Genomic DNA, 72,089 nt, shown 5'->3' with positions numbered 1-72,089 from the left:
ACCAAACGCAGATTGGGTGACCACTTTGCGGAACACCTCCTCTCAGTCTGTAAGCATGACCCCGAGCTTCTGGTTGCTGGCCATTTCAACACTGCCCCCCTCCCCACCCCGCTCTGTCCTGCTGACATCTCTGTCCTGGAATTGTTGCAGTGTTTCAGCGAACATCAACGCAAGCTCGAGGAACAGCATCTCATCTACTGATTAGGCACTTACTTGCTTAAAACCTTTTATATTTCTAATATTTGTCAGTTCTGATGAAGGGTCACTGACCTGAAACATTAACTCTACTTCTCTCTCCACAGATGCTGCCAGACCTGCTGTGTGTTTCCAGCATTTCTTGTTTTTATTTCAGATTTCCAGCAGTATTTTGCTTTTATTATATAAATAAATCCATACCCAGCATTTGCCACAGTCTGGTTGGAAACTGTGTGACTAACGAGGGTTCACGTTTTTCTGGTCTCTGTACTGCACATGTCTGACAGTTTTGGATCACCTTCTCGATATCCTTAGATATTCCAGGCCACCATACCGAAGATTGTGCCCTCGCTCAGCACTTGGTTATACCCAAATGGCCTTGGTGTAAACGCTCTAAGATCTCTGATCGCCGTGGACTAGGGATGACTAGTCTGTTCTTGTATACTAACAAGTCATCTATAATGCTAAAGTATTTCTGACACTTAAAGCATTTGCATTGTTCTCCCACCTGGAAGTTCTTGTGGCCACCCTAGTATGCAATACAGCCTTAAGCCACTGCAGTCCTCATCATTCTTTTGGGCTTGGCATATTTCCTGCAACTTCTGTGTGCTCGTCGGCCTATTTTGTGCTGTTTTTGGCGAATATGTTTCTATCTCGCATGCAAAATTCACGTTCTGCTATGTTGGATGGTCTACCCTCGTCACTCTAGAAAGTGCAACGGCTGACGATTGCAAATTCCCTTGGACATACACTGTCTCAAATATACAGCACATCAACCTGAGACAGAATCTTTTTGGTGTTTTTGCAATCTCCTTCTCGTCTAACAAAGATATCAAAGATTTATGTCTGTCTTGATGATGACACTCAATCCAACGAAGTAGTTGGAAAATTTTTCATGTCCTCAAGTAACGACTAGCTCTTCTTTTTCTTTCACTGCATGCTGCATCTCTGTGTCTGACAAAGTTCTTGACGCATAGAATATTGGTCTACGCGAACTATCAAGTTGCTCCTGAAAAAGAACTGCCCCTAACCCAGTGAGGAGGCGTCAACACTATCAACTATCGTCGTAGGTAGTGTAGAGTTGTAGTGTGCCAAGATGTTCGGTGATATAAGCATCTCTTTTATTCTCCTGAATGCTTATTCCTGGTAGGAATTCTAGCACCATGCTTGCTGTTTTCTGAGGAGTTGTCTCAGTGGATCAGTTATCTGTGCTAAGTGAGGTAAAAACTTTGCTAGTTGCTTTACCGTTCCCAGAATCTCTGGAGCTGCTGAACGGTCACAGCAGTAGGAAATTCTGTAATGGTCCTTATCTTCTGTTGATCTGCCATTATGCCTTCTCTGCTCATTATGTGTCCCAAGAAACGAAATGAGGGCTTGGAAAATTTGCACTTCTCATTCAGAGTAAGTCCTGCGTCTTGATGTCTCTGTAGAACCGTTCAAACTCTTTCATGTTCCTCTACTCATGTATCAGGATGTCATCCATGTGAGAAATAATTCCTTTGAGCCCCTTTAAGATGTTAGTCATGGACCTGTTAGCGGGAATGAATCCAGAAGAATCACTCGACACTCAGGTCTGCTCCAATGTCAAACAGTTTATTGAGTTACGCCAGCGGGGAGCAGGTCACTGGGCTGTCCAGATGCCTCTCCACCGAACAAAGGAAAATCATCCATACTTATACATTTTTCAAACGGTTACTCAGCCCATCCTGGCTGGACATGATCCAATCATAACGGTTATTGATTACATACATTACACATATTACCAATTAGATTACTCATTAGGCATCATGTGGCTATGTGATCAGCTCATAGCAAGCCCCCTGATCATCTTGTGATGTTTCCCAGACCCCCTTATCAACTATCCTTGAGTCTTCACAATGAATCCTTCTACCTCTATCAAGCTTGCATTCCTGATTGCTTTGTGCAGTCTGCAGTTACACAAAGCAGCTGTCTTATACACTGATATGAGGGGCCATGCTTGGTCAGGCTAATTGCCCGTGCTAAGCAGTACCATGCTCAAGGCTGCAAGCCAACTAACTTGTCCCACAATGCCTTGGGTAAATACCCCATTTTGTAACAATATGTGGCTACACTTTCATCTTATATATATGTGTGTATTTATTTAGCTGCATTGGCCACAATTTTTTCCCTCTACAGACCTTTAAAAGATCTCTGGTGCGGACGTTATTCCAAATGAAAACCTATTAAAACAAAAGCTCCCAAAAGGCATTATAAATGTAGTCAGTAATCTTGAGATATCATCTAGGGGTACCTGCCAAAACTCACTATTGGCATCAGGTTTTGTAAATATGGTGCTCTGAGAGAGTTTCGCTAAGTTGTCATCAACTGTGGACATTGGGTGAATCTCATACGCTACTGCTTTATTGAGCTCTGTTAAATCCATGCAAATACATAGAGTTCCATTTTGTTTTGCGACAGGAAACATGGCCGAACACCACTCCGTTGGTTGTGTTACAGGAGAGATAACCCCCATTCTTGTCATCTCTTCCAATTGGTCTTGAACTTGGCTTAATAATTGATGAGGTTTCTTTCTGGGTGTAAAGATACACACTGGCCTGGCCCCTTCCTTGACTGTGATTCTGTACACCATCTTGAGTCTTTCAAGCCCTGTGAACAGCTTCGGGTATTCGGCTTGGAAGCGATTCTTTACCCCGTTTGTTTGATTTTGTCAATCTTCTTTGATCAAATGCAGGTCTAAGCATACTTTTCTACTCAGTAAGGAAAATTGTTGACTATGCAAGACATATAAAGTCTCCACGATTTGTCTCCCTCTGTGTTGGAGAGTTACTTGCAGTTTGCCTTTTACTGTCAGTTTTGTCCTGCTTTGGTAATGTAACAGTGTATCCGCTGGTTGTAGACCATGTCTCATTAACCATGGCTCTTAGTTGGACAGAACCGTGATACTAGCATCTGTATCCAGTTTAAAATTCTTGAGGTGTCCATTTATGTAGATGTCCGGTGTCCAGAATCCTTGATTTGGATCATTTATTTCTCCTAGGAAATCTCCTCATGTTTTATCTTCTGGATACTGATGCACTTGATTCATTGCTCTCTGTGTGAAAGTCTTCTGCTTTGCATTCTTGAGTGAAGGAGATTTGCTCTGGCACATTTTCCCATAATGTCCCGTCTTTTTACAATTGAATCACTCAGCTTTATTTGCTGGACACTGTTCCCTTCTGTGGGTCCTCCTGGCTGCACAGCGTTGGCACAGTTTCCCAGTGTCAGGCACCTTCTCACCTGTGTGTGTCTTCTTTTCCACAAAGTGTTTCTCAGACCTTGGCTTCACCAACTGTTCCGTCATTGGACGACTTCTCATTCACGGCTTGCCTTCAGTCTGCAGAATGGCCCTATTTTGTTTGCGAACTTCAGCCTGTCTTTCATTGCAGCAGCTTATTCGGGAGCAGAGAGTGCGAGCGAGTGATCAGCTGGGAAGGTCAGTTTCAAAGTAAACTTAATTTCCTTTTGTTTTCGGCGGAGACCGGGGGCTGCTGGGTAAGTAAAACCCTATATATTTGGGCCGTTTCTGAACCCGAGACACTACATGGGTAGTGTCTCCCACCCGCCCTCCTCTAACCAAAAAAAAAGGACTCGGTGGTGTGTTGATAAGGTAAGGCTTTTTCTATTTCTCTTTTTTTTTATCGTGTGATTGGTTAAAAACTTTTCATTCCTTTTTCATTTAACTAAGTTAAGCTTAAGATTAAAAATGGCAGGAGATCTCAGACCCGTGTCATGCTCCTCTTGCTCAATGTGGGAGCTCAAGGACACGGCTGATGTCCCTGACTCCTTCACGTGCAGGAAGTGTGTCCAGCTGCAGCTCTTGTTAGACCGCATGACGGCTCTGGAGCTGCGGATGGACTCACTTTGCAGCATCCGCGATGCTGAGGAGGTCGTGGATAGCACGTTTAGCGAATTGGTCACACCGCAGATTAGGATTGCTGAGGGAGAAAGGGAATGGGTGACCAAAAGGCAGAGAAAGAGCAGGAAGGCAGCGCAGGAGTCCCCTGCGGTCATCTCCCTCCACAACAGGTATACCGTTTTGGATACTGTTGAGGGAGATGGCTCACCAGGGGAAGGCAGCAGTAGCCAGGGTCATGGCACCGTGGCTGGCTCTGCTGTTCGGAAGTGCGGGAAAAAGAGTGGAAGGGCTATAGTCATCGGGGATTCGATTGTAAGGGGAGTAGATAGGCGGTTCTGTGGTCAAAAACGAGACTCCCGAATGGTATGTTGCCTCCCAGGTGCACGGGTCAGGGATGTCTCAGATCGGCTGCAGAACATTCTGAAAGGGGAGGGTGAACAGCCAGTTGTCATTGTGCACATAGGCACCAATGATATAGGTAAAAAATGGGATGAGGTCCTACAAGCAGAATTTAGGGATTTAAGAGCCAAGTTAAAAAGTAGGACCTCAGAGGTAGTAATCTCAGGATTGCTACCAGTGCCACGTGAAAGTCAGAGTAGAAATGAAAGAAAAGTCAGGATGAATGCGTGGCTTGAGAGATGGTGCAGGAAGGAGGGGTTCAGATTTTTGGGGCATTGGGACCGGTTCTGGGGGAGGTGGGACTATTACAAATTGGACGGTCTACACCTGGGCCAGACTGGAACCAATGTCCTTGGGAGTGCTTTTGCTAACGCTGTTGGGGAGGGTTTAAACTAATGTGGCAGGGGGATGGGAACCAAATGAGGAGGTCAGTGGACAGTAAGGAGGTAGTAACGAAAGCCTGTAAGGAACTAGATAATGAAGTCAGCATGACTAAGGGGAAGAGTAGACAGGGAGCAGATGATGAACGCAAAGGGACTGGTGGTCTGAGGTGCATTTGTTTTAATGCAAGAAGTGTAGTAGGTAAGGCAGATGAACTTAGGGCTTGGATTAGTACCTGGGAGTATGATGTTATTGCTATTACTGAGACTTGGTTGAGGGAAGGGCATGATTAGCAACTAAATATCCCAGGATATCGATGCTTCAGGCGAGATAGAGAGGGAGGTAAAAGGGGTGGAGGAGTTGCATTACTGGTCAAAGAGGATATCACAGCTGTGCTGAAGGAGGGCACTATGGAGGACTCGAGCAATGAGGCAATATGGGCAGAACTCAGAAATAGGAAGGGTGCGGTAACAATGTTGGGGCTGTACTACAGGCCTCCCAACAGCGAGCGTGAGATAGAGGTACAAATATGTAAACAGATTATGGAAAGATGTAGGAGCAACAGGGTGGTGGTGATAGGAGATTTTAATTTTCCCAACATTGACTGGGATTCACTTAGTGTTAGAGGTCTAGATGGAGCAGAATTTGTCAGGAGCATACAGGAGGGTTTTCGAGAGCAGTATGTAGATAGTCCAACTCGGGAAGGGGCCATACTGGACCTGGTGTTGGGGAATGAGCCCAGCCAGGTGGTTGAAGTTTCAGTAGGGGACTACTTTGGGAATAGTGATCACAATTCCGTAAGCTTTAAAATACTCATGGACAAAGACGAGAGTGGTCCTAAAGGAAGAGTGCTAAATTGGGGGAAGGCCAACTATACCAAAATTCGGCAGGATCTGGGGAATGTAGATTGGGAGCAGCTGTTTGAAGGTAAATCCACATTTGATATGTGGGAGGCTTTTAAAGAGAGGTTGATTAGCGTGCAGGAGAGACATGTTCCTGTGAAAATTAGGGATAGGAATGGCAAGATTAGGGAACCATGGATGACAGGTGAAATTGTGAGACTAGCTAAGAGGAAAAAGGAAACATACATAAGGTCTAGGAGGCTGAAGAAAGATGAAGCTTTGAAAGAATATCGGGAATGTAGGACCAATCTGAAACGAGGAATTAAGAGGGCTAAAAGGGGTCATGAAATATCTTTAGCAAACAGGGTTAAGGAAAATCCCAAAGCCTTTTATTCATATATAAGGAGCAAGAGGGTAACTAGAGAAAGGATTGGCCCACTCAAGGACAAAGGAGGAAAGTTATGCGTGGAGTCAGAGAAAATGGGTGAGATTCTAAACGAGTACTTTGCATCGGTATTCACCGAGGAGAGGGACATGAAAGATGTTGAAGTTAGGGACAGATGTTTGATTACTCTAGGTCAAGTCGGCATAAGGAGGGAGGAAGTGTTGGGTATTCTAAAAGGCATTAAGGTGGACAAGTCCCCAGGTCCGGATGGGATCTATCCCAGGTTACCGAGGGAAGCGAGAGAGGAAATAGTTGGGGCCTTAACAGATATCTTTGCAGCATCCTTAAACACGGGTGAGGTCCCGGAGGACTGGAGAATTGCTAATGTTGTCCCCTTGTTTAAGAAGGGTAGCAGGGATAACCCAGGTAATTATAGACCGGTGAGCCTGACGTCAGTGGTAGGGAAGCTGCTGGAGAAGTTACTGAGGGATAGGATATATTCCCATTTGGAAGAAAATGGGCTTATCAGTGATAGGCAACATGGTTTTGTGCAGGGAAGGTCATGTCTTACCAACTTAATAGAATTCTTTGAGGAAGTGACAAAGTTGATTGATGAGAGAAGGGCTGTAGATGTCATATACATGGACTTCAGTAAGGCGTTTGATAAAGTTCCCCATGGTAGACTGGTGGAGAAAGTGAAGGCGCATGGGGTCCAAGGTGTAATAGCTAGATGGATAAAGAACTGGCTGGGCAACAGGAGACAGAGAGTAGCAGTGGAAGGGAGTTTCTCAAAATGGAGATGTGTGATCAGTGGTGTTCCACAGGAATCCGTGCTGGGACCACTGTTGTTTGTGATATACATAAATGATTTGGAGGAAAGTATAGGTGGTCTGATTAGCAAGTTTGCAGACGACACTAAGATTGGTGGAGTAGCAGATAGTGAAGGGGACTGTCAGAGAATACAGCAGAATATAGATAGACTGGAGAGTTGGGCAGAGAAATGGCAGTTGGAGTTCAATTAGGGCAAATGCGAGGTGATGCATTTTGGAAGATCCAATTCAAGAGTGAACTATGCAGTAAATGGAAAATTCCTGGGGAAAATTGATGTACAGAGAGATTTGGGTGTTCAGGTCCATTGTTCCCTGAAGGTGGCAACGCAGGTCAATAGAGTGGTCAAGAAGGCAGACGGCATGCTTTCCTTCATCGGACGAGGTATTGAGTACAAGAGTTGGCAGGTCATGTTACAGTTGGATAGGACTTTGGTTCGGCCACATTTGGAATACAAAGTAATTCATGACAACGCTACTTCATTGGTCACGTCATCAGGATGCGCCGCGGTGCGCACATGCGCAGACGGTCTCATGCCCCCTGCGCATGCGCTGCGGTCCGGCTTACCAGGACCGCTTTGCGCATGCGCAGACGCGCGGTACGCGCATGCGCACACAGTCTCCTCAACTCTGCGCATGCGCTGCGGTCCGACCCGCCAGGACCGTTGTGCGCATGCGCAGATGACGTCATCGCGTTATTTCGTCTTCCTCGCCGACGCGCCAGTTTGGCCTCTGCGCATGCGTCAAAGCTTCGGCGCGACTTTTTGAAAGTGGAAGGAGGAGAGGTTTCGTCGGGCATTTTCTCGCATTTTATCTGAATTATTTATTCGTTTTGGAGACTTGCTTCATTTTTATTTGACACAGGAGATTGTTCCAAGGTAAGCTGCTCTGCCTTTGTAAGTTGCTCTGAAAACATTTCCATTGTCTGGGGCACTGCATGTTCTCCAGCCCCTGTTGTAAGTTGCTCTGAAAACATTTCCATTGTCTGGGCCACCGCATGTTCTCCAGTCCCTGTTGTGAGTTGCTCTGAAAACATTTCCATTGTCTGGGGCACTGCATGTTCTCCAGCCCCTGTTGTAAGTTGCTCTGAAAACATTTCCATTGTCTGGGCCACCGCATGTTCTCCAGTCCCTGTTGTGAGTTGCTCTGAAAACATTTCCATTGTCTGGGGCACTGCATGTTCTCCAGTCCCTGTTGTGAGTTGCTCTGAAAACATTTCCATTGTCTGGGCCACCGCATGTTCTCCAGTCCCTGTTGTGAGTTGCTCTGAAAACATTTCCATTGTCTGGGCCACCGCATGTTCTCCAGCCCCTGTTGTGAGTTGCTCTGAAAACATTTCCATTGTCTGGGCCACCGCATGTAGCAGGATGAAGGCACAGTGACTGTGATTTCTGGCGCCAAACAGTACACACTGCAGATACATGATGGCCAGGCTACCTGCAGCTGCATCTTCTCCATTCAGACTTTGTTGCCCTGTAAATATGCTGTTGTTGTGCAGAGGCATCTGGGTCTGCCTTTGGACAGGCTCGCCCCCAATTGTCGCTGGCGTGCATCTCAGACACCAACGACGACAGGCATGGCTGCTGCCATTGTGATTACAGAGGAACAGCCAAGGCCCCTCAGCCACAATGAAAAATACCGCTTGCTTTCAGATCAATTGTACCAGCTACAACAGGCCGTTCTGCAGAGTGGAACGGCAGCATTCATGAGGAGACTGGACTGGCTGCGGCAACAGACTCTCCGCTGGCAGCAAGGACTGGCTGATGAGATGGAGCCATTTACTATGCCCAACAATTGCCCGGAAGCACCTTCGGATGGAGGTGGCTGCGTGCTGGACATCAGTCACGTGTCACAAACCCTGGATCCTGAGGGTCTCACCCCCTGGCCTAATGATTCCTGCATCTGAGGTGGGTAATAAGTGCTTCATTGGCGACGTTATCAATTGGTGCCTTCACTGCAGAACTTAAAAAGGTGTGCGCAACAGTAATTTCAGTGGATGGAGGGAGGCAAGCTCTGACTCTGATTTGCTTTATTTCTTTTCATGTAAAACATGCCGTCGAGAAAACAATCCTTGAGACTTAAGGTCAGCATTCAAGCAACGAAGGCAACTAGATCATGCTGCGGAGCTCATCACGATGTGGAAAGGAACATTGCATTTATGGATGAATTGGGAATGCACATTGGGATGCGCTTGGAGAACATTCACCAAGAATAGACTGAGCTCAGACTCTTGTGACTTTGCCTTCTTCACATGGACAATACAGTAGTGGAATAGAGAGCCAAGCGTTTATTCACCACAAGGCTCTCCAGGAACAATCTCTTTAGCTGTGCATAGCAGAGACTTGGCCTGTCTGTCTAACGGGAATGCTGGACACAACACTCATGTATCCATGCACAGCAGTTCCTTGGATACTTAATGAACTTAATAAAACTTTTCAATAATTAAACCCAGAATTGTTGAGGTTTTGTTTTGCATGCTATTTCCCCGACTTTGCAACTGCACTTCAGATATTCAACTATGGTGGGGGGGGTAGAGGAAGGGGTGGGTGAAGAGGGGGAGGGGTGGGGCGTGTGGGGAGGGGTGGGGAGAGGGAGCATGCAAAATGCAGGGACCAAACAGTTGCAATGCCTGAAGTACTGAGGAGAAGTAGAGAAAGCAACTGGATTGGGCATCCGCAGCTGGGGGGAACGGCTGAATGGAGAGGGCCGGAAGCGAGAGGCCGTAGAGAGCCACGGGGAGCGAGCGTGCGAAGACCTTGGTGTCACCGGGTAAGTCTTTTGCTGTTGTGCTTATGGCGCATGCACAGAAAAAGGCACTCCCCTTCCGTTCCGCTGCTCCCCCCCCCACTCTCTCCCCTTCCTCCCTCTCCCCCCAGCTCTCCCCCTCCCCACTCTCTCCCCTTCCTCCCTCTCCCCCCAGCTCTCCCCCTCCCCCCTTCCTTACCCCTCCCTCTCCCTCCCCCTTCCTTACCTCTCCCTCTTTCTCCCCCCTCCCCTCCCTCTTTCTCTCCCCCCTTCCCCTCCCCTCCCTCTTTCTCTCCCCCCCTCCCCTCCCTCTTTCTCTCCCCCTCCCCTCCCTCTTTCTCTCCCCCCTCCCCTCCCCTCCCTCTTTCTCTCCCCCCTCCCCTCCCCTCCCCTCCCTCTTTCTCTCCCCCCCTCCCCTCCCTCTTTCTCCCCCCCTCCCTCTTTCTCCCCCCTCCCTCTTTCTCCCCCCCTCCCCTCCCCTCCCTCTTTCTCCCCCCCTCCCCTCCCTCTTTCTCCCCCCCTCCCCTCCCCTCCCTCTTTCTCCCCCCCTCCCCTCCCTCTTTCTCTCCCCCATCCCCTCCCTCTTTCTCTCCCCCCCTCCCCTCCCTCTTTCTCTCCCCCCCTCCCCTCCCTCTTTCTCTCCCCCTCCCCTCCCTCTTTCTCTCCCTCTCCCTCTTTCTCCCCCCCCTCCCCCTTCCTTACCTCTCCCTCTTTCTCCCCTCCCCGGCACCGTTACCGCTGCTCTCCCCGGCCCCCGCGCTGATCTCCCCGGCCCCCGCGCTGATCTCCCCGGCCCCCGCGCTGCTCTCCCCAGCCCCCGCGCTGATCTCCCCGGCCCCCGCGCTGATCTCCCCGGCCCGCTCCACTCTCTCACTCCGGCCGTTGTATTCTGCCACGTGTTTGTTAGGTTTCATCTCTGTGATTTTTTGAGCAGCGCCATCTTTAGTCCTGGCAGCTGCTGCAGTCGCAGGCTGTGACGTTTTCGTGGCACATGCTGTATCTGCGCATGTGCCAAAACAGCGCCACCTATCGATCGCGTTGTCAACAATTGCGGTCTTTGGAATACTGCGTGCAGTTCTGGTCGCCACATTACCAAAAGGATGTGGATGCTTTGTAGAGGGTGCAGAGGAGGTTCACCAGGATGTTGCCTGGTATGGAGGGCGCTAGCTATGAAGAGAGGTTGAGTAGATTAGGATTATTTTCATTAGAAAGACGGAGGTTGAGGGGGGACCTGATTGAGGTGTACAAAATCATGAGAGGTATAGACAGGTTGGATAGCAAGAAGCTTTTTCCCAGAGTGGGGATTCAATTACTAGGGGTCACGAGTACAAAGTGAAAGGGGAATAGTTTAGGGGGGATATGCGTGGAAAGTTCTTTACGCAGAGGGTGGTGGATGCCTGGAACGCGTTGCCAGCGGAGGTGGTAGACGCGGGCACGATAGCGTCTTTTAAGATGTATCTAGACAGATACATGAATGGGCAGGAAGTAAAGAGATACAGACCCTTAGAAAATAGGCGTCATGTTTAGATAGAGGATCTGGAACGGCGCAGGCTTGGAGGGCCGAAGGGCCTGTTCCTGTGCTGTAATTTTCTTTGTTCTTTGTTCTTTGTACAATCTGAATGGCCTTTTCAAGTGTAAGGTCCTTCTTCGACTGTGAAAAGGTCTAACAAAGGTTCATCAGCTATGCTGACAACTATTTGGTTTCTGATTGGTTCTACCTTTCACTGACTGTATTCGCATCCCTCTGCCAAACAGTATGGATCATTAATATAAAGAATCTATGGATTCACCCAACTTCTGTGCCCATTTATTACATTTGGCCTTTTCCAGGATTTTATTGCTGTGAAGATTAAAATATTTTTCAAAAGGACATCTTCACATTCATCAGAAGCCTCATTTATTCTTTGCCTCACATTTACATCATCCACAATAACACCTACTGAAAATAAAGGGTGTTGACCTGTTCAATTTCTGGCTTTGTATGGAATTGGGAAGAAATCCTAAATCTCTTCCTCCAAATAGACCAATTTTGAACATGATTGGGTCCCTCTAAATCTTGAAAATATTCTGGCATTCCAAATTTTGAATCCACATTACTTTCTTTGCTTTAGTAAGGCTTTCTAGGGTGTTCCCCTTTGTTTTAAAATCTTGCAGGCTTGAATGGAGGTATTCATGGTCTTTTGGGATTTCCCGCGCTTTCCAACAGTTCCGGCGCTTCACTCTGCAACCTGGCTGAGCAATGGCTGCCGACTCCATCCAACTCCCGAGTTGTCTCTTTGCCCGAGATCAACTTCTCTTATCCATGGTTTTGACCCAGTGCACCATGAACCATTACTGGCCCCATACAAAAGCTCTCACCCGATCCTGGACAGTTGCCCAGTGCTGAAACCTGGACCCGATCGCTGATGTACCAATGCAGACCCCCACGCTTCTGTGGTGCGGTCTGAGAGGCTGTAGAGCTTTCTCACCGACTGTCCACATCAACTGTGGCTACAAAGCAGTTCCTGAGTTTGTTATAGTACCCTGACTAGATCTGCTGTTTTCCTGGTGCTTCTCCATGAGGTAAGGAGATCTTTAAATTTTCTTGGTCATTTTTAACTGGTGTCACCATGTTGTGTGTTGTTGTTGTATTTAGTAGTGTAACAGGGACATTCTGGAGAAAGTTTCAGACTCAAGAAAAGGTCAACTAAGAACTGTTTATTATGTACATAATACTACATACACTCTCATCAAGCCTCCTAAGCTAGCATCCTCCATGCTGTTCTCTCTTCTCTCGAGCCTAACCGCATGTGACAATGGCATCATTACACTTACAGTGGGAGGGGTTGCTCTCCCTGTCTTCAGCATTAACCCTTTACATACTTAAACTGCAGATTGTTATCAGGCCCAAAATTCCACAGTTGGCTGATTTTTGAAGTATTGAGGTCATGCCCTGTGATGCAGAAAGAATTCATTACTGACACTAATATTGCAGGAACAATACTTGTCAAATGCCAGGCAAAGCCTTTATACTTCCATATTAACTCCATACAACTAAAATAAATAAGCATATTGCAATTCTAATTTTAAACATTTTAAATGTAAGCATTTTATGGCTGGTTAGCTTGTTATATCTTTGCTTCATTTTTTCCCCCTATTCAATTATCTAGTTGTCATTCTTTAATTTTAATGGTACTTGCTTCCGCCTAACCTGCTTAATTTTTCTACATAGTTTAATACTCTCCACTTACCTCTTTTTTTGTTTGCTTTTGGCTTCAACCATTCATTTTGAAGGTGGAACAATTTAAAATGGAATTGCGATTTGGTAAAAATTGATTCCGAAGCATGCTTCTTTAGTTAGTTCAAAAGCCGGTCAAGTAATGATTAACACAGCAAGCTTGCTAGAACTACAGGACAGACAATCTCTGATACGTATTTGTGTATGAAAACAGTAAAGGCTGCCAACAAACAAGGAACCTTGGTAGTGGCCTGCAGAAGAAGACTTTGTCCAGAAATTAACTCATGAGTTGTGCATCAAGGGCTAAATTGACTTTCCCTGGTAAACTTAAATAGCAGTAACAGATGGCTCTATTAAAAAGTTATTTAACAGGTTTAACCTGTTAAACCTGTTGACCTCTTTAACTCTTATTAATTGGACCTAATTTATTTTATATTTTAATTTTCTCCTCAAAATGCCTGACTTTTGCTCGGGTTTCATTACCTCAGTCATTTTGCCTGTGTGAATTTTGCCAGCAAATGTTGACAATGTGTTTGACCATTGCAGGTGGGAAGGTTGGGGAAATAATTTGCACACACACTTGAATATAAGCCACTGTGAGCCATAATGGGTGAGAATTTTAGCTGAGTCTTGTTCTCCTACCACTGCTCTAGCTGAGCTCTGCTAAATCAGCAGAATCCAAGGGTTGAAACTAGAACTTTCTTAACCTGTAAAGCTAAATACCTCACTGAATGTTGTACTTACCCATTAAGCCACTGTCTATTCCCTCAGGATACATATGAAAGATGCTAGTTTGAAAATCCACTGTTACTTCCCTTATTGCCTGCTACTTTGGGAATGTCTGGGTTGCAGTCTTTGCTGAGAGTGGATTGGACAATGGAAAATCTCTTGTAACTTAATATATATGTAACTTAATACCATTTATTCAGGTCTTTATGAGCCTCTAGCACCCAACAAGGTCAAACCTATCTGTCCATTTTACAGTTGCCTCTGGTGTAATCAAAGAACAAAGAACAGTACAGCACAGGAACAGGCCATTCAGCCCTCCAAGCCTGCGCCGATCATGATGCCTGCCTAAACTAAAACCTTCTGCACTTCCGGGGTCCGTATCCCTCTATTCCCATCCTATTCATGTATTTGTCAAGATGCCTCTTAAACGTCGCTATCGTACCTGCTTCCACCACCTTGCCCGACAGCAAGTTCCAGGCACTCACCACCCTCTGTGTAAAGAACTTGCCTCACACATCCCCTCTAAACTTTGCCCCTCTCATCTTAAACCTATGTCCCCTAGTAACTGATTCTTCCACCCTGGGAAAAAGCTTCTGACTATCCACTCTGTCCATGTCACTCATAACTTTGTAAACCTCTATCATGTCGCCCCTCCACCTCTGTCGTTCCAGTGAAAACAATCCGAGTTTTTCCAACCTCTCCTCATAGCTAATACCCTCCAGACCAGGCAACATCCTGGTAAACCTCTTCTGTACCCTCTCCAAAGCCTCCATGTCCTTCTGGTAGTGTGGCGACCAGAATTGCACGCAATATTCTAAGTGTGGCCTAACTAAAGTTCTGTACAGCTGCAGCATGACTTGCCAATTCTTATACTCTGTGCCCCGACCGATGAAGGCAAGCATGCCGTATGCCTTCTTGACTACCTTATCCACCTGCGTTGCCACTTTCAGTGACCTGTGGACCTGTACGCCCAGATCTCTCTGGCTGTCAATACTCCTAAGGGTTCTGCCATTTACTGTATACTTCCCATTAGACCTTCCAAAATGCATTACCTCACATTTGTCCGAATTAAACTCCATCTGCCATTTCTCCGCCCAAGTCTCCAACTGATCTATATCCTGCTGTATCCTCTGACAATCCTCAACACTATCCGCAACCTTTGTGTCATTCGCAAACTTACTAATCAGACAAGCTACATTTTCCTCCAAATCATTTATATATACTACAAACAGCAAAGGTCCCAGCACTGATCCCTGCGGAACACCACTAGTTACATCCCTCCATTCAGAAAAGCACCCTTCCACTGCTACCCTCTGTCTTCTATGACTGAGCCAGTTCTGTATCCATCTTGCCAGCTCACCTCTGATCCCATGTGACTTCACCTTTTGTACCAGTCTGCCATGAGGGACCTTGTCAAAGGCTTGACTGAAGTCCATATAGATAACATCCACTGCCCTTCCTTCATCAATCATCTTTGTCACTTCTTCAAAATCCTCAAAATGTCAATCCTCCTATTATTCCACCTAATAGCAATGATATATATATATGTTAAAGTTACAGGATACAAGTTTATTGCACCAGCTTAGGCCAGTTTTGGTTGAAGCAAATCTTGGCATAAAACATGAGGGCAGAATAAAGATACCTTGGCACAAGTTTAATTAATCTAAGAGACACTGAAATTCCATGGGAGTTCCACTGGCCTCTCGATGTAGGACACTATCAGGAAACTGGTTGAAGGCTCAGGGAAACTACATTGACAGCTGTTGCTAGCCATTTACATCATTTTCTTGAGCATTCTGCTGGTCTACTCCTGGAGTTATATTGAGGCTCAGTAAAACTGCTTTGTAATTTGAAAGGCAAGGCATAAAGTGCTGGAAGAAAGAACAAAACTGCAAATGTTAGAAATCTGGACTCAAAACAGAAAATGTTGGAAACACACAGTAGAAAATTTGCTTGAGATTTCCTCTATGCAAATATCCCTTTTCCTTCCATGATAAAATGCTGGCTTATTTTTCAATTTTGAAGAAAAGGCTTGCCTGAGATTTGAACCTGTCTTTTCTCTTTGCAGATGCTGCATATGTCCAACATGTTCTGTTTCTAAGATTGCACAGTAATCTGTTCTGTAGATGTACTGTCTCTTTAAATCACTATTTAGGAAAGGAAATGTAATTAGTCTAGCTGTACTTAAAAAATCAATATAATACTGTGTAATTAGATGATACTGGAAATAAGATTTAATGCGTCATTGATAATTTGTTTATATTGCAATTCTGTCACTGATGGTGCTATTAAACTCAATGATGCACTTTCCTCTGTTCTCTTTTATTTCTGTTGTCTTATCCTTGTCTTCCTACTTTAATTTCTTCCTGCTTTGTCATTCTCAGTCTTTTGCTGTACTTTCTGCCCTTGTTCACTTTATCGTCCCGTCACTCGCTCTCTCTCCTGTCACAATTACGTATTTCATAGCCCTGCCTCTAGTTGTCACATTTACTTTCAATTCTTTTACAACCTTTATAATCTAGGGGCTGAATTTTACCAGCCGCTTGGCATCATGGATCATGACAGGGAGGCCGTAAAATGCTTGTGCCACGACCCACGACGCTGGGAAGGCCCCGCTGCATATTAGCAGCGGAGGCGAGGCCTCAGTGCGTCCCCCCTGTCGCCAAGCAGTGGGGCCTTCATTTCAATATTGAAGTTATGCAAAATAAATGCCAATCTCTTTACCAGCTCCCGGTGGCCGTCCCACGCCGGTTTTACAGCCACCGGTCGCAACTTGCACGCCTTCGGAACTCCATACAGAGTGGTGGGGAGGGGGGAGATGTTTAATTTCCAGGTCAGTGGGGGGGGGGGGGGGGGGGGAGCAACTAAAACACTTTTTATTGGTTGTGGGGATGCTGGGAAGGGGTTGAAGGGCAAATATGTTGAGGTTGGGTGGGGGGGAAGTTCATGCTGGAAGCAAAGTACATTTCCATCAGATTGGATAATTAAAACACCATTGTGGGGGTTGGGAAAGGGCCCACATCTTTTATTGTTTTATTTCAATGACATGTTGTTGCAACGCTTAAAAAATTTATATTAACCTGAAGGGCTTGAAGCCCTTTAAAAATGGCGCTGGCGCCTGTGCGGTGGCACAGGACGCCGTTGCTGGGGATGTGGCAGCCACTCCCTCTACGTCATCGGGGGCAGCCGCTCCGCCCTTGCCATTTAAATGAGCCCCTGGGCGTAATATCGTGGGGGTTGTGCGGCGGCAGCACCGTGTCAAGAGGCCACTGTCTTCACAGCAGCCGCCGCAGACACTGATAAAATTCAGCCCGAGGAATTCTCCTCACCAACCTTGATCTCTGTATCCAACATCTTGTAGATATGTAGTGCTGATTGCATCAATTTTGTGCTTAACAGAGCATAATCAATCTACTTCTGCAGAAGAAAATGTCCACCTTATCAAGATCAAAAGACAGGATTTGCTGTAAACTTTTAGAATAAAATCCACTTCCCCCAACACTGCACCCCACCCCCCCTCCCACCGATCCCCACCAATGCCATGCAGCATGTAGTTTAAACAAGATGCTTGACTGGGCTCATTCACACATAGAGATAACCAATCAGTTACACACCCAGTGACTTGGTATGGCTTATTGATCATTTATCATATGTAATGATTTACGCTGGCAATATCCTAAACAGCTTTAATAGCCTTCTGTAAAAATTATACTTCACTATCTGTCCATTTAAAAAAAGAAAACCAATCACTCAAACATTTGGTACAAATTAAAGTGTAGGTGCTCCTCCCAACTCCATGTTCAGGTAAATATATTTTACAAACCTTAGTTTTCTAATGGTGGTTCCCATCTTCTAGATGAAAATCAGTGCTGCATTGCTGGAGGTGCCATCTTCTTGGATGAAAATTTAAACCGAGCCCCTTCTGCCCTCTCAGGTGGACCTAAAAGATTCCATGGCACTGTTTCAAAGAAGAGCAGGGGTGTTCTTCCTCAGTGTTCTGGCCAATATTTATCCCTCAATCAACATCACAAAAACAGGTCATTATCACATTACAGTTTGTGGGACCTTGCTGTGCACAAATTGGCTTTCACGTTTCCTACATTACAACACTTCAAAAAGTACTTCATTGGCTCGAAAGCGATTTGGGGCATCTGGTGTTCATGAAAGGCACTATATAAATACAAGTCTTTCTTTTTTCTCTTTAAGGAACTACCCCCTCATAGCAAAAAAAACAGTGGACCATGGAAGGCAAAACCAGGCTGCCCAAGAGCAAGATCCAGAGTTGTAGCCAGCGGTGTTTCCCTGCTAGGAGTCAGCTGCCATGAGGCAAGGCCTCCTCAATCCCTTAATCTTTTTGTAGAGCATGAGCAGCCAACCACCTCCTGCATCCAGGCCCTCAGATCTCACCTAGAAGAAGCAGGGGAATGTGTAGGAACAGGGATGGTGTGGGCACCTAACAGCACGGTGTTAAGTAAGAGTAAGTTGATTGTGTGCATTTTAGAATTTACTGTAATAAAATGGAATGTGCTCTAACCTGGTACTTTCTTATTAATGGATAGAGTCATAAAGGAAATGGTGAACTTACCTGGTGCTGAAGTCTTCAATCAAGTGGTAGTGATTGGCATGTTCATGTAAGGACAAAGAGAGCTGATGTGTTGCCATTTGGTAGGACAAGTCATGGTTTGAGGAAATGCCCTTGATTTGAAAGTGGGGGAGAAGGAGGTAAGGTTGTGCTGTCAAAGGTAGACTTTGTTCCACAGGAGAGAGAAGGCTTTCAATGTTGACATGCCTTGATGCCTCTTTCAGTAAATGCTGCCTGAGTTTCCTTTGTTTCATCCTATGGTTCTTCTCCTCCTCCACTATAATGGCACATTCCCACAGGGCGTGTGATTATCAACTCCTTAGAACCCAGACTGTAGGTAGAGGGTGAGGGGTTCAAAAATATGTTTGTGGTCTGACCCTATGAGAAGAAAATGTAGGTGTTTGTAGACAGAATAGGAAAAATAAAATGCTTTGGAAAGCATTTCCCAATTGTATTCAAAAACTCAAGACACTTCTGTGTTAGGAACTATTCATTTCCACTGTACCAGCCATTACGCCACATAACTCTCAATCAAAGTTACTCAGGGTGCATTAGCAGTGTAAATCTAGGAAACTCATAACAGCTACATCGCTGACACTCATTCTGGTATATGCAACAGCAGGCAGTGGGTACTCAGCAAGAAGGCTTAAAAACATGAGGAAACTCAGGGGAAGTGCTTTAAAGATGCACAAGTGGCAGTGCTAATTTACACCCAAATTTCCTAGTTAAAAATAAAATCAAACCTTTGTAGCCTTGTTTTCCATTCATGGCCTATGTCTCTGAGAGAAACCTAAACCTTCAGTTTATGAAGGTTTCCAGATCTATCAGTTTCATGAGGAGACACAAGGTAGCAGGCTACAAATTAGAGCATCCACTTTTGCAAGTAATTTCTAAACCTTTCAAAAAGTACCAGGTCTTGCTGTTTGTAATGGAAAATTATTATGAAGAAAACACTTAGGGAAACATGTTTTAGGATAGTGAAAGTAACCAGAATTTGGTCGTTTTTGTATAACATATCAAACACAAGGTAGAAAATTAACTCATCAACCTTTTCTGAAGTAATTTTCCTTAACAAAATTAGATTACTGTATTCAAGTGGTTGTTTACAGTATGTTACATGTGTGACAAATTTAACATCAAACAGTGGCAAATTTCCCAGTGCAATCTTTAGGGGCAGCCTTCCAACTTTGTCCTTCCTGTCGTGCCCATTTGATATTTGGAGGCACGCTGCATGCAGTTTTCCAATCATTAATTTAAACGGTTGTAAATTCAAATGTCAGCGCCAAATGTCTAATAAGCATTGCTGCCAGGCATGAATCCCCAGCGAAAGTGCAATGTTTAAAAATAGTGCCTTCCCTTTTTTAATGTGCTCTGAAAGGTTACATCAGCTGTCTTTCTTTCAGTTGTTTTTGCTGAGAACTCAGAAATAATCATGGTTGATATGAGCAAGCCAGAAACATGAGGAAGGACACTACCATTATTCAAATTTGGAGTAAGTTTTGAATAAACTCCTATAATTAATATAATTTTTCACTTGTACATTTTGCCATCCTGTCTTGTAACTTGCTGGCAGATGTCTGTTGTCTTATATGCTTTGGATCATGTGATAAAGAGAAAGCACATCTGACTTGTTCATACTACACAAGTAAATTATTTAAGTATTGCTGAAAAAAGAGACATGTTGTTGAAGCTTTTCGGCTTACACTCATCAGGACAATCCACAAGAATACCAACGTAAGGGGAAACAACAACTTTATATTGTATGAGAAGAGAGTACATTGGTATTCTTGCGGATTGTCCCGATGAGTGCAAGACGAAAAGCTTTGACAACATATCTCTATTTTCAGCAATACTCAAGTTCTGTACTACCAAATGACTAAACGACTTAAACTTGAAGAGTAGAGAATAATTCTTCACTTGGTAGTCAATGATAGCAGTAAATATTGCTAAGCCAGGTGTTTCAGCTGGATTGTTGAGCATCCTTTTATTTCCCTGATGATGTACTTCTCTAGGGCAATTAGGGATGGGCAATAAATGCTGGCCTGGCCAGCGACGCCCACATCCCGTGAATGAATAAAGAAAAAAAAATTAGGCTCAGAGCATTCTTTATAGCAAAACCGTGACTATTCCATTGTCGGAACAGTTTCTTTCTTTCTTTAAGCTTCTAAGTGAGATCGACAAACCTGTGGCAGTTCTACTATCTGCACTAGCCAGCGAATAGAAGGGTATTTTGTTCCTACTTTTTCAGATTGAACTTGCTCCCGAGGTGAAATGACAATACGAGTGAAGTGGTCAAAAGTAACAGAGGTTGGAATTGCCATCTAACCATCCATTCGCCTGGATTTTGCGGTCAGCAGCAAAGGGACAGCATCTTGAAAAAAGCTGTCCACAAAGATTTAGTCAGCTCCAGAGCATAGATTTCCTCCATTCTGATGTCACTTTGAACTTGGCACAATTTATGGGAGGATCTGTATTGTCTAACAACAGGGCAGGCAGCAGGCAGGCTGATCAGCCAATTAGATTGAAGAATTTTCACAGACAGCAAAGCAGAAAGTAAAAAAAGCATGGAAAATAATTAACATTTTAATCATTATACAGAAAGCAAAATATAGATTGTGACATACTCATGGATTAAGGGAGAAGCTGGAATATCATAAACTAACTTTAAAAAAATATATTTAAAGATGAATGACATTCCACATTTGTAAAAATAGTTTTTCAGGGTCAGAGAAGTTGTTCAGCAGTCATTATGACTTAATACACCTTTAAAAATTCAGTTGCTTATAATTGAACAAGGTTCAACAGTTTTCTGGATTTTACAGTAAGAATAGTGCATAAAAAATTGAAGTTTGTGTTGAATCAGTGATTCTCTGTTGATTGCATCTGTGAAGATTGCAATAGTGTACCCTATGGAGCAGCAGGGTATCATTGACAGCAACTTCTAGATTTCCGTGTTTAACTGCACGTATGCAGATACCAGAAGTTGCTGCCAGTTTTACACAGTTATGACAGTGGGTGCTAACAGTTTCATTGTCATTACAATCACAAAATCCTGGCCAATGTTATGTAGTGTAACCCAACATAATAAGGACTATTAGAGTTTAGAGTAAGCGGAAGTGAGTAAGCAATGATGGATTTATGGTGCCTGATTATGGAAGCAGAAATACCACATATAACATACAGTGCTGAATTCAACATTTATTATATACTGAAGAAAAACAAATATAATTCTTCCCATTTGAGCAACATTCCCACTAAAATGTTAATGTATCGCTTCAATAGCTATAGCTTTCAGAACATTCTGGGGGAATGCAAGGATATGTTATGAAATAGTGACAGAATGTTCATGAAGCATGCCAACATAAGTCTTCGAGTGCTGAGTCATAATTTTCTCTCGGAGAAACAAGTGGTGGCACATCCCTCATGCATGAAATTTTCATCTGCCGTTGTCTTTTATGTAATCATTTCACAGTGAGTATAATTTTAACACTTATTAATCTTTCACAGCAAGTGAAACTTTTAAATTAGTCTTGAAGCATGAATAAAAGTGGAAATTGGGAGATGAATGAAGATTGGGAGCGCACGCAATGGAATCCCATTCATAATACATTCAACTCCAAACTGGTGTCATATTTATTGAGTTTGTAGACATTGGAAAAATTACTTCTAACTCAAGAGGGATGGGTTTGCTGAGACCAGTATTCTTTATATGAGTGAGAAGGAGACAAGAGCTGCATGTACCATATGTGTGTGTGCATATATGTGAGGAGGGAAAGAACAAGCGGTTTTAAGGAGGCTGGATTTAGTGTGAGTTATTGAACTTAGGGTAGCATTTAGCACCACTAATTTGATTAGAAATGGCAGCTTTTTAACAATTTCAATTTTTAACAGAATCATTCATGTGTAGTCTAGTCACATATGTACATAATAATGGAAAGCATGAATTGATTACACTATCTGATCTAAACAGAAGGCTTAGGTGACATCAACCATGAGTGAAGCCCGATTGGCTTAAAGTTCATGCTCTGACTCGAGCTTAAACCGCCTTCTTCCATCTGCTGTTATATGTTGAGCACATTTTGCAAGTCACTAAGTTAGGTTTGCAATTTTCAGCCACATTTTGAAAGTTTTCTGAGTTAACATGGCATGCTACCTGTCACCTGTCCTAGTGCTTCCCTCCTTGGTTTGGTGTCAATTTTTGTCTGAATATACTCTGGTGAAATCTCTTGGGACATTTTACTACACTAAAGATGCTATTATAAATGCAAGCTGTCATAGGTGTACAATGTTCATTTGGAATACTAGGCGATCTCCCAAAGCATTCGCGTAACTAGTCAGTGTTGCAAAGAAGATATGGATGTGCATGTCCAATGAAAAAGGTTAAGAAGGTTGTAAAATATTTCCACAGTGAAGTAATTGTTTTTCGATCATTTCCCGAAAATAAATACATTTTCTTATCTAATGCTGTTAATTAAATATCATAATTACCAAAAAAAATCTGCATTCACCTGTTTATGGTGTGGTCTTGCAAAGATTTAGAAATATATTACAGTTCAATCTGTTCTTATTTTCACTTGTCTCCACTTGTGAATTCACTATGTGCTACAAGACCTTAATCCTTACGTGAGCCAATAATGAATAGGGAACACACTTCCACACCTACACTGTGAACTTTACAAAAATGCATTGAGGATGTCTGCTGGGAACATTTCTTAAAGAGGAACAGCAGTGCTTTATTATTACAAAAATTTTAGAATCAAAAGAAGGAAGAATCGACAGCAGATAGAGAAGATAATGAGGGAAGTCAAGAATGAATGAATGATAATAATTGCAAGATCACTGCAGACATTAAGACCAGGCAATACTAAAATCTGTTCAATCCTATTCTTTAGTTATACTTTAAACTTTAAGATGCTTCAAAAGCCACAGGAATCATTTTTTTTTTGCTAGTGTTCAGTAGAAAAAAAAACTAGCATATAGGGCTGGAGCTCATAGAATTTTGGTTGAAAAATAAAGAATTTTGTGTATAACAGAACCCTTCAAACGAAGTGACTTCTATGTAAAAATAAAAAGTAAAATCCAGCAGGGTGTAAAACTGCTGGGTGATCTGATCCTATCAGATTCCCATTGAGTGGGCTAACTTAAAATTATACACTCAATTGGAATTCAGCCCTGAACCCTGTAATAGAAGTTGCTTTTTTTTTTCAGCTGTAAAATTACTAAATAAAATGAATTCAGGCAGTTTCAAACCAGTTCCCAGTTGTCATGGGTCCATGAGCACAAAACTGGCAATTACTTGGCATTAGTTGATAGTAAGTTTACAAAGACTACAAAGGCAGCTGGTATGGAACATGAAAATGTCCCCGTGGCACAGAGGCAACATTCTAAGGCTGTTATGAAGACACATTGTTGAGGTATGAGAGGGTTGGTTTTATCCTCTGTCAGGGCCTGTTTCAGTCCTGTTTCAGGGCCTGGGAATGCCTGATGTATTCAGACACAAAATTGACATTTTTTCTTGCAGTGTGCGGGGAACTGGTGTGAAAATGTAATTTCTGCCTCGACAGTTTCTGATGATGCACTTCTCTCTGGATCCAATGTGACATCAAAATTCCTTGCAACAGCTTTTAATGTTAGTTCCCATCGCTGTAATGAGTACATTTTATGTATCTGACGCATGGCTACAGTGCAGACATTATTGTGAGTCCTACCTAAGCTGATGCTGAATTATATCATTTATTCATATGTAACTTGCTCAAATCCTTCCTGTGTTATACATTTTAACAGCTCCCTCTGTGAATAACCTGAAAGCTAGTAGTTTGTAAGCATTTTACAAAACTTGGAAGAAGGTGAGAAATTTTGCATGATACATAAAAGTAAACTGTGTCAGGTTGTAAAAAGACATCCAGTGTTTTTCCCATGTTTCAAGCTTTTAATAGTTGGGCCCATTTGTGTGCCCTGTATTCTATGTAATTCTATGCAATTTTTTTTTACAGGGGCTATTAAATTCATTTGCTGCCTTGTTGTAGTCATTAATATATTTGTATTCGCCAGCCTTTACTCTCTAGAGTTTAGAAGAATGAGAGGAGATCTAATTGAGGTATATAAGATGATTAAGGGGATTGACAAAGTAGACGTAGAGAGGATGTTTCCTCTTGTGGGGCAACCCTCGAACAAGAGGTCATAGTTTTAAGATAAGGGGTAGCAGATTTAAAACAGAGATGAGGAGAAATTACTTCTCTCAAAGGGTCGTGAGTCTGTGGAATTCACTACCCCACAGTGCTGTGGATGCTGGGACATTGAGTAAATTTAAGGAGGAGATAGACAGATTTTTAATTAGTAAAGGGTTGAACGGTTATGGAGAATGGGCAGGAAAGTGGAGTTGAGACCAAGATGAGATCAGCCATGATGGTATTGAATGGCGGAGCAGGCTCGAGGGGCTGAATTGCCTACTCCTGCTCTTAGTTCGTATGTTCGTATTCTTTTCTTCTATTGGTTTTCTTTGTTTTGGGCATGACTATAAAGAGTCATATAGGGCCTCACCCAAAATATTATTCTGTCTTTTCCTTTTTCACACGCTGATTTCCCTTGTGCATTTCCAACAGTTTCTGTTCTTATTTTTGAATTGCAGCATAGAATTCCATAGAAATTGCAGCAACAAAAAAACAGTCCTTATGGCCCAACAATTCTGTGTCAGTGTTTTGCTCCATAGAAGTCTCCTCTCACCCCATTTCATCTATCTGCAAAATCCTTCTATTTCTTTCTCCCTCATGCTTTTAGCTAGCTTCCCCTTAAAGGCATTTATTGCATACACCTCAACTACTCCTTGTGATAGAGAGTTCCGCATTATAACTATTCTCTGGGAAAAGAAAGTTTTCTTGAACTCTTTATTGGATTTTCTGATCCTTTTATCTGGGGTGGACTGGGGAGTTGGCATCAGGTACGATCTGGTCTCATGTCATGAAATCAGATATGGCAAGGCAACCAAAAGATGTGATGGCATCGCCATTCCAGCGAAGACCAATATGGAAAGGCAGCCAACAAAAGCCAGAAGCTGAGTGAATGACCAGATGAAGCCAGTGGTGGAACTGTTAGTAAGGCTAACTGAGAACTGCAGTAAACAGAAGATTGCCTTAAAGTAATGGTTTAGCCTTAGGTTAACTGGGGAGTCTGTGATCAATGGATGCCTTTACAAAGCATAATAACAGCTGAGACTGTTGAAACATTAATAAATAATTGTGTAGTGCATAATAATTTATTCCGCGTGTTACGTCGTGTTTATGACATAATCTGAACCAAAGTCCATGTCAGCAATAAAGTGTGTACAGTTATATGCATATTTGTGTGTATTTTATATCAGGGATTATATTTCCCAGTTGAACTCCCAGGCAGTGAGAGAGTGGTTAATAAAACATACAGTATCCTGGTCTATATTAATAGGGCTGTAGAGTACAAGAGCAAGGAGGTTATGTTGAACTTGTATAAGACACCAGTTCAGCCTTATCTGGAGTATTGTGTCCAGTTCTGGGCACCGCACGTTAGGAAGGATGTGAAGGCATTCGAGAGGGTGCAGAAAATATTCATGAGAATGGTTCCAGGGATAAGGAACTTCAGTTTTGAAGATAGATTGGAGAATAGAAGGCTGAGAGGTGATTTGATAGAGGTATTCAAAATCAGGAGGGGTAAGTAGAGAGAACCTGTTCCCACTCGTGAAAGGATCAAGAACAAGAGGGCACAGAATTAAAGTAATGGATAAAAGAAGCAAAAGCAACACGAGGAAAAACTTTTTAATGCAGCGAGTGTTTAAGGTCTGGAATGCACTGCCCGGATGTGGTGAAGGCAGGTTCAATTGAAGCATTCAAAAGGGAATTAGACTGTTATATGAAAAGGAAGAATGTGCAGGGCTACGGGGAGAAGGAGGAGCAATGGCACCAGGTGAAATGCTCATTGGGAGAGCTGGTGCAGACACAATGGGCTGAATGGCCTCCTTCTGTGCTGTAACAATTCCATGATTCTGTTATTCTGTGATTACAAGGTACCCATTCTTTCTTGTAAAATTGTTCTCTTTCATTGAACCATATTTAACTTAACTGGATCTACAGTGCTGTTTTGCAGCCTAAATATAATATGCTAATAATGGTAATCCTGTGCTTTTGACATATCTAATGCCAATAAGTCAGAAACATTTGGTATTTCTCCAGTTGAAATTTGCATGCTGTTTTACTCGACAATAGAGAAAGATTTCCTTTGGCTAAGTAAAGAAGTTAAGGATAACACAAAGACAAAAACTAAGGCATACCATATTGCAAAGGCCAGTGGCAGGCTGGAAGACTGAGAAACTTTTGAAGATCAACAAAGGGTTACTAAAAAAGTAATAAAAAGAGCAAAGGTAAATTATGAAAGAAAACAAGCGCAAAATATAAAAACAAATAGCAAAAGCTTCTATAAGTATATAAAAGGGAAGAAAATAGCTAAAGTGAATGTTGGTCCCTTGGAGGATGAGACTGGGGAGTTAATAGTGGGGAACAAAGAAATGGCGGAGACACTAAATCAGTATTTTGCCTGCGTTTTCACGGTGGAGGACACTAGTACCATCCCAATAGTAACAGGTAATGCAGAGGTCATAGAAAGGGATGAACTCAGAACAATCATCATCACTAGGGAAAAAGTACTGAGATCAAACTATTGGAATTGAAGGCAGACAAGTCCCCAGGGCCTGATGGCCTACATCCTAGGGTCTTAAAGGAAGTGGCAGCGGAGACAGTGGATCCATTGGTAATAATATTCCAAAATTCCCTGGATGCAGGAAAGGTTCCAGTGGATTGGAAAAATGCTAATATAACGCCCTTATTCAAAAAGGGAGGGAGGCAGAAAGTAGGAAACTATAGACCAATTAGTTTAACATCTGTCATTGGGAAATTGTTAGAATCCATTATTAAGGAAGTAATAACAGGACATTTAGAAAGTCAAAATGCAATCCATCAGAGTCAGCATGGTTTTATGAAGGGTAAATCATGTTTGACTAATTTGCTAGAGCTCTTTGAAGATGTAACAAGATAAGTGGATAATGGGGATCCTGTAGATGTAGTATATCTGGACTTCTAGAAGGCATTTGATAAGGTGCCGCACAAAAGGTTAATACACAAGGTAAGATCACATGGGGTTAGGGGCAATTTATTAGCTTGGATAGAGGATTAGCTAATGAACAGAAAACAGAAAGTCGGGATAAATGGGTCTTTTTCTGGTTGGCAAGATGTAACTAGTGGGGTGCCACAGGGTACAGTCCTCGGGCCCCAACTATTTACAATTTATATTAATGACTTGGATTCAGGGATAGAAGGTACTATAGCCAAATTTGCAGATGACACTAAAATAGGTGAGATAGTAAGGTGCAATAAAGAATTAAGAAATTTACAAATGGATGTGGATAGGTTAGTTGAATGGACCAAAATTTGGCAGATGGAGTTTAACGTGGATAAGTGTGAGGTTACCCATTCTGGTTGGAAGAATTGAAAGGCAAATTATTATCTAAATGGAGAGAAACTTCAGAGTGCTTCGGTGCAGAGGGATCTGGGTGTCCTCGTGCATAAATCGCAGAAAACTAGTATGCAGGTGCAGCAGGTAATAAGGAAGGCAAATGGAATTTTGGCATTTATTGCTAAAGGAATAGAATATAAAAGTAGTGAAGTGTTGCTGCAACTGTACAAGACATTAGTGAGACTGCACCTGGAGTATTGCGTACAGTTTTGGTCCCCTTACTTGAAAAGGGATGTAATCGCATTGGAGGCAGTTCAGGGGAGGTTCACTAGATTGATTCCAGAGATGAGGGGTTTGTCTTATGAAGAGAGATTCAGCAGTTGAGGCCTTTACTCTCTAGAGTTTAGAAGAATGAGAGGAGATCTAATTGAGGTGTATAAGATGATTAAGGGGATTGACAAAGTAGACGTAGAGAGGATGTTTCCTTTTGTGGGGCAATCCAGAATGAGAGGTGATAGTTTTAGGATAAGGGGTAGCAGATTTAAAACAGAGATGAGGAGAAATTACTTCTCTCAAAGGGTCATGAGTCTGTGGAATTCACTACCGCAGAGTGTGGTGGATGCCGTGACATAGAGCAAGTTTAAGGAGGCGATAGACAGATTTTTAATTAATAATGGGTTGAAGGGTTATGGAGAATGGGCAGGAAAGTGGAGTTGAGACCAAGATGAGATCAGCCTTGATCGTATTGAATGGCAGAGCAGACTCAAGGGGCTGAATTGCCTACTCCTGCTCCTAGTTCTTATGTTCTTATGTTGTGCACTTATGACAGGAACATCATAAATTTATCTACAAAGAACAGGTCTATCACTTTGCTACACTGAAATCATCAGCTTAATCTTCACCCATTAAAGCCACCAAACAAAAGCAACAAAAATAGAAAACAAATACCATACTGAATTTTGGTCTTTACAGCAAGTCACGTGCAAATAAAACAGTCAGCTGCAAGAAAAAGCACATAAAAATGCAAAAAAAAAGAGGTTGGAAGCCTGTTGCAGACAGAGAATATGTCAGCAGGGATATATTCCAAAGCAATCCCCTCAAAATTTCTCAGTTTCAAAAATTAGAAACAGACAGCTATTTAGAGCAGATTAACAGCTTCCACTGAATTGTTATGTTTCATCACTAATTAAGATGGATCTGTACCAACTAGTGAAATGAAGCCCTAGCTAGACTGCAGCATCCGAATATAAAAACCAGCAATGAACATCTCATTGTTCACACAAGATACTGAACCTAAATAAGATCAACATTGGATGGGTCAGTATTTTAGTACAAAATCTTTGCCTACTTTCTTCTGAACTCTGCTCTTAATTGCAGTTGAGAAACAAACACGCAAATGTATCAGAAAATAAATCAAAATCAACTGTATATTTTATTACCCTCCCAAAAAAATGATGCAATTTGTAAAGGAAAACAAAATACTTACTTTAACAAGGTCAACAAACTTGCCTCATTCAGGGGTCTTGATGGGTAAATGCATATTGTAGGCTGACACTGACCCACATGTGCCAGAAAGGCTATAGATTCAATAGGGGCGTAAAGCAAATGCTCATCGTGAAAGGTTCTAGGAAACATGCATGCCAATGCATCACGCATGTAATTATGCTGCACTTGAATTTCCTTTATCTTTCATACCCATATGTCAAACTTTGCACCCAAATACACCTCGACTCACTATAATGACCCCAACCGAGGCTCAAGTGCCATACGTGCAAATTTCCTGCAATTACAAGATCATAGAATTATACAGTACGGGAGGCCATTAGTACCATCGGGCCTGTGCCAGCTCTTTGGTAGAGGTTATCTAATGTATCCCACTCCCCTGCTCTCTCCCCATAACCTTGTATTTTTTTCCCTTCAAGTATTTATCCAATTCTCTTTTGAAAGTTAGTATTAAATCTGCTTCCTTTCGGGTAATGCATTCCAGATCACAACTCATTGTGTAGAAAAATGTTTCTGCACGTCGCTTCTGGTTCTTTCGCCAATGACATTAAATCTGTGTCCTCTGGTTACTGTCCTTTCTGCAACTGAAAACAATTACTCACTCGATCAAAACTATTTATCATTTTGAACAGCTCTATAAAATCTTTTGTTAATCTTCTGTGCTCGAAGGAGAATATCACCAGATTCTCCATTCTCTCCAAATAACGGAAGTTCCTCATTATTAGTAAATCTCTTCTGCACCCTTTGAAAAGCCTTGACATCCTTTCTAAAGTGTGTTTCCCAGAATTGAACACAATGGGGGGAATTTTATGCTCTGCAGCAGGTTTGGAGGCAGGGAGAGCACGTAATCGGGTGGGATGGTGGCAGGGGGAAGGGGATTAAGTCTGGAATGGGAAGGCCTGTGAACGGCCTTCCTGCCCTGCCGCCAATTGAGGCACTAAAGTGGGCAATTAATGCCCAATTAAGGGTCTCAGCGCACTGTCGCCTCAATTAGCCCAGCGGCAGGCAGGCCTGTCGCCGCACAGGGAGCGTGGCAAGGAAAACCATGTGGGCTGCTTGCTGGTGGTGGTGGGGAGAGGCTCCCTTGCTAAAAGGCAATTAGTGCCTGAATGAGGAACCAGGCATCGGGAAAGGGTGGTGGGGCGGCTGAGATCCGTCCCCCTTCCCTTGCTGCTGATCCCCCTACACCTCTCTCTCCTGCACCCCCGCCCCGCGAGACCCCTCCGTCCTGACTTACCTGGGGCCTGGGTCCAGTGCCACTCCTAGGCCTCGGGTGGGTGCTCCACCGTCAGAAGCCTCCACCTCCTCAGTGCCGCTGCTTAGTTAAAAAGCTGATGGCCTCTGATAGGTCAGCAATTCTCAGAGGGCAGGATTTTCATCACCGGGGTCCTTGATCCCGTGGAAGGCCTGCCACTGCCCAGTTAGGTGCCTAATTGGCACTTGATTCAGCAGTCCTCCCACAGGAGGAGCGATGCAGGGTTCTTGCCAGCCCTTTTGCCAGAGATCAAGACCCCCATCGCCCGGATAAAATACTGGCTGCAATATTAACTGTGGCCTAACCAGTGGTTTATAAAGGTTTAGCATAATTTCTATGCTTTTGTATTCTATTAATAAAGCCAAGGATCCCATAAGCTTTTCTGACAGTTTTCTCAACTTACACTGCCACCTTCAAATATTTGTGCACATTTACCCCCATTGTTGTGTGTTGTTGTTGTAGTTATAGCATAGTTAGGGCGTTGTTGATAAAGTCTCTGAGTCTGGATAAGGTCAACTAATTATTAATTACACATCTCTATTTACACTCTCCACAAGCCTCCATCATGCTGCTACTCTCTTCTTCAAAAACCCATTACCATGTGACTTTTACATCATCATCACTACAGTGGGAAGGGTTGCTCTCACTGTCTTCAACATTAACCCTTTCAGGTCCTTATACTAAACCCATGACCCTCTGTTCCACCACCCTCTTCAAAATTGTACAATTTTGTTCATATTTCCTGTCCTCATTCTTCCGATCAAAACGTATCATTCACAGTTCTCTGCGGTAAATTTTATCTGCCATGTGCCTGCCCATTTTGCCCGTCTATGTTCTGCTGAAGTCTGTTACTATTCTCCTCGTTTCCAATAATCTGCAAGCTTTGAAATTATGCCCTGTATACCCAAGTCCAGATCATTAATATATATCAAAAAGAGCCGTGATCCTATTTCCAACCCTTCAGAAACACCACCGTATCCTTCCCTCCAGTCTGAGAAACTACAGTTCACCACTATTTTCTGGTTTGTGTCCCTTAGCCAATTTGTATCCATGTTGCCACTGTCCCTTAAATCCCATGGACGTCAGTTTTACTAACAAGTCTACGATGTTGCAATATGGTAAACGTCTTTGAAAGTCCATAAACACTTCAACCACACAACCCTCATCAACTCTCCCCATTACTTCATTAAAGTACTCAATCAGTTAGACAATCATTATTGGCCTTTAACAAATTGGAGCAGACGTTAATTATGAGCCCATACATTTCTAGACGTCAATTAATTGCGTCCCAGATTATTGTGGAGAATTTTAACCTGTGAGCTGGGGGGAGGGGGAGGGCACGTGCCAGTGCATACGGGGGGGTCAAAGATGGAAAAAATGCCGGTGTGTCGGAAGCTCGACTTGACCCCACTGACTTCAGGATTTAACTGGTGCATATTTAAGACGTGCAGGAAACACCAAAGGGACAGACAGTGGCAGTTCATTGAAGATTTAGCCCTGCATTCTGTGTTTAACTGCCAGTGCATGGGTTTCCTGAGCTCTCTGAAACTCACCAGAGTCAGCAAGGTGAGAGCACAGGGCTGTGAAATTGACAGGCTGGAAAGCCTTTAACTACTGAACTATGGCAGCTGCTTCCTTGCAGAAGTGAAAGGCTTTTACTCACAGGACTTGTTCTGAGAGAGTGCTTTCACTGCTTTAGAGGTGATTTCCAACATTTAGGGGTCATTTCTACTACCTTGGACTTTTTTGATTTTAATTTGCCCAGCTGTCAACCTTCACAGTAGCATGGGAGCAGCTTATGCAGTTCTACCTTGGACCTCTGATGAAGAACAAAAGGAGCAGCAACACCAATACCAACAGCAGCAGGAAAAGCCTCCTCTGCAGCCACATGCTGCTCCACAGGACAGAGGGGCTGAACACAGAGCTCCTGTTCAAAGGAGGCAATACCCCGAACACAGGGTATATACACAGAGGCTCAGCTTTCTGGATATGACTGAGCAACAGTACCTCAGGAGACTCAGACTTTCTCAGCAGGTTGCTGCTGACATCTGCAGCCTTCTGGAATGAAACCTACATCCAACTGGGTCAGTTGGGCATACATTGCCAATAGCCATCAAGGTCATCATAGCCCTGAATTTCTGCACCTTCGCTGCTCCCAGGATTCTGGTGACATCTGCAGGATTTCACAATCGGCTGTGCTCAAATGCATATCCCAGGTGACCAATGCCATGTTTTGCCAGGATAGCCACTTACATTCACTTTGCTACTGATGAGGCCAGTCAGAACAAAGGGCCCTTGGATTTTGCTGCAATGGCTGGATTCCCACAGGTGCAGGGAGTCATAGACTGCATACATGGTGCAATCAAGCTGTCCTCAGATCATCCAGGAGTATTCGTCAATTGAAAGGAAATTCACTCCATCAATATTCAGCTAGTATGTAACCATCAGAAGGTAATCATTTATATCTGTCCAAGAGATCTTGGAAGCTGCCGTGATGCCTTCATTCTGCAGAAGTCACATTTCCCACAGATCTTTGCACTTTTAAACAGAGTCAGTGGATGATTCCTTGCAAACACAGGCTACCCTCTACGCACATGGCTGATGACACCTGTGAGAAACCCTACTAATGATAAACAGGAAAGGTACAACCGAACACAAGAGTGGTCAATGAGTAAGGCATTGGGTTGCTGAAGATGTGATTCAGGTGCCTGGACAGATCTGGGGTGCCCTTCAGTATGTACCAGCAAGGGTGTTCCGAACGGTAATGTCTGTTGTGTCTTGCACAACATGGCACAGCAAGGAGGACTGGAGCTGCAGGAGGAAGAAAGTGATAAATGCTCGGCGTCTTTGGAGAAAAAGGAGGAGGAAGAGGAGTTGGAGGAACAGGAGGAGGAGCCTGATTTGGACAGGGGCCCCTGCAGCCGCTCATCCACCTGCCAGAGATGTCCATGATGGAGGTATGCAGGCACAATTTAGCTAACCAGAGGCTGTGAAGCCATGTGGCACACCAATGCTGAACCCACTGACCCCCACTCCCCCGCCAACACGAAGCATTCCTACAATTATCTTTCCAGCTCACTGAAATTCATTACTCGTTGCCTACTCTGGTCATACCATTTTCCTCAAAGCTGATGGTCATTTGGCAGGTGAAAGGCAATAGTGTAGATGACTGAACAACAAAGCTTTAGAATAAAGTTTATGGTTCATTAACACTGACAAAATTGACACAGTGACCAACTTGTAAACATCCTTGCGAAACTACAAAGCCTTTCTCTTCTTTTTCCTATAAATTCCCACGTTGAACCACCATCATTGTACTTGCTCTCTCTGTGCTGTCAGTTTTATAATAGATTCATTCTGACCCCTGCCGAGGTCCCGTTAAATAGACAGCCTTCAACTGTCAGGTACGGGTAGTCATCATGCTCACCCACTCTGATTGGTCAAGAAACCTAGAAGCAGGATGCTAATACGATGGCTGTGTTAAAAAAAAAATCAGAGCCTTTCCCACTAACGTTCAGCTTCCCGATTCACTGCCGGTCTCCCCCGTTGCAAGTGGGTCTAAATGTTAGAATTCTGTCCATTGTCTCTAAAAGCTTCTCACCATTGATGATAGGCTGACCAGCTTGCAGTTGCTGGGTTTATCCCTCTCCCCTATTTTAAACAGGCATATAACATTTGCAATCCTCTGGCACCACCCCTATCTCCAAAGAGGATAGAAAGAATTTGGCCAGAGCCTCTGAAATTTTCAACCTTATTCATATAGTATATTGAAGACTGAGATTTGTAGATTATTGGATGGGAGGGGACAGGTGGGAGAGGGGAGGGGCAGCAGATAGATCATGTGACTGTCTCTGTTTGAAACAGCAGCTTCTTGGAGGGTTGTTGATTTCAAAGCTTTCCAGGTGGGGGACGGAGTTGTGGCTCTTACAAAATCAAAGGATGTTGATCACCACTTTTGTCCAGACCAATCTTGCTAATACTTCTTGCCTACCAATTGTTGAATTGAATCCAACTGACTGAAGTTTCAAAGCAATTATTTTTATTTATCCCCACTGAGATCTGCATTGTATTTTCTGTTTCTTTGAATGCATTTTTATGGCAATCGAATAAGTCGCTTTAAAAATTAAAAAGCTACCATAATTATATTTCTTAAACATATTGAGCCTAATGTGCATGAATGATGGTTAGAAGGCTTGAAACTCTCATTTCAAACTTAAAGATAGAATATATGAGAGTTCCACATTTTCTTGGAGCCCCAATTGTTTACACTGATTTTTACATTCCAGCCAGTGCCAATGAGATTGGCAGGAAATTCAATTGTAAATTTACTTTGGCAAAATGGCAGCAGGAATGTGCATAAGTTGAGATGTAATTTACTAATTATACCCCCCACAGGAAATTCTACCCTGACATTTCCAGCTGTATAGCACTCCCTCAGTACTGAACTGAAGTATCACCCGAGCTTAAGTGCCTAAATCTCCAGTGTGAACCTTGAACCCCCAACCTTCTGATTACGGAGCAAAAGAGCCACCAACTGAGACGAGGTTGACATCCACAAGAAGCACTGCATGGTGCAACTTAACATGAGCTGAGCTTTTGGAGACATGCTCTGGTATCTGTTTACACTTTTTTGAAAGACAACCCACATTTGCAATAGATGTGATTTACAGGGCAATCCTTGGATTTGGAGTGGGAAGGGATGGGAGTAGGCGACATTATTCTCTCCCTTGTCAATGGTTGCACCATTACAGCTTGGGATAAGCTTGCAACAATGCAAAATTCATTACCACTACAAAAATTAGAAAATCTGGAAAACCCTCCCCGTGTTTTTCAATTCCTGTAATATATGAATGAGAATGAAACGTTAATGTTAATGGGCTTTGCTTCACCAATGTTCATTTTGTTGTAAATGTGCATTCTCTACGCCTGCACTTGCAGTTTATTTTTACATAGCTTTTTGAAATGATGGTGCTGTCCAATGGTTTATTTTTTTATGTTTAGTACCTTTCACCAATAAACTTCGCATTGTAACAGACCGGGAATTGCCTGTACTTTTAATCAAAGGACATTTGCAAGTCGTCGGTGGGACAATTCCCACGTTTGACAGCTCACAGCTCAACTGGGCTAAAGGGAGAAAGTGGGGAGGAATTGACCAGAACAGTGAAGCTTCGACAGACCAGTGATGTCTTGGTAACGTCAAGCGACACACCTTTCACTGGAGAATTCCTGCGATTTATCCATGAGTGTATTCACACGAATCAAGAAAGCCGGCAAGTAGGTGGTGGGATTGAGACTCGCCGCCACTGTCTGTACTTTTGCTGATTTTGCAAAGAGGGCACCAGACAGATTGTTTAAAAAACAGAAAGGACTCGGGGATTCATTTAGTTCCTCGCATTAAGTCCAGCTAATTGGAAACAAATTCCGTAAGTACTCTAGACAGGGAAATTATTTATCTATCCACACGTTTGAGATTAAGATGGGATTCACGGATCGCTAAAGAAATAACCTTTCGAAGGTACAAGGTCGATCGTCTCCTCCGTTGCAAACACTAACTTGAAAACAAATGCTGTTGCTGAGATTTCGTTATTCACTTAAATTGATAAATTTAAGAATGTAAAGTCGCAACGAAACGGTCGAGGTTTCAACAATTGGTTTTTTAAAATATTCATTCACAATCTGATCGGATTGGTGTCAAAACGCAGAGGTGAAGAGTCAGATGGGGAGAGGGGTTGGTTTATTTGAGTAATAATTTGGATAGAACGTGACTTTTGTGTTTTTTTTTTAAAATAGAGTGTTTCAGACTCAGAAATTTTGACACTTGTGGGAGTGGAACGCTGTGTAACTGGACAGAAAGCCATGGAACAGAAATCACCTGGAATAGAAAGCTGCCCCGAGAATCTGAGCGCTACACAGAGCATGCTGCAAGAATTCGGCAATCTCTCCTCTCAGTTTAAAGGCATCCAGCTGATCCAGTCCTTCAAGCCGCTGATCATTCCCTGCTACGCGCTGGTGGTTTTCATCGGTATCTTTGGCAACTACTTGTTAATGTACGTGATCTGCAAAACAAAGAAGATGCACAACATCACCAATTTCCTACTGGGTAACCTGGCTTTCTCGGACATGCTAATGTGCGCTACCTGTGTCCCCTTCACTCTGGCCTATGTCTTTGAGCCGCGGGGCTGGATCTACGGCAGGTTCATGTGTTACTTCGTGTTCCTGATGCAGCCCGTCACTGTGTTTGTCTCGGTCTTCACCCTGACTGTCATAGCCGTGGATCGGTACTATGCCACCGTGCACCCCCTCAAGAGGAGGCTCACCATCCCTACCTGTGCCTACCTGCTGGCAGCCATCTGGCTGCTGGCTTGTCTCCTGGCAGCCCCAGCTCTAGTGCACACTTACTATGTAGAGTTTTATCACCAGGATTTGACCATTTGTGAGGAGTTCTGGATGGGGATGGAGAAGCCCCGCCTGGTCTATGCGTACAGCACCCTGCTTGTCACCTACGTGCTGCCCTTCTCTGTCATCTCACTGTCCTACCTGCGCATCTCAGTCAAGCTGAAGAACCGCGTGGTGCCGGGCAACATCACCCAAACCCAAGCCGAGTGGGACCGGGCCAGGCGAAGGAAGACCTTCCGCCTCTTGGTGCTGGTGGTGGCCGTGTTCGGCCTCTGCTGGCTCCCTCTCCATCTCTTCAACGTGATCAAAGACATCGACATCGACCTGATCGACAAGCAGTTCTTCAACCTGATCCAGCTGCTGTGCCACTGGTTCGCCATGAGCTCCGCCTGTTACAACGCCTTCATCTACGCCTGGCTTCACGACAGCTTCAGAGGCGAGCTCAAGAAGATGTTCACCTGGCGGAACCAGAAAGTGGCCCCGACTGCTCACTGTGTCATGGCCAGCGTGGTTCTGTAAATAAAAACAGAGCTCCGATGCAAGAAACAGATTGTCTCCAAGTATTGATCGGGGGGAAAGCGAAATTGTGTATGTCATGTAATATTAGTCTGGGGAAAATCTGGGGGGCTATGTGTGCATAAATCATTGAAAATGGCAGAGCAGGTTGACAAAGTGGGATCCTAGGCTTTATAAATAAAGGCATAGAGTACAAAAGCAAGGAAGTTATAATGCACCTCGATAAAACACTGGTTTAGCCTCAACTGGGTATTGTGTCCATTTCTGAGCATTGCACTTTAGGAAGGATGAGAAGGCTTTAGAGAGGGTGCAGAAAAGATATACAAGAATGGTTGCAGAGATGAGGGACTTCAGTTCTGTGAATAGGTTGGAGAAGCTGGGGCTGTTCTTGTTAGGTCAGAGAATGTTGAGACGAGATTTGATAGGGGTGTTCAAAATCATGAGGGGTCTAGACAGAGTAGACAGAGAGAAACTGTTCCCATTAGCAGAAGGGTTAAGAACCAGAGGACACCGATTTAAGGTGATTGGCAAAAGAACTGAAGGCGACATGAGGAAAAACTCTGGAATGCGCTTCCTGAGAGTGTGGTGGAGGTAGATTTAATCGTGGCTTTCAAAAGGGAATTGGATAAACACCTGAAGAGAAAACATTTTGCAGGGCTGCAAGACTAGCTCAGTTGCTTTTTATTTATTAGAGATACAGCACTGAAACAGGCCCTTCGGCCCACCAAGTCTGTGCTGACCAACAACCACCCATTTATACTAACCCTGCAGTAATCCCATATTCCCTACCACCTATCTACACTAGGGGCAATTTACAATGTCCAATTTACCTATCAACCTGCAAGTCTTTGGCTGTGGGAGGAAACTGGAGCACCCGGCGAAAACCCATGCGGTCACAGGGAGAACTTGCAAACTCCGCACAGGTAGTACCCAGAATCGAACCCGGGTCCCTAGAGCTGTGCGGCAGCAGTGCTAACCACTGCACCACTGTGCCGAGAGCCAGAGAACAAGAGTGGACGCAGCAGACTGAATGGCCTCCTTCTGTGCTGTAACTATTCTATGATTCTAAGAGCAGGGGGTTAAGAACAGGACATATTGGGAGGGGATAGGCCCCAATTTTCTGGCATGGGTTATGGGGGCAAGGGGTCTTCCCAATTAGAAATCCAGGAATTACCTCTCATGCCCCCTTTGCCCAACCCTTAATATGTTCTTTTGTAAAGAGTGGCAAGCTACAATGTGGACCTAGAATGTCCCCTATTTGTTCTGAAATGTCTATGAATTATGCAATGATAAAATATTTTTGATGGGTATTCTAAACTCATGAAAGCAGGTTTCCCAATTGCAGACAGTAAATTGTGTACAAATGTAAATTCTAGTTGTATATAAATTATAAACTCCGGTTAAACATTAAAATGTTCATGAACTTTGTTACAACCAGGTGAGAAAGAGGTCTAGGGTTCCCTTTCAACCTTCACCTGATCTTACCGTAACAGGGTTTCATTTTAAACATACCATTTTTTTAGCTCCCTCTTGGTGAATCCTTGTTCACCGCTTTCCAATTATAAGGCAAAGAAACCAGCACAAACAGGTTTTCTTAGGTTTAAAGAAAAGTTGAAATTTATTAAACTTGAACTTAAACTCTAAATCAGTTGATGCCTACGGATACACAACGCACCCACACGAGTATGCATATGCGATATACGCAAATAGAGACAGAAAAGAGCAGAAGAAAAATAAAGTGGAAAAGTTTGAGGCAATATCTGAAGAGTTTTGTCATGTTCTTCGAGTTCACTGTAGAGTCCTTGATTGTAGGTAGATCTTGCTTTTCATTGGGGCCCAGTATTCTTCTTAAACCTTGTTCACTGTAGGAGACTTTTCTCTCTTGGGGTTCATGTGTCTTCAGTGGATTCAAAGGCTTGTGAGAAAGAGATGGGAGCAGACAGGAGAGATCCTCTCAGTTCAGGAGCAAACAAACACTCTGTTCAAACTGTTTGTACAATTCAGAAAAACCCAGATTGCCCAGCAGATTAGTTGTGTGTCTAACTGGTCTGACCACGTCTTGGATTATATCACCTTAGCAGTCTCTGGAATGCACCTCATATACACAATACCTGGTGATCAAGGTCCATTGTGGGTTGAGTGTGTCAGGGAATGGTCCTTTGTCCTTCCAATCACCGTCAGTTAATATGCAAATGTTTTTTCCAGCCACGGCTGATCTGTCTAACAATTCCTCCCCTTACTCCAGTAACAGTTTAAAATCGATATTCATGACAAAATTAATGTGCCTCATCCTTGGCAGGTGGGGGCCTACCATTCCAATTTAGATCTCTGTTATCAACTGCTGGGCAATGAAACTATTTCTTTCATTTGTTGAGTCGGTGAGCTGGCTGTTCCTCAGTAGGAGCCATAATGAGGGAGATGAAATTTGTTTTTAATGTTGGCTTTAGGGAGCCATTGTCAATAAATAACATTATTCACTAGCATGAGTTTTGATGAAGGTTCATTGACCTGAAACGTTAACTTTGCTTCTCTCTCCACAGATGCTGCCAGACCTGTTGAGTATTTCCAGCATTTCTTGTTTTTATTTCAGATTTCCAGCATAAGCAGTATTTTGCTTTTATATCAATAAATAACATTTCCTGGCTAAGTCTAGGCTAATTGTACACAAAGGCAGTTGTAAGAGGACAGGTATTCATTCAGTCCATTAGCTTGCCCTATTCTCTACAACACCGTGCCTTATCTGTCACAGGAAGCAAGGCAATGAGCATTTGCTTTTGAATTACAGTATTATTAAAATGTGCGATGGAAAGCTTTTCTAATACATCCTTGACTAGGGTGCTCAATGTTACTGCTGTACCAGCTCTTTTTGAAGAGTGAGAACGAATGGACCAGGACAGGTACAGCCACATAGGATAAAGGCTGGTGGATGAAATTATTTCAATCTGTCTGCCTCAGTTTCCTCCCACAGCATAATTGACAGTGTTTGAACTCGCTCGCAGCACAAGTTGCGATGCCAACAGCAAAGATTAAAGATTGGTTTCATCTGTAAACTAAATGGAACATCAATCTTCGCAGAATGTAATGTGACAGAGCCTTGTTCCCACTAGGTAGCCAGAAAGATTTACTTTCCTATAAAACCATGCCTTGTAGGATGCGGCCAGAACCATCTGTATTCCATGTCACTGGTTCTCTATGTTCCCCGCCTTGTTCTTCGCCGCCCTGTTTTCATCCCGTGAATTCGCTTACTTTCCGTTCGATTATTATCATTTGGAATTAAACCGTTTTCCAAGTCACTCTCTCAATAAAACTGCACATTCCTTTGACCGATAGGATGAAACCAGGGGCCAAACGGTTGCAGGGATTTACAAAGTAAAAAAAAGTATCGACCTAAGATACAATGGGACTCCTCAGTTATCTAGTAATTTTCATTACATTAATTATGTCCCATTTCATATCATGCAACATTGTCTGCACCTCCACCAGATTTCAAAAACATCCGGATCATTATTTTTATTTTTCCAGAGGGTACATGCACTGTCTGAACTTAGAATTGTAAGGGGAGACTGGTGTATGGGCATCAGGGGATAGTTGGCATAAAACTTAGGCCCGTGAAACTTGAGAAAGCTTGTCTGTGAGACACAGAAAATCACATGAATAATCTAATCAACAGGTTGACAAGGTGAATAATATGATCAAGGAAGTTGTCAGGCAAGCCCCCCACCTGATAAGAATGATGAAAATTAATTTTGCCACATGAACATTGATTTTAAACTGTTGTCGGTGAAGAAAGAACTTGCTTTAAAAACCAATTGGAGACTTTGGCTGGAGAGAGACATTATCATATCAACAGACAATACTTCAAAGGACAAAGGGGCTATTCCCTGCTCCAATTTAATCCACAATGGCCTTTTGATTACCAGACGTCGAAGCATTCCAGGTTAACTACTAAGGTGGCCGAATACACAAACAGACGTGGTCAGACCAGTTTAGTCACATGACTGGCTGACTGTTGGAGTTTTTTGAATTTGAACTGGCCACAGGGTTAAAACTCCGAAGGCTGTTTGCTACTGGACTGAAAAGACCTCTCTCCTATCTGCTCTCATCTTGCAGTCACCAGCTTTGGAAACCATTGAAGACATATGAACGCCAAGCGAGCAAAGTCTCTTACAGTGAACAAGGTTTAAGAAGAATACTGGGCCCTAACAAAAAGCAAGACTACCTACAATCAAGGACCATACAGCGAGCTCAAAGCTGAGTAAAAACCCTTTTTCAGAGATTGCCTCAAACCTCTCCATTTTATTTTTCTTTTCTGTCCCATTTGCATGTGCGTATCACGTATGCATGCTAGCGTGGGGCACAGTGTGTTTCCGTAGGTGTTAACCGATTAGAGTTTAAGTTTATGGTTTCATAAATTTCACTTTTCTTCTTTAAACCTAAGAAAACCTGGTGTGCTCATTTTTTTTGCCTTATAGTTGGAAAGCTGTGAACAAGGATTCACAAAGGGGGAGCTCAAAAAACTGTGTGTTTAAAATTAAACCCTGTTACAATAAGACCAGGTGAAGACAGTAAAAGGCCCCTAGACACCTTTCTCACCTGGTCGTAACAGAAATTTGGGTGCTAGCATCCTGAATTTTACTCACAGACAAACGAGAGAAATTGGAATTTGCAAGCCAAATTGTTCCCAATCAAAAAAGAGTAAGATTAATACAGGTTTTCTTGTGATTGTATGCGATTGTGTCTTAACATGTTTGCAACTGAAGTGAGTAGCTCGCCAAGCCAGGGTGAAGTAACTTGGGAGAAGTTAAAAGCACTGCCTATAGAGGAGTTGCGGAAAATGGCTGAGCAGTGTGGGATCACTGTACCTGGCAAGGCTAGGAAGTCTGAACTCCTAAGACTAGTGGCCAACCATTTTTTTCTTGACTCTGAAGAGGCAGAAACAGGCTTAGAAGCAGACTCCGACAGGGTATTGTTAGCAAAGATACAATTGGATCAGAGGAAACTTGAATTTGAGGAAAGAGAGAGCCTTCCAGAAGGAACATGAAGAAAATGAAAGGCTGGAGAGAGAGAAAGAAAGACAGGAGAAGCAACGAGAGAGAGAGAAGAGAGAGAGAGAGAAAGAATATTCCAGAAAGAATCCGAGGAGAGAGAGTTGAAGTGGCTTGAGTTAACTAGGGGGCGACAGAGTAACCCCAGTGAAAGCAATATGGAGGAGCAGAATTCAGGGCTGGGTACAAGATTGTTACAACTCGCTCAATTAATTCCAAAATTCAATGAGGAAGATATGGAAGTGTTTTTTGTGTCTTTTGAGAAATTGGCAAGGCAGCTAAAATGGCCAGCTGGTCTCTTTTAATACAATGCAAGCTTAATGGAAAAGCCCATGAGGTTTATTCCTTGTTGCCAGATGACAGTTCATCAAATTATGAACTGACCAAAAATGCTATCCTCGGGGCCGAAGCCTATCGCCAAAAGTTTAGAATCCTCAAAAAACAAGCCAATCAAACTTATCTGGAGTTTGAAAGAAGTAAAGAACTGGCTTTTGACCAGTGGCTGAGGGCTTTAAAAATACAGGTCAGCTATGAGACTCTCAGAGAAGTAATTCTGTTAGAGGAATTTAAAAGCTCTCTTCCATTGTCAATAAAGACCCATGTAGGGGAGCAGCAGGTCCAGAGGGCTCGGCAAATTTGCTTTAATTTATAAGTCAGTTTCCCAGGGGAGAACCTTTCCTAATCATCCCCAAAAATCTGAAAAGGACAAAGAGTGGGACGAAGATAGGAGCCCAAGCTGTCCTTGAAGAGAAAGGAAAGCAGGAGACACAGGGGGCCTTCCTCCAGCCAAAAAGGAAGGTGCTGTGTGCAAGAGTAAGACCCAGTGACCTGTGTGCTTCTATTGCAATAAGGCAGGGCATTTAAAAGCTGACTGCTGGAAACTAAAGGGAAAACCGGTAGAGTTAATCAGGGCACACCCGCTCAGTGAAGACGGGACCCTGATGGAAAACACAGAACAAGCTGTGGCTTTAACTGCAGTAAGAGTGCAACCCAGGAAGCTTACTATGGCCAGTGCAGTAAAAGATAATAGGATTCCTGAAGGTTATCAAGGTTTTGTGTTTGAAGGGAAAGTAACCTCACACCCCTTGAGTGGGGAAAGCAAGCCCATAGTGATTCTCAGGGACACGGGGGCAACTAGATCCCTTTTACTGGGAAAAGACATGACCTTTTCCCCGGAGAATGCAGTGAACACCAGAATGGTGGTGAATGGTATTGGAGGGCAGTGTATGCATCTACCTGTACACCTGGAGTGCGACCTACTTTCGGGACCAGTGACAGTAGGGATTGTCCCTAGTTTGCCTGTGGACGGGGTTGACCTGCTCCTAGGTAATGATCTGGTGGGGGTGAACGTGATAGCCCCCCCAGTAGTGAAAGAAAGACGGCAGGAAGTCAGAGAGACAGGGCATTGGCAGAAGACGGTCTCCTGCAGTTTCCCTGAATATGTAGTGGGTCAGGCCATGATCAAACCAGCTCCCCCAGAGGTGACTGCATTGGCACTGCAAGCAAATGACCATGAGGTCTGCCTATCCAAGACTTTCTTTGGAAAGTTAGGAGAATGACTTAAATGGATTTTCCTTAGCTGAGGCTCAGCGAGCCGACCCAGTGTTGTAAGAGTTAGCATAGGCTGCCCAGTCTGAAAGTGAAGCACAGGAGTCCCTGATTGCTACTATTTAAAGAATGAGGCACTGATGAGGAAATGGAGTGCTCCTCACAGACCTGAGGGCAAGGAGTGGACAGTGGTTCACCGGTTAGTGGTGCCACAGAGGCACCAGGGAGAAATATTAAGAAGGACCGACAAAACTACTGTGGCTGTACATACCAGTATACGAAAGACAAAAGCCCGCCTAAGACAGCAGTTTAACTGGCCAAAACTCCACAAAGATGTGGTGGAGTACTGTAGGAGTTGCCACATGTGCCAGATTGAGGGGAAACCCCAAGCTACAGGGAAACCTACACCCCTAAGTCCTGTTCCAGTGTAAGGAGGACCCTCCAGCAGAGGGCCGGTGAACTGTAAGGGACCCCTACTGAGAACAAAAGGGGACAGGCAGGCACACGGCTGGCAAACGTTTAGAAAGAGAAGGGAAAAAAATGACCAAGAGAGCAGATTAAAGGAAGTCTGCGATGAATCCCTACTGTCCAGTCAACCAACCCCGAAAAGTGTGAAAAGTTAGACCCCACATCTTCCTATGTAAATGCAGACTCTATAACTACCCCAACAGAGTTGTTGAGAGCATGTACAGGAACCTGCAGAGACAAAGAGAGACCTCTAGGGGGCACAGACACTATGAGGGTGATGCCTCACCAAGTCAAAATGGCACAGGAGAGTGCAGTGAGTGTGCACAAATACCTGCAAGTAGGAGTGTCCCAGAGAACAAAGGGGAGAGTAACAAAGAATCTTTCCCCACAGACAAAGGAAAAGGGAGCAGCCCATCCCTTGAAGTCAAAAGTCTTTGCATGACTCAGAGAGTTCAGGATAGACTCGCCCACTTTTATCTCTCCTGAGAAAAAAAGGGGAAATCAAAGCAGCACTGGCACGCCAAAAAGACACTATTAATAAGCTTGAAGATTGGTGAATGAATGGAAATGAATGAGAGAAATGCACGGTTTTTCTTTCTGTATGTTATATTTCTCCCAAACCCTGTAATGAAATGCATAATTTTTTTTCAAATCGCATTTCATTCCCCTAGGTGTGGAGGTGTCAGGCAAGCCCCCCACCTGACAAGAATGAAGTAAATTAATTTTGCCACATGAACATTGATTTTAAACTGTTGTTGGTGATGAAAGAACTTGCTTTAAAAAACAATTGGAGACTTTGGCTGGAGAGAGACATTATCATATCAACAGACAGTACTTCAAAGGGCAAAGGGGCCAATTCCTACTCCAATTTAATCCACAATGGACTTTTGATTACCAGACGTCGAAGCATTCCAGGTTTGCTACTAAGATGGCCGAATACACAAACAGACGTGGTCAGACCAGTTTAGTCACATGACTGACTGACTGTTGGAGTTTTTTGAATTTGAACTGGCCACAGGGTTAAAATTCCGAAGGCTGTTCGCTACTGGACTGAAAAGACCTCTCTCTTATCTGCTCTCATCTTGTTCTCACCAGCTTCGGAAACCATTAAAGACATATGAACGCCAAGAGAGCATAGTCTCCTACAGTGAACAAGGTTTAAGAAGAATACTGGGCCCTAACAAAAAGCAAGACTACCTACAATCAAGGACCATACAGCGAGCTCAAAGCTGAGTAAAAACTCCTCTTCAGAGATTGCCTCAAACCTCTCCATTTTATTTTTCTTTTCTTTTCTGTCTCTATTTGCATGTGTGTATCGCATATGCATGCTAACGTGGGGCGTGGTGTACATCCGTAGGCGTTAACCGAATTAGAGTTTAAGGTTTAATAAATTTCACTTTTCTTCTTTAAACCTAAGAAAACCTGGTGTGCTCATTTCTTTGCCTTATAATTGGAAAGTTGTGAACAAAGATTCACTAAAGGGGGAGCTCAAAACACAGTGGGCTGGATTTTATTCGGGTGCCGCACAGCGCAGCGGCGCCCTTTCAACTCAGTGCGGAGCCTGCATTTAGCAGCCGTCGCAGAGCCCCCACAATATTACGCATGGAGGCTCACTAGAATTACGGCGCTGAGCCACCCTCCCCATATTACATGGGGAGAGGCAGGACATTCCGTTCAGTGAGAGAGTTTTTGACAGTTGTGCAGCAAGTGCTGGGGCCCTATTTAAAGCACCCCAGCACCTGTTTCCTGACAGCTGTCAAATAAATACTTACCTGACTGCTGAAGAGTGAGGCTGTTGTCAATCTGGGAGCAAAGCAGAAAGTGTTGCAGAAATCCAGCAGGTCAGGCAGCATCTGTGGAGAGAGAAGCAGAGTTAGCTTGTCCAAGTTCACAGACCTGAAAGTTAACTCTGCTTCTCTCTCCACAGATGCTGCCTGACCTGCTGAGTTACCCCAGCACTTTCCGCTTTGCTGCTGTATACTTACCCTGCTGTGTCCCAGTGTCCTGTGAAATTGCAATCCTCTTCTCCCACTCAAGTGTAACATTCCTTCTTGTAGGCGTGCTGCACCTGGGTGAATAATCTTAATTTTGCACATTCCAGAACGTGAGACTTAAATATACCATAAAAGGTATTACAGAGGTTTACAGAGAACACCCTGACACAAATGGGAATGCACAGGTGCCACAGCAATGTAAATACGTCTTTCACTAAATGTTCCTCACCAACATGTGTATCCTTTTCTCTGTGTGAATGATGTGTGCCAGCATGTAGCACCAATGTCACATCCCTTTGCACCGTTGGCCTTTCAGGAGAGTCAACGTATGCAATAACATCATTGCCATGCCACCATTACTCATGAGCGTCTCCACGGATGCAGTGACATGGACATTGGCTCAGTCAGCTGCTGCCTCTAAAGGTTTACACAGGGATGCTGCAGATGTGGACTGGTGCACAGCAGGTGAGCGAGGGTGATATGTGGCTTGTAGAGCTTATGTCGATTCCTATGGAGCAGCCAGCCTTTGTCTGATAAGCCACTTCTATACATCCCTAGCTCTCTGCTATCCCTGTGTGCAGAGTCTGGGTGCTGTCTGTCCTCCCATGCGTCTTTCATGTTGTAGGTCCTCAGCGTCTTCATAGACCGAGGAGGAATCCTATTGAGGTCTCTCCTCATCATGCCAGGACTGGCCATATTGGGTCTGTAGTTGTGCAGAGCAGCAAAGAAAGGAGCTGGCCTTTTCAGCCCGTAGTACAGGGCATCACCCTATCCATCCAGGCATTGGAGGTGCCCTTTCAGCATGCTGATCTCCTGCTCAATGGTGTCTCATGTAGCTCAGTGGCTGGCGTTGTATCTCTCCTCTGCAGTAGTGGTGGAGTCTCTCACCAGTGACGGGAGCCATGTCTGCAAAGAATAGCCCTTATCTCCAAGAAGCCACCCCTCCATCTGAGCCACTTCAGTGAACAGCGGTGACAGCTGCAACTGGTGCAAGACCCAGGTGTCATGGCAGCTGCCTGAGAAGTGGTCACACATTCGTAGCAAGCATCTGCTGTGATCACATACCAGCTTCACCTAGATTGAGAGGACTCCTTTAATGGTGACGTCTGCAGGTGGTAGCCTTGTGGGAGGCCTGATGGCCACATGAGTGCAGTCTATGAACAGTAAAACCTATGATTCTCCAGCAATGGTGCCAGAACCAACGGCCCTCTAGGCCTGGCTGTGAGAGTCTGTCCTGAAGCGGACATACTCACTGGCCCTCTGGTGCTGGGCATCGGTGATCTCCCTGATGCAGCAGTGCCCTGCTGACTGCGTGACCCCACAAAGTTCTCTGGTGGGCCCCTGCAGAGGCATCAGGCTTGAGAACTGCTGCCACTATGAGGAACAAAGGCATGGGATGTCCACCACAGCCCATGGGCTGCAGGTCAGCCTTGAGCAGGGCACAGAGATGTGTCACCACCCTCTCTATATGCGCAATCGCCTCTGACACTGGTGCTTTGACATCCGATGGCATGTCATGTGGGGCCTGTAGATGCACGGCAACCGTAATGGCGGGCTCCCCTTGGGGGCTGCTGCTTGTGACCGTGGGCCTCCATGTGGATCTCACCTGCCTGTTGATATTGCCTCTGGCGCATACTGCTCCTTACAAGCAGAGGATCACACAATGTCGGATGAGCCATACCTCTTTCCATGTGATAAATAAAGTTGAACCCTGTATGTATTCGAAGGTTCCTAACAGGGCATGGATTGATGTTGACGGATATATCAGCTGCTTTCCTGGATCAACAATGTGGCGTGCCATGGCATTGCCCATCTAGGCCAACACTCAGAGTGGCACAACATGACCATATCAAGATCCTACCAGCTGAATCGATTGCCCCATTCATCCATAAAACCTTCATGCTCCTTTCTGGCACCCTCCCCACACACAGGGTGCCTAGTGTGCCATTGCCCCCTCACAAACACAGAGGGTACACTGTTAATGGAGGGATGGTACACGGTACCTCCCTTCATGCCAAAACAGCTTTCCCTCCAGTAATCCCAGACCTCCTCCCTTCCAGAATAAAGAGTTAGACCCCTCCTCCCTCTTCGCTTCTGTAACGCAGAGTGAGGACCCGCCAGCCTTTCAGATCGTGAACGGGACAGCACGTGACGGCCGCCCGTTCAACGAAAAATCCAGCGGTGTCAGTGGAGAGGCGACAGGCTGCATAATCAGCATAGGTAAGTAATCATTACCATATGCTAATTGTGGTGCTGCCGCCATGCGGTGGGGGGCCGCATGAAGGTTCCACTGCCGCTGGTAAAATGCGGCAGGCCTGTCTTGACGTTGCGGGTCAAGGCGGGCCTCTCCCCGCAGCATTTTACTGGCCCCAGTGCCGCGATCCGTGGCATCGTGGGGCCAGTAAAATTCAACCCATGTATGTCTGGGGGAAAAGATCTTGTATTTTCCCTTAAGGTGAGGTCGTTTTATTTACATTTCTTTTAGACTTTTTAGATTTTTAGATTTTTCAATCAGCTTTTAGTTAGCCATATGCTATTAACATCTACCCAACCATTAATATGCTGACCTCATTTAATTTCATTTACATGGTGTGAGCAAGCTTTCCCCAGATTTAGCCTGGCTTTGGGAGTTCACTAGAAGATGGTGAGCAATTGCATATAAGCAGTTCTTAATGAGCTAGCTAATGAGCGAGAAAATGAATCAAGATAGCTTCAAAATACCAATACAATTCTTATGTCAGTGTGGCTCAGTTGGTAGCATTCTTATCTATAAGTTAAGAAGTTGTGGGTTCAAGTCTCACTCCAGGACTTGAGCCCAAAAATCTAAGCTGATACTCCAGTGCAGTAGTGAGGGAGTGCTGAACTGTTGGAGGTACTATCTTTCAAGTGAGATGTTAAACTGAGGCCCTGTCTGCTCTCAGGGGATGTATAATACTCAACGGCACTATTTTGAAGAAGACCAATGGAGCTATCCTGGTGTCCTAGACAATACAAGAAGGCGTATGGCATGCTTGCCTTCATCGGCCGAGGCATTGAGTACAAGAGTTGGGACGTCGTGTTACAGTTGTGCAAAACGTTGGTTAGGCCGCATTTGGAGAACTGTGTGCAGTTCTGGTCGACGCACTACAGGAAAGATGTGATTAAGCTAGAAAGGGTGCAGAAAGGATTCACAAGGATGTTGCCTGGTTTGGAGGGCTTGAGTTATGAAGAGAGATTGGATAGGCTGGGTCTGTTTTCCCTGGAGCGAAGGAGGCTGAGAGGGGACATGATAGAGGTATATAAAATTATGAGAGGCATAGATAGAGTAGACAACCAGAGTCTGTTTCCCATGGTAGGGGTGACTAAAACTAGAGGGCATAGATTTAAGGTGAGGGGGAGGAGGTTTAAAGGAGATCAAAGGGGTAAATTTTTCACACAAAGAATAGTGGGTATCTGGAATGAGCTGCCTGAGGAGGTGGTGGAGGCAGGAACAGTAGCGACATTTAAGAGGCATCTGGACAGGTACTTGAATGAGCAAGGCATAGAGGGATATGGAATTAATGCAGGCAGGTGGGATTAGTATAGAGAGGCATTATGGTCGACATGGACGCGGTGGGCCGAAGGGCCTGTTTCTATGCTGTACAACTCTATAACTAATATTTATCCTTAAATCAACATCACTAAAATTACAGATTATCTGGACTTTATCACATTGCTGTTAGTGGGAGCTTGCTGTGTGAAAATTGGCTGCTGCATTTCCTACATTGCATCGGTAACTACACTTCAAAAGTACTTAATTGGCTGTAAACTGCTTTGGGATATCTTGTGGTTGTGAAAGGTGCTATATAAATGCAGGTCTTTCTTATTATAGAGCTCTTTAAATGTACTACAACAGCCCTGGACATCCATTTTATATGGACCGGGTAGATGGCTGAGCTCTATACTAGCATAACTGCTGAGAAAGTTCATAGATAATGTAATTGAGGCTTAATATTAATATAATGATCTACAAACTTTTGGGAATTGCTGGCTGCAGTACAAAACCCAACCAGAAATCGGGACTGGTCAAATGGGTGGAAATTTGGTGTAATTGATCTCTATCGATTTTTCTAGTTGTTTGCATTTGCCTTATATCTCTTAACTGGGCTTGACTGGTTGCAAAACCTATGATCACAATATAAAATAAGTAATCTAGGCACATTCACATTATCCACACCTTTCAACATTTTAGGGAGATTGGGGCTTTTTTTGGTCAGACAATTGATTCTGATTAAAAATTGTTGAGAATTACCTCCTTTCCGGGTTCCGATTCCTCGAGTGTCATTATCTCACAGTTCCTCAAAAAACTTGTGTATTCGGAGAGAAATGTTCAGCAGATTGCTTAACAAGTATAACTGATGAACTGTTCTGTAATCCTGTGGTTGATTTTGCAATAATAATACAGAATGGCTCCAATAAATGTAGAAAATAACAACGGGCCCATAAGGCTCAGCCATACTTTCTTCTTATACAGCAGCCTTGTTACAGGCTGCTATTTTATTTATAACCCCCCTTGTTCAGGTTGACCATGTCGACCTGTCATGTTGAGTGGAAGCAGTCTTTCCAACAAAAAGCAACCCTTCAAACGTTAACCACGTATGTTTTCAAAACAGCTGCTGCAATGATTCATTGAAACCCTTCACAAAGCCCTGCTATGAGGTCTCAGATGTCTATTTCATTTCACATAAAAACAGGTTCTGGCGTACTTCTCATGTCAAGAGATTCTGTTGCTCAGATATTCCACTTGCACTGATTATCACATGCATCATCTTTCCCATGTTTTGTTGGGATTTTTGTGGCTGAATTCAAAAGTGATTTGTTATTAATTATAGGTGTTATAAACAATAGTGTCGAGGCAGCCAATAGCAAGGCAGATGTATAGAGTGACAGCATACTGCTTCTCATAACCTGATCTAAGAAACCTGAGAGTTAGGTCTAGAAATTGTATCGCGTTGTGTTCGTTTTCTGGGCAGAAAACAGGGGCATAAAAGGATCCATCTCTTGCTCTAAGACCCCTGAAACATGTTCAACCCCATTTACTGCCGGGCAATATTTCAGGCATTCCTGGCAGCTACCTGAATCAGGCATTAGCCCCCTTGCATATGTTAATTGACACCTAATTAGGGACCTGCTCCACTCAGGTTTTCCTGCCAGGGCCTAGCAAATGGCCTCCAACAAAATGTGAGGTTTGTCTGAAAAAAAAAACTTTCATTTGGAGACATCAGGAGCAGGTGTGTTCCTCCCAGCTCCACTACATGCTTGAGGGCCACTGCCAATTGTGATCAAGGCACCCACCCCCATCCCTCACCCTGTTCTTCTTCCCCTCCCAGCACTTACCCGAGGGTCACTGCTATTGAGACAAGCTACCCAAGTTGGCTGCCTCGACATGAGCAAGCTGTCTCTGAAGACGGGTCAGATACTGCGAGCTGGCTCCAATTAATCAGATGAGGCCCAAAGCCGAATTTCAATGAGGCCTCGGGCCTATTTGTTTGGGCACAGGGATTGTTCAATCCTTGCGCCCCATCCGCACCGGTCTGGTGGTGCAAATGAATTTCTACCCAATAGTGTTCTTGCTCCGAGCCTGTTTTCATCAGGTTGCAAATGGAGAGGCACTTTAGTTACTATATCAATATTAATTATTAAATCATAGACTCTCACTTTGAGTTTTGTCAGCACCTTTCACAACATTGTTAAAAATTGAATGGGGAAAAACACATTAAAAATACATTAAATATAGAATATCACAAGTGTGTTCAAGGTTACTGTGGCTGTGATTCACCTCTAGATGTTTGTTTTATTCAGGATAAATAAAGTGTACAAATGAACTAAAGTCCTAATGATTGAGCTACAGCAAAATTATTTATAAGAATTAATGGAGTAGATCTTGATGTCTGTGTGATATACAGGTGGGAGGTGGGCAGGACAATTGGGCTGTCTGTCCAACGTCATCAATCTGAGGCCCAAACCATTTTGTAGGTCAGGACTCATTTAAATTTCATTGGCGGACGGCCCAAACATTTCCTGCAGTGATGGGAAACATGACTAACTGGAAAGTGGGATTTCTAGCAGGACTAGCGCCCATTTTAAAGAGTGCTTGCATCGCTTTAAGTGAGATCTATATACTCTCTGGAAAGTTTGGCTGCTGATGATTCAGCAGAGGCAATCCTTATTGAACAGATGAGGGCATGCAGGCAACCCTCTTCCCCTCAGATGACAGCAGGTCAAATCCTCTTCTGATTGATCCACTCCTCCCAATTGTCCCACTCTCCTGGTGCCTTTCATAGACTTACCTGGAGGCCGCTGTCAGAGACACAATGGCCCAATCTTTGAGGTCTCTTTTCCACGAGCTGCCTGGGGTGCCCATAGCTCATTAGATCAATGATAATGAGGCCAAGGGCCATCAGCTATGTCTCAGGCCGATTCATTTCATTCAGCTTCCATTCCAGCAGTCCACCGTTTCCCCATTCTGATGCAACATGAAGTAAGTTAGTTTGTTGTGTTACATAAAAGCCCCTTTATAGTTAATTCTTCTGTTATTATCTTCTGACAGAAAGTTGGCACAGTGTTAATGTTGCTGGACTAGTAATCCAGAGGCTGGGACTAATGCTGCAAGGACACAGGCGCAAATCCCAGCATGGCAGCTGGTGGAATTTAAACTCAATTAGTTAATAATTCTGGAATAAAAAGCTAGTTTTAGTGATGGTGACCATGAAACTACCAGATTGTCGTAAAAACCCATCTGGTTCACTAATGTCCTTCAGGGAAGGAAATCTGCCATCCTTACCCAGTCTGGCCTACATATGACCCCAGACCCACAGCAATGTGGTTGACTCTTAACTGCCCTCTGAAATGGCCTAGCAAACCATTCAGTTGTATCAAACCGCTACGGCAAAGTTGAAATAGAATAATACTGGACGGACCACCCGGCATCGGCCTAGGCACCGGAAACGACAAAGGCACACCCTGCCCAGTTGAATCTGCAAAGTCCTCCTGTTACGACCAGGTGAGAAAGAGGTCTAAGGCTCCCTTTCAGCCTTCACCTGGTCTTACTGTAACAGGGTTTCATTTTTAAACACACTGTGTTTTTAGCTCCCCCTAGGTGAATCCTTGTTCTCCGCTTTCCAATTAAAAGGCAAAGAAACCAGCAACAGGCTTTTTTAGTTTTAAAGAAGAAAAGTAGAAATTTATTAAACAAACTTAAACTCTAATTCGGTTAATGCCTATGGATACACTAGCATGCATACGCGACACGTGCATACGCGACACATGCAAATAGAGACAGAAAAGAGCAGAAGAAAAATAAAGTGGAAAAGTCTGAGGTAATATCTGAAGAATTTTGGTTACGGTTCTTTGAGTTCACTGTAGAGTCCTTGATTGTAGGTAGATCTTGCTTTTCATTGGGGCCCAGTATTCTTCTTAAACCTTGTTTGCTGTAGGAGACTTTTCTCTCTTGGGGTTCATGTGTCTTCAGTGGATTTGGAGTTCCATGAGAAAGAGATGGGAGCAGACAGACAGGAGAGGCTGTGGCGAGCCAGCCTGGAGAGATCTTCTCAGTCCAGGAGCATTCTGCTTTCTGCCCAAACTGTTTGTACAAATTCAAAAAACTCAGGTTGCCCAGCAGGTTAGTCATGTGACAAGCTGGTTTGACCATGTCCATTGTGTATTCAGCCATCTTATGAGTCAACCTGGAATGTGGGTTCCCCCACCTTCAACGTCTGGTGATCAAAAGTCCATTGTGGGTTGAATGTGCCAGGGAATGGCTGCTTTGTCCTTCCAAACACTGTCTGTTATTATGCAAATGTCTTTCCAGCCAAGGGTCCATTGTAGGTTGAATGTGTCAGGAAATGGCTGCTTTGTCCTTCCAAACACCTGGACCTGGGCACATCAAAAATTTAAGGTGACAGTTATCTTGACAGCTGCTGACACAACTGTCCTCGGAATAGTGTGATGCTCCAGGTGGGGCTTCAGGATATGACACAGCCCAGTGACCAGCTCCTTGTTGAACCTGAGTTGCCTCTGGCACTTCTCTAGGGTCAGGTGTAGGCAGGAGAAGTGTTCCTGAAAAACCCTCAGTGGGTAGGGCCTTCGGTGGTGAGCACTCCCCCTCCTCCTTCTTTGCGGAGCTTCCCCTCTCTGCAGCCTCTGCTCCATCTCACTGTCATGTTGCAGACCAAGAGGCATGACAACCACAGCCTCCATACCTCGAGCAGTGATTCCTGTGTCGTTCCTGATTTTAAGCACCAGCTCTCAAAAAAAACCTCCAAAAACACAGCAACAGTACTTCCACAAACTCAGCCTAAGCAGAAGTAAGTCTAAAGCACCTCACCTGCAAGTTGTGCCTGGCCCTTTGAATAGCACAAGTGCTGTGCCCCTCTTGCAGCTGAATGCATGTCCTTTGGTGAGCAACAAGCAAATACCTTGAATGGACCTGCATTGTCCAAGTTTGCAAATACAGTGTCAAATCAGCTGGTGGGGCTGAATGACATCATGACAGCACCAATTCAAGGCAACACTGCGCCCAAGGGACGCTCATGCGAGCGCCCTTCTCGGGACAGGGGAGGGGTGGTGCTGGTGGCTGCACAGCCTGTGCCAGAAGCAGCTGGAGGTACAGCACACCCCACTCGGAGGACGCTGGGCTACCAAGACAGTGCTATGGATTCGAATTTTATGCCCATGTTTCTTCATCTGTATAAGAAGCCAAGGTAAAGGCAGATTATCAAAAACAACAAGATGAAATAATAAATGCCAATGGACTACACAATTATTAAGCACCATCCAGTTTGAATTATTCATGAAACTGACAGTTCTTTAACCATGGTCTAATTACAATACTAGCATTAAATGCAAACTGAATAGCTATAAGAGACAATGCTTGGACTAAATTTTTAAAAAATGAGTGTGAAAAAATTTATCAACAGAGTTGGAAAAAACAAGCGTTTCTTCAGTAAGACACATTTACAAGTCCAGAATTGTCAATATATTCTCCTACAAAATTCTCCTGCAAGACACACACCACAGCTTGAAGGGACAGTTCAATGAACCAGGATTCTGCTGTTTTTTTTATTTGCTTGAATAGAGAAAACCCAACTAATTATAGGCTGATAATAATTCTTATCACACAGTTTGCAGCAAGGTTTGGTGATCTGCCAGAACTGTTAATCTGCAGCCACAATGTGAATCAAACATCTAGTCACACTTTTCCCTGTGTTTACTCTTATTACCAATTTGTTTTTTAAAATTCAATCACAGGATATTGGTATCGTTATCAAGGTCAGCATTTGTTGCCCATCCCTAATTGTTCTTGAGAAGGTGGCGGTGAGCCACCTTCTGGAATCACGGCAGTCCGTATGATGAAGGTACACCCACAGTACTGTTGGGGAGGGAGTTCCAGTATTTTGACCCAGTGACAATGAAGGAACGGTGATATATTTCCAAGTCAGGATGGTGTGTGTCTTGGAGGGGATCTTGCAGGTGGTGGAGTTCACATGCACCTGCTTCCCTCGTCCTCCTACATGTTAGAGACTGCACATTTGGAAGGTGCTGTCAAAGAAACCTTGTTGAGTTGCTGCAGTGCATCTTGTAGATGGTACACACTGCTGCCACAGTGCGTCGGTGGTGAAGGGAGTGAACGTTGAAGTTGGTGGATGGGTACCAATCAAGCGGGTTGCTTTGTTCTGGATGGTGTTGAGCTACCTGATTGTTGTTGGAACTGCACCCATCCAGGCAAATGGAGAGTATTCCATCACACTCCTGACTTCAGCTTGTAGATGATGGACAGGCTTTGGGGAGTCAGAAGGTGAGTTACTTGCCACAGAATTCCCAGCCTCTGACCTGTTCTTGTAGCTTCAGTATTGATGTGGCTGGTCCAGTTAAGTTGTAGGACTGTCTAAAGCTTTCAAATTGTTGTTTAACTTTGGATACTGTTTGCACACTTTTCAGCCTTCACAATATTCAGTCCAACAAATACTTTGGAAGGCTATAAATTTTTGGAGAATACTTTCTGTGTCCCAACTGCTGGCATCCGTTATATAAGCTAACTTATTATAAATAAAACTTAGGACCTTCTGGTTTTTCTGGTTCAGTGCCATAGCAGACAATGTCTTTGCCTAATGAGCAGGAAATGAAGGACTTCAACTCTGAGAGACAAGGTTTCTTTTGATGAATAACTGAATCAATTTATAGAATTCTATAAATGTTACAGAACATAGAAGAAAATTCCAGGCCAAGAATTCCCTTGGGGCTGATCCTGCTCCATTGCTGTAACTTTCCTGGAAGTGTGGCAGAAACCCCAGTTAAACACCAAAATGGAGTTTCTATTATACTTCCAACTAAATTACCAGAGGAGTGAGAACAGCTTCAAGTAAATTCACAGCCAAAGATATATAGATTTTTCAACTGCTGTGTAAGCTGTGTAAGCAAGGATTATTTCCCAAATTTGACATGTCAAGGATGAGGTAAGTTAGCAACCAGACAGAGGAGGGGATTTTCGTCCGAATGTGAACTTTCCATAAGTTGCAATTTAAGACCATTCCCACTTGCTGCATAATTTCTTATTCTTTTCTAACATAAGGAGATAACATCCACTTGCATTGACATAGTACATTTAGTGTACAAAATGTTCCAAGACACTTCCCAGATAGAATGAGATCAGGACTGAAACATGAAGGGAGAGAAAAGGATCGGTGATAAAGGTTGGTTGAAAAGATGGGTTTTGGGAAAGTTGTTAGAGGTGTTGAGAGTGAGAGAGTGGTTGAGGGGATTAAGGAGGGAGTTCTAGAGAATCGGGTAAAAGGCTGTTGCAGAGGAACAGATCTCTATCTTCAGCAGGAAAGTTGGAAGTCCCTTGCTGTCTTTATGCCAACAGAGTAAGGTCAAGGGGGCTGAGGGCTCCGGCACCAAAAGCGGGACAAAGAAAGTGGGGCTGAACACAAAGACAGAGTCTGAGAACTAAAGCATATAGGAAGGGATTAAAGCTCAACGAGATTGTAGACATAGGATAGAATAAAACAACAAAGGGATTTGTAGACAAAAATAAGGATCTTAGTTTTAATGTGTTGGGGACAAATTGGTAATATTGCACAGAATGTATGGGAGTAGGAGACAGGTTATGGCCAGTTGAGTTTTGGACACGTTTTTGCAGCTACATTTGTTTTACTAAGGAAACAATTTCAGCATCACCAAAAGCATTTGCAGGCAAATCTCAACTCTGCTCAAAGTTCTTCTTACGAACATACGAATTAGGAGCAGGAGTAGGCCACTCAGTCCCTTGAGCCTGCTCCTCCATTCAATAAGTTCATGGTTGAACTGATTACTCTACATTTCCACCTACCCCCGATAACCTTTCACCCCCTTACTTATCAAAAATCTATTACCGCTGCTTTGAAAATATTCACTCTGCTTCCACCGCCTTTTAAGGAAGAGAATTTCAAAGATTTACGACCATCTGAGAGAAAAAATTTCTCCTCATCTCTGTCTTAAATGGGTGACCCCTTATTTTTAAACAGTGACCCCTAGTTCTAGATTCTCCCGCAAGGGGAAACATCCTTTCCACATCCACCCTGTCAAGACCCCTCAGGATCTTATATGTTTCAATCAAGTCACCTCTTACTCTTCTAAATTCCAGCGGATACAAGCCCAGCCTGTCCAATCTTTTCTCGTAAGACAGCCTTCCCATTCCAGGTATTAGTCTAGTAAACCTTCTCTGAACCACCTCCAACGCATTTACATCCTTCCTTAAATAAGGAGACCAGTACTGTACACAGTACTCACCAATGCCCTGTATAGCTGAAGCATAACCTCCCTACTTTTGTATTCAATTACCCTCGCAATAAACAATAACATTCTATTACCTTTCCTAATTCTGAGCTTTACCTGCATACTAACCTTTTGCGATTTATGCACTAGCACACCCAGATCCCTCTGCATCTCAGATCTCTGCAATCTCTCACCATTTAGATATTATGCTTCTTTTTTATTCTTCCTGCCAAAATGGACAATTTCACATTTTCCCACATTATACTCCATTTGCCAGGTTTTTGCCCACTCACTTAACCTATCTATATCCCATTGTAGCCTCCTCATGTCCTCTTCACAACTTACTTTTCGACTTATCTTTGTGTCATCAGCAAATTTAGCAACCATACCTTCGGTCCCTTCATCTAAGTAATTTATATAAATTGTAAAAAGTTGAGACCCCAGCACGGATCCCTGTGGCACACCACTCGTTACATGTTGCCAACCAGAAAATGGCACATTTATGCCTACTCTCTGTTTCCTGTTAGCTAGCCAATCTTCTATCAATGCCAATTTGTTACCATGAGCTTTTATTTTCCACAATAAGTTTTGATGTGGCACCTTATCAATTGCCTTCTGGAAATCTAAGAACAATATATCCACCGGTTCCCCTTCATTCACAGCACATGTAACTCACTCAAAGAACTCCAATAAATTGGTTAAGCATGATGTCCCTTTCACAAAACCACATTGACTCTGCCTGATACCTCGAATTTTTCTAAGTGCCCTGCTAAAACTTCTTTAATAATAGAACATTACAGCGCAGTACAGGCCCTTCGGCCCTCGATGTTGCGCCGACCTGTGAAACCATCTGACCTACACTATTCCATTTTCATCCATAGCTTCTAACATTTTCCCTAAGATAGATGTTAAGCTAACTGGCCTATAGTTTCCTACTTTCTGTCTCCCTCCCATTTTGAATAAAGGAGTCGCATTCACTATTTTTCAATCTAATGGAACCTTCCCCGAATCTGGGGAATTTTGGAAAATTAAAACTAACGCATCAACTATTTCACTAGCCACTTCTTTTAACACCCTAGGATGAGGTCCATCAGGACCTGGAGACTTGTCAGCCCGCAGCTCCAATTTGTTCAGTACCACTTCCCTGGTGATTGTAATTTTCTTGAGTTCCTCCCTCCCTTCCATTTCCTGACTTACAACTAATTCTGGGATGTTACTTGTATCCTCGATAGTGAAGATTGATGCAAAATACCTGTTCAATTCATCAGCCATCTCCTTATATTCCATTATTAATTCCCTAGACTCACTTTTTATAGGACCAATGCTCACTTTGTTAACTCTTCTCCTTTTTAAATAGCAATGCCTGAAACTAACTGAAGAACACCATTTGAAGCAAGGAACATTTAGATATATTTGCCATATGACCGGACAACAAAACCTCACATGAGATTGCAGTAACGTGCAAAGTTAAAGAAATCCTGTTTGAACTGATTGACTGAAATCCAGTCAGGTTAGCTGGGATAGTGGAATGGAGTTGGCCCAGGAAAGGAGTTAGTGCCACATTTTGTCCATCACTTATCAACGAAAGTTAAAATTATGTGAGTAACTTAAGACTTAAAGTCTACATCTTGACCAAGCTTTTGGTCATTTTTCCCAATATCTTCTTCTTTGGCTTCACATCCATTTTTTAATTGTGCCTCTGTAATGTACTATGGGATATTTTTTGAAGTTGAAATGTTATATAAATGCAAAATGTTGTTTTTGTCAATGAATCAGGAGAATGATTCATAATTTAAAAGGGTGAAAAGACAGTTTAGATTTCAGCACTTTACACAGAGGCTGATGAATGTATGAAAATGGCAGCAAAGGCCTGCAAGGGAATTGACTGCAGCAGCAAATTCAAGAGAGATGGATAAGTATCTGGGGAAAAAATTAATAAGCTATGTATGAGGAGTATTTGGTATTTCCTAAATACTGACTATATGGATCATATGATTTAATCCAGTCCTGTACATTCTTATATTCTTAATCAGCATACAGGAGCTAAAGGGTTAACATCTGCCATGTTTTATCTGTTGGACGAATCATATAAGTTATGGTCTGCTAAGATTCACATGCGATGCTATGTTTTAAATTAAAATAATTTCAAATGATGTTGCGGTTATGCTTGGGAATAGTTATACTTTATACAATGTATTAGAGTAGAACTAAGTTGTGGACTTTGTGTTTAGAATCATGTTGTTAAATGTGAAATGTATATTGGTATACTGTAGTTGGGAGATGGAAGACAGTGTTTGTTTCCGCAACCATATCAGAAGTAGCGTTGTTATGAGACCAGATGCCCATTCTGCATTTCAAACTAAGACAGATTCAGTCACAATAAGGGATATTCTGGCAAAGGGTCACTGATCTGAAATGTCAACTCTGCTTCACTCTCCACCGATGCTGCTAGACCTGCTGAGTATTTCCAGCATTTCTTGATTTTATTTCAGATTTCCAGCATCTGTAGTATTTTGTTTTTATATTACAATAAGGGATAGACTTGGTAGGCCTCACAAAGGATGGTAATGCAAATAAAGATATATAGAGACCATTCAAGACTTGAATTGACAGCAAACATTCCCCATTGTGTGACAATGACTGGGCTATCAAGCTGTCTGCAGAGAGTAGGGTCATATCTCCTGTAATCTGATTACTATAAACTAATCAAGAACAGACAATGTACAGAAGGCGAGGTTAAACCTGACCAATCAAAGGGTTAAGGCGAACTATAACCTAATATGGAAGGAAGGAACCCTTGGAGGGGGCCATAAATGACAGGTGTTGGGACAACTTGGCACGCACCAATTCAAGAAACCAACCTACAGTCAACAGAGCACCTCCCCGGTATTGTGAAGGATGGGTCTGGCCACATTGCATTCCATCCAGTTGGACCGTGCCGTACCACCTATCCTTTGTGGAAAAGATTGTGCAGAAAAACACCTTTGACCACCAATCCATCAGGCAGTGGTCTGCACAGAATGTTCTCAAGGCCCTACGGGAAAAGGAGATGGTGGATCCTGTCAGATGGTTCCCTGAGCAGACTGCCAAAGTCATTTAGCAGAATGCCTCTTCACCAGAACTTTCAAACAAGCACTAAGACGTAAACTAGCTGGTGGTGAGAAGGGCCCTCCCCGTCAGATCCTTCCCGCACGCCTGGAATCTCACTGTCCTCGAGGTGGCTGTGGTGGGGAAGAGACTGTTGCCCACCTCCTTCTGGAATGTGCTTTTGCAAAGCAAGTGTGGAAAGAGATGCAGTGGTTTTTGTCGAAGTTCGCCCCTGTGCTCTAAAGGCAGGGATGTATAGCAAGACCATCAACCCGGTGAAAGACACTCTTTGGTCTGCCCGAAACCTGCTGGTCTTCCAGTGCAAAGAGTTGTCCACGTCTGAGTGTTGCAGACTGGCACATTCCAAGGTCCAGGACTACGTGCTGTGGAACACACTAAAGCTTGGTGCAGCTGCTGCAAAGGCTCAATGGGTGTAAGGTCCTCCCGCCATAGTGAACTGAGGGAACCTGTGTAAAACCCCTTGGGCTGTATGCACCAAAATATGGTTTTGCTGTGTAATGCAAATGTACATTGCATGTAAAATGGAATGGAGGGTTGTGAGGCAACTCACGTTCTGTTTTGAAGGAAATTGATTTCTTTCGCACTTTCTGGAATGTCAACTTGCAACTGTTTTGAACTGTTTTGCAATGTATTATTTACAGATATTTATGAATAAAGCATATTTTTGGGAAAACAAAACACCTTGAGAAAGAAGACAACGCCACTACCTGAACTTAATAAACTCTCTATCTTGATTAGGAAGCCAGAGTTTGTACCTTGTGGATCAAAAGCTCGTCAACAACTCACCTAAGCACACAAAAATCTTACAAGCAATCTTATCAATATACCTTATATTCTACATCCCATGGGAGTCAGTTTGTCGTGCACAGGGATAACTCTCATTGAATGTAATCTCCTAGGTTTAATGGTGAGAGCTGAGCAGATTTAGCTCATGCTCCAGACAGTATTAAATTACCGTGATCAATACATACCCTGACTGTTCCCAACTGCTGAAAAAGAATGGGAGATTGAAGTAGATGTTCCTGCCAACCTGGTTCAAACTCCATGTTCTCAACTGAAGCAAACTCACCATCTAAGAATTAAGGGGAGGGAGCTTGGCTTCAAATACAATTGGAGAAAATAGTTTAGACCCTTTTATGTTGTTTCATGGGATGTGGATGTCTCTGACAAAGCCAGCATTTATTTCCCATCCATAATTGTCATTGAGATTAGTATTTCACTGTGCAATGTAATGAAACGTAGCTGAAAATTCAGAGTAAATAAAATGGTACATCTCAAATGTGAAAAGGCCAGTTAAGTATTTGGGATGAGAGACTTATTTTTGTAACAAAAGATCCTGTTCAGACACTGAGTTCTATCAGGTTATTTACCATGACTCAATGTGACATGCATCAACAGAAAATGGTCTACAGAATTGTTTCTTTCATCTTGCAGACTTGTTATAGATGTAATAGCAGCGAACATCTTTGATCTATTTGTGCCACAAGAATGAGCTCTATCAATTTGCAACACTTAAGAATTATAAGAATAGCATAGAAGCATGATGTTTTGCTTTATGAAGGAACAGATTCCAGGCTGAGAGGCACAAAGATCTGTTTAAAATCAGAAAATGGAAAACTCACGATGTCCTCTTATGTGGTAAGATTGGTTGATAGCGAATTCAATATCAACTATCGTAATGTTTCAATCTGTACTTTGTTGTTGGCCAATTATATTTATTCTGTGTTCTAAATATAACAATGCCTGCTGTCAATCAAAGAATTTTATCTCTGAAAACGTCACCTTGTTCAACCATTTATCAAATCTGACCAAAAATGAAACAGCTCAATTTGGCAGCTACTCAATACAGCTAAATATTTTGTATATTATTTTAAAAAGTGGATTAAAATCTTAGTTTTTGCAAATGTTAATAGATGGGGGTTTGCATGGGGGTTCTCCCAAACTCCGATCGCTTCTCTGGAATTTGTACATTGGGAAGTCGGGAGAACCCTCATGGAAATTCTACAACAAATGTTCGATCTCGCTGCTATATTTAATCTAGTTTTTGATGCATGCATTATTTGAATTAGAAACAAATCACAACACAGTAAAAATGCTGAATAAGGAAATATTACCTCATAAGTCTCACGCTTCTCTTTATAAATTCCCATATGTATTTGTCACCTCCAGTTAATATCCCAGATGGAATTACCATATTTATATTTAACAACACGGGCCATTGCACTTTTAACATGTGCAGTATCTTGCACAACTGGCTGTTCACCTCTCTGCACTATTAGAGTATAGAAAAGCAACGTTTGGAGTAACGGGGCATATATTTCACTGAAAAGTAAAGACCTGAAGGTAGTAGAATTCACTTCTGGAAATAAAACCAATAGAAACCTGAATAGATATGCACCCTTGATTTGTCATTTTGCTCTATAATACAATAGTTGTCATATTTAGGTGTGTGACAAAGTGCATTCCACCCTTTTTTAAAATGAGATGATTATCATCAAGACATATGACCCTGTCAAATAGTGTTACCAAGAAGCTTTAATCACTAAAAGGCGAGAAAGCTTTCATTGGTGCTTCAAATTCAAATATGTAGCTTCTGTATTAATGAAAATGCATTTCCAAATGCAAATGATACTAATGTAAGTGCACCTAGTAAGCTATATTTTAAGTGTAACAGACTTCCAGACAGTGAATAGGATAAATTACATAGGGGGGTGAATTTTCTGCTTCGACACTCTAGTTGCATATTGGAAGTGTATATTCTGAAACTGTGTAAACCCTGTCCCATGATATTCCATACTGTGCCCAGAAGCAAAAGACTTGTCCTTCAATTTTCAAGTTGCAGTGTATGCAGCCTTAAACTATGGGTTTGAAACCAGAGTACAGCAGAGACTCAACAAAACAAATTCAATCGATAGAGTGAGTAATGAACAAGAAATAGTTCAGAGGGTGATGAACTGAATCAATTGTCACATGGAAATTGCTGTGTGCTTTGTTGTGGGAAAAAGCCTGTCTGAAAAATGTTTTAAAAAGTAATTTAATTGGTGTGAGACATTTTTTAATCTATGAGAGTGCAGATTAACTCTTCAGAGTTGGAAATTAAACCACTCAGAACTGTTAGGCAGGAAAACTAAGTTTTAAACTGATCTGCTAAAGGATGGGGGGAAAATTAAGATGAGGAACCAGAAAGGAGAACAAAAGAGCTATCGTTTAGGAGGTACAACAGAGGAATACAAATCGGAAGGATGTTGGAACGCAATGATTAAAATTTACAAGAATGTAAGGGGTGGGGGCTTACATTTTTGCATGTTCATTTGCAAAAATATTATTCTTAAAATTCGTGAGCAGGAGGCATATGAGTGTATGATTTTTAAAAATTCATTTGTGGGATGTGGGTGCCGCCGGCTAGGCCAGCATTTATAGCCCATCCCTAATTGCTCTTGAACTGAGTGGCTTGTGAGGCTATTTCAGAGGGCAGTTAAGAGTCAACCACATTGCTGTGGGTCTGGAGTCACATGTAGGCCAGACAAGGTAAGGACAGCAGATTTCCTTCCCGAAAGGACATTAGTGAACCAGATGGGTTTTTACAACAATCAACAAAGGTTTTATGGCCACCATTAGAATAGCTTTTTAATTCCAGATTTCATTAATTGAATTCAAATTTCACCATCTGCTGTAGTGGGATTCAAACCCATATCCCCAGAGCATTAGCCTGGACTCTGGATTACTAGCTCAGTGACATTACCATTACACCACCACCTCCCCTAAATATAATAGCATAGGTTTTGGTTCAGTGATAGAACTTTTGCCTCTGAGTCAGAAGTTTGTGGGAGCAGGTCCTGCTCCAGAGATTTGAGGGAGTGCTACACTGTCAAAAGTGCTGTCTTTTGGATGAGACATTGAACAGATGCCCCATCTACCCTCCTAGCGGGATGCAAGAGATCAGGGGAATTTTCTCTATTGAGCTGGCCAAGATTTATCAATCAACCAACATCACTAAAGCAGATTATCTTGTCATTATTTCATAGCTGTTTGTGGGATCCCAGGCTCCCTCACCCATCATCATTGCCCCCACCAGGACTTACTGCTGCCATGTAGGGCCAGCCTTTGGGCCACATAATATTATGACAATCCAGAGCCAGCAAGTTGCAGTGGAATGCTCATTTGGTGCCTGCAGCCTGCCAGTAGCATGTAGGTGCCGCTGCACAGCCCTATAAATGGACCAGGTCATACACTAGCACTAACCTGTGGCCAGCCAATGGGCTGCATTGGTCAGTCACGTAATAGTTAAAATCTACTTCAAATAGTCAACGTAGAGAAAAAAATACACGAGCAACAGGTCCATAGTAGGTAACTTCATTTGCCTAGAATAAGAGTATTGTATATACACCCTACTAAGCCAGCGGCGCCTGAGATGGCTTGGCCATGTGAGCCGCATGGAAGATGGCAGGATCCCCAAGGACACATTGTACAGCGAGCTCATCACTGGTATCAGACCCACCGGCCGTCCTTGTCTCCACTTTAAAGACATCTGCAAACGCAACATGAAGTCCTGTGACATTGATCTCAAGTCGTGGGAGTCAGTTGCCAGCGATCGCCAGAGCTGGCGGGCAACCATAAAGGAGGGGCTAAAGCATGGCGAGTCGAAGAGACTTAGCAGTTGGCAGGAAAAAAGACAGAAGCGCAAGGAGAGAGCCAACTGTGTAACAGCCCCGACAACCAATTTTATTTGCAGCACCTGTGGAAGAGTCTGTCACTCGAGAATTGGCCTTGAGAGCCACTCCAGGAGCTGCTTCACAAACCACTGACCACCTCCAGGCGCTTAACCATTGTCTCTCGAGACAAGGAGGCCAAAGAAAAAAAAAAAAGATATGGCAAAGAAGAAGTTGACAAGTTTTCCAGCACTTTATTTTAGATCAGTACAGCTGAGAATTTCCTCAGGGATTCTCCTGATCAATTGCTATAACTTCAGTGGAAAATTGGTGGAAAATCTGTTTAAGGGTCTATCTGGGGTTTCCTTTAAACTTATGCTGGTCAACTGGGAAAACACCTAAGGGAGTTACATTTTTAGTCCTTGTCACATTTTCACCAGTTTACTGGATATTTTATATATCTGATTTATCTCAGAGTAATGCAGATATGACACTACTTCTAAATCAACAACAGGTTTATTTACAGCAGTTTAAAATATCTCAGTACTTACAAGATTTCAGTACAATTCTTTTCTCAAAACACAGTTTCTGTTTACTAGAGCTTTCCAGCCCTCTTTTTTATTTCAGTTTCAAAACACTAGGCTTAACTAATCAAGCACAGTGAACACTGATCAGTGGACAGACTAATGCAATCAAACCAAAATCAATCAAACCATTGAACACTGCAGTCCTACAAGGAAAGAGAGAGTGCTGGATCAAGCTCTAAGAAACAAAGTAGTGCAAGTAGGTAATATAAGTGCAGGAGATCATCTAGGAAACAGTCACCGCAACATAATTGTGTTCAGTATGAAAACTGGAACAAAGATAAATGACAAAAAAGATAAACTGAATGTAAATTGGCAAATAAGACAATGCAAAAAGGCAAACATTTGGACAGGAGATGATTTGGGTACGGACTAGACATGTTGCCACAAAAAAGCGATGCAACAAGAAATTAAGCAAGATTTAAATGAGAAACTTAGTTCTAATAATACAAAATAAAGTAGAGTCAAATATAAAACTATAGAGGGAAAGCTAATAGGAGATTAAAAAGGATATGATGAGGTTAAAAGAAAGATTGTCTGGTAACAAACACCTCCCACTATTCCAGGGCCTGCCTAAGAGCCATGCTGGCCCAAATTTGTCCAGAGGAACTTAACACTTTGCCTCATAAGGCCTGGCAGGTGTTTGCAGCTCACAGGAATTATTCAGATGTTGTTCAAGGCCAATTGAGGATAATACTCTGGACTCCAGCTTCTGGCAATGTTGGGCCAAAAATGGGCCTAAGTGAATTTCTTTTCCACACAAGCAAGTAACTATAGACCAATCACCATAACATTGGTAGGTGGGTAAGCTTCTAGTGCCATTATATGGGAAAAAATAAAGTTTTCTTTGAAAGACATGGATTAATTAAGCACAGCCAACATGGAATTGTTAGAATCCAAGTCATGGCTGCCAAATATAATCAAGTTCTTTGAGGAAATAATGAAGTTTACTGATAAAACAAATTTCCAAAATATACTTTATTCATAAAAATCTGTAAAAAATACATTGCCAAACAGTTTCAAACTGCACCAAAAATACAAACATTGCAAGGGAGATCAGTTTCCTTCAATACAATCATGAGTTGCTTCACAACCTTTATATTTCACATTTGTCATGCCAATTACATTTTTACATTTACAGCAAATGAAAATTTTCCCGATACAGTTCGAAGGGTTTCCCATGGATCCAGCCCCTCAGTTCAGCTTGGTGGGGGGACCTTACACTGTGGTCTTTCCCCATTGAGCCTTTGCTGTGGCTGCCCCAAGCTTTAGTGCGTCCCTCAGCATGTAGTCCTGGACCTTGGAATGTGCCAGTCTGCAACATTCGGTGGTGGACAACTCTTTGCGCTGGAAGACCAGCAAGTTTCGGGCAGACCAAAGGGCGTCTTTCACCGAATTGATAGTCCTCCAGCAGCAGTTGATGTTTGTCTCGGTGTGCGTCCCTGGGAACAGCCCGTAGAGCACAGACTCCTGTGTTACAGAGCTGCTTGGGATGAACCTTGACAAAAATCACTGCATCTCTTTCCACACCTGCTTTGCAAAGACACATTCCAGGAGGAGGTGGACAACCTTCTCTTCCCCACCACAGGCATTGTGCGGAGGGGGTGAGACTTCGGGCGTGCATGAAGGATCTGACGGGAAGGGCCCTTCTCACCACCAGCCAAGCTACATCTTGGTGCTTGTTTGAAAGTTCTGGTGATGAGGCATTCCGCCAAATGACTTTGGCGGTCTGCTCGAGGAACCATCCGACAGGATCCCCCGTCTCCTTTTCCCGTAGGGCCTTGAGGACATTCCGTGCAGACCACTGCCTGATGGACCGGTGGTCAAAGGTGTTTTCCCGCAGAAACTGCTCCACGAAGGATAGGTGGTACGGCACGGTCCAACCGCATGGAGCATTCCGCGGCAATGTGACCAGGCCCATCCTTCGCAACACCGGGGACAGATAGAACCTCAGCACGTAGTGACACTTGGAGCTTGCGTACTGGAGGTCTACACACAGCTTGATGCAGCCGCACACGAAGGTGGTCATCAGGATGAGGGGCACGTTGGGTACATTTTTCCCGCCCTTGTCCAGAGATTTGAACATCGTGTCCCTCTGGACCCGGTCCATTTTAGATCCCCAGATGAAACTGAAAATGACTCGGGTGACTGCCATAGCGCAGGAGTGGGGTATGGCCCAGACCTGTGCCACGTAGAGCAACAACGTGAGCGCCTCGCACCTGATGACCAGGTTCTTACCCACAATGGAGAGAGATCGCTGCCCCCACATGCCCAACTTTTGTCGTACCTTGGCTACTCGCTCCTCCCAGGTTTTGGTGCACGCCCTGGCCCTTCCGAACCATATCCCCAGCACCTTCAGGTAATCTGGCCTGACGGTGAAGGGGACAAAGGATCGGTCAGCCCAGTTCCCAAAGAACATGGCCTCACTCTTGCCCTGGTTAATCTTTGGCTCCCAAGGCCAGTTCGAACTGGTCGCAGATGCTCATCAGCCTGTGCACGGACAGCGGATCCGAGCAGAAGACGGCGACGTCATCCATGTACAGGGAGGTTTTAACCTGAGTGCCTCCGCTGCCTGGGATTGTCACCCCTCTTATGCTCGCATCCTTCCTAATAGACTCAGCAAAGAGTTCAATACAGCAAACAAACAAGACCGGGGAGAGAGGACAGCCCTGTCTGACTCCAGATTTGATCGGGAAACTTTCCGATTCCCACCCGTTGATTGAGACTGCGCTACTGATGTTTGTGTCGAGCAGTTGGATCCAATTGCAGATTCCCTCCCCAAACCCCATTTTGGAAAGCGTATACTTCCAGCAGGTCAGGGCCGACCCAGTCCCACAGGGCCGAGTACAACTCGACCGGTAAGCCGTCGCTTCCAGGAGTTTTACTCGTCTCGAAGGACTCGACGGCCTTTGTCAGCTCGTCCAGAGTTAGCGGCTTGTCCAGTCTTTCCCTCCTGCCGTCATCTAAGACCGCTGTGATAGATGACAGGAAGGACTGGGAGGCTCTGCTGTCTGTGGGCTTCGCGTCATACAGCCCAGCATAAAAGGATTTGCTGATCCTTAGTATGTCGGATTGCGAAGACGTTACCGAGCCATCTTCTTCCTTCAGGCTGCTGATCACAGAGCTCTATCTGTGTACCTTTTGGAAGAAGTAACGCGAGCACGCCTTATCCTGCTCGATGGAGCAGACTCTGGACCGGAAGATGATCTTGGAGGCCTCCTTGGCAAAGAACGAGGCCTGCTGGCTCTTCACCTCTTGGAGGTCCTCCTTGACCTCGACCCCCATTGACTGCAACCGGAGCAGATTTTGCATACTTTTCTGGAGTCGGGACATTTCCCACACTCTCTCTCTCGCCCTCTGAACACCTTTGTGGATGAAGAACCTCTTGATGTTCTCCTTAATCGCTTCCCACCAGTGAACTGGAGACTCAAAGAGGGGTTTCACGGTCCTCCAACCTTTGTAATCTCCTTTGAGTTCCTCAACGTTCTCTGGGGTCAGCAGTATAGCATTGAGCTTCCACGTCCCTCTGCCATCCCGCTGGTCGTCCTGCAAGTGACAGTTGGCGAGTAAGAGGCAGTGGTCGGAGAAGAACACTGGTTTGACGTCGGTGGATCCGACCGTGACGGGCGAGAAAGCTTTCATTGGTTCTTCAAATTCAAATATGTAGCTTCTGTATTAATGAAAATGCATTTCCAAATGTAAATGGTACTAATGTAAGTGCACCTAGTAAGCTATATTTTAAGTGTAACAGACTTCCAGACAGTGAATAGGATAAATTACATAGGGGGGTGAATTTTCTGCTTCGACACTCTAGTTGCATATTGGAAGTGTATATTCTGAAACTGTGTAAACCCTGTCCCATGATATTCCATACTGTGCCCAGAAGCAAAAGACTTGTCCTTCAATTTTCAAGTTGCAGTGTATGCAGCCTTAAACTATGGGTTTGAAACCAGAGTACAGCAGAGACTCAACAAAACAAATTCAATCGATAGAGTGAGTAATGAACAAGAAATAGTTCAGAGGGTGATGAACTGAATCAATTGTCACATGGAAATTGCTGTGTGCTTTGTTGTGGGAAAAAACCTGTCTGAAAAATGTTTTAAAAAGTAATTTAATTGGTGTGAGACATTTTTTAATCTATGAGAGTGCAGATTAACTCTTCAGAGTTGGAAATTAAACCACTCAGAACTGTTAGGCAGGAAAACTAAGTTTTAAACTGATCTGCTAAAGGATGGGGGAAAATTAAGATGAGGAACCAGAAAGGAGAACAAAAGAGCTATCGTTTAGGAGGTACAACAGAGGAATACAAATCGGAAGGATGTTGGAACGCAATGATTAAAATTTACAAGAATGTAAGGGGTGGGGGCTTACATTTTTGCATGTTCATTTGCAAAAATATTATTCTTAAAATTCGTGAGCAGGAGGCATATGAGTGTATGATTTTTAAAAATTCATTTGTGGGATGTGGGCGTCGCCGGCTAGGCCAGCATTTATAGCCCATCCCTAATTGCTCTTGAACTGAGTGGCTTGTGAGGCTATTTCAGAGGGCAGTTAAGAGTCAACCACATTGCTGTGGGTCTGGAGTCACATGTAGGCCAGACAAGGTAAGGACAGCAGATTTCCTTCCCGAAAGGACATTAGTGAACCAGATGGGTTTTTACAACAATCAACAAAGGTTTCATGGTCACCATTAGAATAGCTTTTTAATTCCAGATTTCATTAATTGAATTCAAATTTCACCATCTGCTGTAGTGGGATTCAAACCCATATCCCCAGAGCATTAGCCTGGACTCTGGATTACTAGCTCAGTGACATTACCATTACACCACCACCTCCCCTAAATATAATAGCATAGGTGTTGGTTCAGTGATAGAACTTTTGCCTCTGAGTCAGAAGTTTGTGGGAGCAGGTCCTGCTCCAGAGATTTGAGGGAGTGCTACACTGTCAAAAGTGATGTCTTTTGGATGAGACATTGAACAGATGCCCCATCTACCCTCCTAGCGGGATGCAAGAGATCAGGGGAATTTTCTCTATTGAGCTGGCCAAGATTTATCAATCAACCAACATCACTAAAGCAGATTATCTTGTCATTATTTCATAGCTGTTTGTGGGATCCCAGGCTCCCTCACCCATCATCATTGCCCCCACCAGGACTTACCGCTGCCATGTAGGGCCAGCCTTTGGGCCACATAATATTCTGCCAATCCAGAGCCAGCAAGTTGCAGTGGAATGCTCATTTGGTGCCTGCAGCCTGCCAGTAGCATGTAGGTGCCGCTGCACAGCCCTATAAATGGACCAGGTCATACACTGGCACTAACCTGTGGCCAGCCAATGGGCTGCATTGGTCAGTCACGTAATAGTTAAAATCTACTTCAAATAGTCAACGTAGAGAAAAAAATACACGAGCAACAGGTCCATAGTAGGTAACTTCATTTGCCTAGAATAAGAGTATTGTATATACACCCTACTAAGCCAGCGGCGCCTGAGATGGCTTGGCCATGTGAGCCGCATGGAAGATGGCAGGATCCCCAAGGACACATTGTACAGCGAGCTCATCACTGGTATCAGACCCACCGGCCGTCCTTGTCTCCGCTTTAA

At 43.6% G+C, this 72,089-nt stretch overlaps 1 protein-coding gene across 1 annotated transcript; it reads left to right on the top strand.

Moving 5' to 3' along the window:
* The first annotated feature begins 36,267 nt into the window (after positions 1-36,267).
* Positions 36,268-37,326, top strand: LOC137380964 (prolactin-releasing peptide receptor-like). The gene has a single exon (XM_068053382.1). The coding sequence runs from the start codon at positions 36,268-36,270 to the stop codon at positions 37,324-37,326; it is 1,059 nt and encodes a 352-aa protein (XP_067909483.1).
* Positions 37,327-72,089: the final 34,763 nt, after the last annotated feature.

Source organism: Heterodontus francisci, chromosome 20 (genome assembly GCF_036365525.1).
Source record: "Heterodontus francisci isolate sHetFra1 chromosome 20, sHetFra1.hap1, whole genome shotgun sequence".
Classification (NCBI taxonomy): domain Eukaryota; kingdom Metazoa; phylum Chordata; class Chondrichthyes; order Heterodontiformes; family Heterodontidae; genus Heterodontus; species Heterodontus francisci.
The sequence above is the reverse complement of the archived record's forward strand: the minus strand, read 5'-3'. Positions and strand labels throughout refer to the sequence as shown.

Excerpts from the sequence above, each read along its gene's own strand:
- LOC137380964 (XM_068053382.1), top strand. The coding sequence starts at position 36,268 with ATGGAACAGAAATCACCTGGAATAGAAAGCTGCCCCGAGAATCTGAGC.